General features: G+C 38.0%; 2 protein-coding genes, 1 non-coding gene and 1 pseudogene across 3 annotated transcripts; all 4 read left to right on the forward strand.

The window, feature by feature from the left end:
* The first annotated feature begins 9,449 nt into the window (after positions 1 to 9,449).
* LOC147369241 (olfactory receptor 2T29-like) lies at positions 9,450 to 10,412 on the forward strand. Its single transcript, XM_086413509.1, has one exon. It carries the CDS (start codon positions 9,450 to 9,452, stop codon positions 10,410 to 10,412), a length of 963 nt encoding a protein of 320 aa, XP_086269635.1.
* A 13,099-nt stretch (positions 10,413 to 23,511) lies between these two features.
* LOC147369242 (U6 spliceosomal RNA) lies at positions 23,512 to 23,615 on the forward strand. The gene has a single exon (XR_015168715.1). It is a non-coding gene; the product is annotated as a U6 spliceosomal RNA (small nuclear RNA).
* A 12,716-nt stretch (positions 23,616 to 36,331) lies between these two features.
* LOC147369243 (olfactory receptor 2T3-like) lies at positions 36,332 to 37,306 on the forward strand. Its single transcript, XM_086413811.1, has one exon. The coding sequence runs from the start codon at positions 36,332 to 36,334 to the stop codon at positions 37,304 to 37,306; it is 975 nt and encodes a 324-aa protein (XP_086269937.1).
* Positions 37,307 to 54,972: 17,666 nt separating this feature from the next.
* On the forward strand, positions 54,973 to 55,931 carry LOC147369244 (olfactory receptor 2T29-like; annotated as a pseudogene).
* Positions 55,932 to 72,089: the final 16,158 nt, after the last annotated feature.

Below are 72,089 nucleotides of genomic sequence, written 5' to 3' on the forward strand. Positions count from 1 at the left end.
AGATGAAGGTCCTAGCAGCTACTAGAGACAATTTCTGAGGCTCTCCTCTTCAAAATTCCCTGTAATAGCACTGGCTGCCCCAGTACTTGGCAGATGGGTAAGAAATCAACACATGGAGGCTGAATGATTTGATACAGAACAGTAAGTCCCTCAGTACATATAGCCAGAAACTCTTTTTTCCCCTTCATTTGGGGCTTTTTTTTTCCTCCAGAATTCAATTTGTTTTGTATTTGAGTGGCATATCCTGCTGGAGAAAGGAAATATTTGCTGGACTTTCACCTGATTTCTGAACTGATTCATTTGTTTCATTTGTATGTGTTATTTTTGTTTTGTTTTGTTGTGTATCTCTGTCTTTAAAAGATGGGGAAGTTTTCATCTATTCCTAAATAAAGCCCTCTGGAGCACATTTTTTAGAAGTGGCCTCATTATAATTTATTGCAACAATATTTGGCCAGAGTACCTGTTAGGATCTCCACAAGGGATTTATGCAGAATTATCTTGGGACCTTGTGTACGTTACACTGTATTTAAAACAAAAATTACCGACTGTCACTCTTACTTTGTTAATTAACAAAGACACTGTCTGTGGTCACCTGTACCACGGGTGTGGACCCAGCACTTTCTAAGGAGTCATATTACATGGGGTTGAGTTCACAGTTCTTGTGCTTGAAGGTTTATTTAAGATTTTTTATTTGTTGCTTGGGTATTTGGTTTCATTTTGTTTCAGTACTATTTCTCCATTTACAGTCAAATCAGTGTTGTGATGTTTAAAACTTTTTCAGATGTCAAATGAAGGAAAGGAATACACACACACACACACACACACACAAACCTGTCTGTTCTTATTTTAAAGTAGGATATTCTTAAGTGGAAGGAAAAAGTTCCGTAATGGACAGAGAAGACCCATTGCTATTTATGATTTTACGATAAAATGGTGAAGAGCATTGTCTTTTGAATGGCTTTATACAATCCTGCTATTAGAGCTATTCTGTAAAGAAGTGGGGAAGAATGATGAAATACCATATGTGCAAGCATCTAAGCTGGTATATTAAGGAAAATAAGAAAAGGAAATTAGGATAACCCTCTTCCACTGCCTCTCATTTCTATACCACCTTCCTCAATTCCCAACACTGGGACTCAAGAAATGGTCAGAAAGATGCCCTTCCTTACAGGCATCAGTTAGAAAATTCTGTGATTTTCTAATTGGGAGACACAGAGACCTGCTCTGATATCATTGTGTAAGATCCAATAGGGCATCCAATCTGAACTAGGATCCACTCCTGGGGCAAAACAATTTCCCTTACTCCATTATTCCATAGGGGGCCTAAATACAAATAGCCATCAGGCTGGGTTTTTATGGATGACCCACTACCTTTAAACTATGTGATCCTCTAACTGAGAGACGCAGAGACCTGGGCTGGAATCATCATCTAAGATACCATAGGACATCCAGTTTGGACCAGATCCACTCCTGGGGCAAAGCAATTTCCCTTACTCCATTATTCCATCAGATCAGATCAGTCGCTCAGTCCTGTCCGACTCTTTGCGACCCCATGAATCGCAGCACGCCAGGCCTCCCTGTCCATCACCAACTCCCGGAGTTCACTCAAACTCACGTCCATCGAGTCGGTGATGCCATCCAGCCATCTCATCCTCTGTCATCCCCTTCTCCTCCTGTCCCCAATCCCTCCCAGCATCACAGTCTTTTCCAATGAGTCAACTCTTCGCATGAGGTGGCCAAAGTACTGGAGTCTCAGATTTAGCATCATTCCTTCCAAAGAAATCCCAGGGCTGATCTCCTTCAGAATGGACTGGTTGGATCTCCTTGCAGTCCAAGGGACTCTCAAGAGCCTTCTCCAACACCACAGTTCAAAAGCATCAATTCTTCGGCACTCAGCCTTCTTCACAGTCCAACTCTCACATCCATACATGACCACTGGAAAAACCATAGCCTTGACTAGATGAACCTTTGTTGGCAAAGTAATGTCTCTGCTTTTGAATATGCTATCTAGGTTGGTCATAACTTTCCTTCCAAGGAGTAAGCGTCTTTTAATTTCATGGCTGCAATCACTATCTGTAGTCATTTTGGAGCCCATAAAAATAAAGTCTGACACTGTTTCCGCTGTTTCCCCGTCTATTTCCCATGAACTGATGGGACCGGATGCCATGATCTTCGTTTTCTGAATGTTGAGCTTTAAGCCAACTTTTTCACTCTCCACTTTTACCTTCATCAAGAGGCTTTTTAGTTGCTCTTCACTTTCTGCCATAAGGGTGGTGTCATCTGCATATCTGAGGTTATTGATATTTCTCCCGGCAATCTTGATTCCAGTTTGTGTTTCTTCCAGTCCAGCATTTCTCATGATGTACTCTGCATATAAGTTAAATAAACAGGGTGACAATATACAGCATTGACATACTCCTTTTCCTATTTGGAACCAGTCTGTTGTTCCATGTCCAGTTCTAATTGTTGCTTCCTGACTTGCATACAAATTTCTCAAGAGGCAGATCAGGTGGTCTGGTATTCCCATCTCTTTCAGAATTTTCCACAGTGTATTGTGATCCACACAGTCAAAGGCTTTGGCATAGTCAATAAAGCAGAAATAGATGTTTTTCTGGAACTCTCTTGCTTTTTCCATGATCCAGCAGATGTTGGCAATTTGATCTCTGGTTCCTCTGCCTTTGCTAAAACCAGCTTGAACATCAGGAAGTTCACGGTTCACATATTGCTGAAGCCTGGCTTGGAGAATTTTAAGAATTACTTTACTAGCATGTGAGATGAATGCAATTGTGTGGTAGTTTGAGCATTCTTTGGCATTGCCTTTCTTTGGGATTGGAATGAAAACTGACCTTTTCCAGTCCTGTGGCCACTGCTGAGTTTTTCAAATTTGCTGGTATATTGAGTACAGCACTTTCACAGCATCATTTTTTAGGATTTGAAATAGCTCAACTGGAATTCCATCACCTCCACTGGCTTTGTTCATAGTGATGCTTCCTAAGGCCCACTTGACATCACATTCCTGATGTCTGGCTCTAGGTCAGTGATCACACCATCGTGATTATCTGGGTCGTGAACATCTTTTTTGTATAGTTCTTCTGTGTATTCTTGCCACCTCTTCTTAATATCTTCTGCTTCTGTTAGGTCCATACCATTTCTATCTGTTATTGAACCCATCTTTGCATGAAATGTTCCCTTGGTATCTCTAGTTTTCTTAAAGAGATCTCTAGTTTTCCCCATTCTACTGTTTTCCTCTATTTCTTTGAACTTATCACTGAGGAAGGCTTTCTTATCTCTCCTTGCTATTCTTTGGAATGGACAATTACAGTTGGAAATTGTTACAAAGAAGAGCAAACCTGACTCCACATTAGATGTAATTCTTTATCTCTGTGTTCTATCGCTTGTGCTTAATCATGGTGGCTCTGTGCCTTTGTAAGGGAATATCTCAGTGCTCTGCCTCCTGGTATTAACCTTTAATGTAAAACACTTTTCCATTCATACAGAGATGAAAAGTTGCAAGAACAAAAAATAATGATGGACTTCTTGGAGTCTATAGAACCAGACCTACTTGAGCAGCTGCAAGAACAAAGAAATTTGGGATGAAGTATTTTGCAACAACTAGCCATACTGCCTTCTTTTTAAATTTGAAAGCATTCTGAATTTTAACTCTAGTAAGATGACTCTTTGGGACATTAGTCTACCAGGCTCTTGGTCTGCTGGTTTTCTGAATAAAGTTGTTCTCCTTGTTCTGAAAGGAGCTTGGTCCTTTCAGATTAAGGGCTTGCTCCTTGTCTCTCTAATTATGACCTGTCATATGGCTAACAGTATGAGTTTGCATGCATTTAAAACAGTACAATTTGAGTATGTTTTTGGAAAGAAATTTAGTGTTGTGCATGAAGAAACTTAAAACATTTTAAATGCTGTTGTAGTTTAACTTGGAAAAAATTACATTCAGGTAGTGCTTTCTATGAAAGCACTTTTATTTCACACAATGTATAATTTATAATGTGAATTCAACCTAATTATTCAAATTGGGGGTTGTAATTGAAGTATAATTAATTTGATAAGACATTAAACCCATTGTTATGTCCAGTAACATACAAATATTTTACAAATTTCTAACCAAAGGGATCTGATACAGGGAAATTGACAGAATGTTGACAAAGGGTTGTCATGAAGGCTGGGGAAGCAGAAAAGAGTCTTCACGCTCAGGAGTCCTCAACACATGTGGATCCCAAGTGCCCCCAAGCTGATCTGATAAAGATGCTGCAATCTGTTGTTACCAGTAGTATGCTCTTCTGGTGAAACCCAGACATTTGCATCCTGCCAACACCACTGAAACTACCCTTGGGGCTCTGTATCCCATAGCTCCCCAATGGTCATTACTTGAAAGTAGCTGCTGAAGGTGCCAGAAATCATCTCCAAAAGCAAGAAAAAGATGCAACTTCTTCCTTCTTCCCACTGCTCAGTACCTCCCAGGGCTTGCACTCTCAGAGTCTTAAGAAAATCCAGGTGATAAAAGGGTTAGGACAAACCATCTGCAGCTCAAATTTTGGAGGGCACAGGAGACCCCAGCCCCCAAGGTATAGGCCTTACAACAAAAGTCACAGTCTGGATAAAGTATACCATGCAGAAAAGATACCACAGGAAAATAATAATTATAATCTGAGAACACATACAGAAAAAATGTTCAGAAGAATTTGGTTGCAAGTTTAGTGAGGATAGAGTCACTCTCATCTTATTTCTTGGTTTATCCTAACTGTCTGGTACACAGTAGGTGTGTGTGCACTCAGTCACTTCAGTCATGTCTGACTCTTTGCTACCCTATGGACTGTAGCCCACCAGGCTCCTCTGTCTATGGGATTCTTCAAGCAAGAATACTGGAGTAGGTTCCCATGCCTTCCTCCAGGGGATCTTCCAGACCCAGGGATCGAAGCCACATCTCTTACGTTTCCTTCATCAGCAGGCTGGCTCTTTACCACTAGAGCCACCTGGGAAGCCTAGTACGTGGTATACATTTCTTCAATATCTGTAGTCTGAAAGGAAGATATAACTGTTAAGAAATAACTTTTATCTGGAAGCGTGCACTATGATTGATTTTTAAATTTTTATTTTAACAAGTTGTGTTTTTAATATTTTTATGATTAACTTGTATACATTAAATTAATACCAAATATCTAAAATGCAATTCAACATTAAAGCAATAGAGATTACAACTGAGTAAACAAAAAAAAAAGAATACAATTAGTTACCTATTGAAGAATGATCCAGATGAAAATGTAAAGGAGATCATCGCAATTTTAGTCTTAACCACAGTGCTGATTAGTGGTGCAGTCTTTGATCCATAAATTAGTCTAAGAATTTCAGAATCTGTATCTTTGAAAGATAAGAAAAGCATCAAAACCTCACAAAATATTCTTGAACAAATAATAAAGATATATAAATATACATAAGGAAAAAAATTGTAGAAAGACTAAGGCCATATATAAAATATCATTTTTGTCATAAATAAGATTTTATCAATTATGGTAAAATTTGAGATTATTGTTAATATTTTTGAGATTTCTAGTTTAAAAACAAATGAAAAAAATTTTAAAACACATGAGAAGGAAACCAGAAAAATACAACAGAGATATCTAGTAAATTTTTTTAGCTGTCTTAATTGTATTCTACTTGAAGATCCCAGAGGAAATTTATCAATAGAAAGCATCATCCATTCTCCCAGTGAGCATAATATAACAGGGATGATATCACACTCCTGTTTCTTTTTATACTGTTAACTGTGGACACTTTCCATTAGTCCATCTTGATAAAACTTCAGGCATCATCTGGTGTTGAGGTCAGTCAGATAGCAAAACAGGACTACGGAATCAAAAGGGTAATCACTGGTTTTGATTTATTCTGCTTCTTGCACATTCTGTTAATTCTAGACTATGTTTCCTTATTTTTCCCTTATTATTTGTCTTTATGGAATGATAGTGTTTCTTTTTCCACAGTCTTTTATGTAACATTATTTACTGCAACATATTAAAAATGGGTTTTGATTTCCAACTATTTAGGGATAAAAGAATATATATTCCTCCTTTATTATTGTATAATGAGCTTGTTTCCTTGAGACAGAAATTTTACAAAAGAAAAAGGAGTAGTTTTATATTGAATGAAGATTAATACTGGAAGTTATAACATTAAAATGAATGTTTCAACCTTATTTATGTTTCCTGGGTGAAATGACAATGCATGGCTAGTAACCGAATTGTAGACTGTAAAGACAAGACTATGCCCCAGAGAATGTAGGCAGCATTACAAGCTGTGTCCTAATACAAGAGCTGAGACACAAGTTCCTTCAGGGGGATGGTATGATGATAGGTCAATGCTGTAGGAACCTGAATCATTTAAGCTATAAAAGGAGAAATTAAGGTGAATTAATAAGTACCTCACGGGCTCTTGAGGAGAAAAGTATTGTAAAACAATAGAACAATGGCTAAGATGCTGTCCGTTTCATATAAGATTTGATATTATTCTACTCCTACTCTTAATAATTTTCCAAGTCAAATATACACTTTTCCAATTTACATTAAACTCAAGCAATTGGATACAAAACAGTAAGGGCAATCAGTGAGGCCAGTTGCTTGGTGTTGTACAGACTGTATTGCCTTGTTTGTCCGGAGTCCTACATGGGCTCTTCAGTGTGACTTGATCACAGTGGCTCCCGTTTATCAAAGTGCAACAGAGATTTGACCAGTGCCTCCTACTCACCCTTCTGCTCACCCATCATTTATTCAGCAAACAGATTTGAGCTCTTCACATGTGCCAGTCACTACATTGGTCCTTACTTCACTTTGACCACAAGTAACAACTCAGTCACAGGTGTTTCTTTAGCTTATTGGACTGTTTTTACACTTTACATAGATCTTAGCTTTCATCTGCCAGTGTAAGTAGAATTTGACAGAAATATTATATTTTAATGGAATTTTTCCCAAATTTATTATTCATATTAAGGGATCAAATTCATGTTCAGTGCTGTCTACTTCTTTAGCATCCCAGAATTTGGGATTGTTTCTAGGTCAAATGTTGTCATTAGTCTCTGGGATTATTACAAGAGTATAATCTGTTATTAAAACAACCTAGAGCGTTGAGATGGGGGGATGGGAAGGAGGTTCCAGAGTTACAGGGTGTACACTTGTGAGTGACTTACATTGTTGTGTGGCAGAAGAAAGAACAGCATTATGGAGCAATTACCCTCCAATTAAAAATTTTAAAAGATAAATTGAAAACAGAAGAATATAAAATATATATGAAACTTGGCAATTCTTCCTGAAATGTAAAGTCTTCCCAGAAAGAGTAGCCAACGTTTCCTTCTGATTTGTAATAACATATATTCTAACATTTAACATGTAAGAAATTGAAAAGTTTCAAAGTTTTAATCTCCATAAGAGCAGATGTAGATATATGTCTGGGCTTTGTGATTCTCTTCAGCAAGGCCAGACATAATATTCTTTTATCACTCTTTCTTATTTACTTTGTATCTCTTTTAAAATTCTACTTAAAATCACATTTTATATGATATGTTTCCCTGAATAGACTGTGACCTCCTTAAGTGTAACCAAGTTTAATTTTTCTTTGATTTGTCTTCATTCTCTGAGATAGTTTTAGGCTGTGAACAGAAAGATAGAAGAGGGAACCTTGAATTGGAGTCAACGACTCCTGTTTTTTACATTTTCTTTCTGCATCTCTGTCTCCATGAAAAATTGATCACCATTGACAATAAAGCAGATAGATGATATTCATGAAACAACTAAAGCTTTGTCTTGTAAATGACAGTTATCATCTAAATGCTAGTTCTCACTAAGACTTAGAACAAATGGCATCAACTTTAAGGACATTGTGTTGGAGAAGCATGTACTAGATAGAACTGAGATGGGATTTTTCCATAAAGCTTTGCATAGCAAAATTAAAATAAGAAATATATATTGTATATGTATTTACATTTACATATTTATATAAATATATATTTTACAGTGTTTGTATGCATTTACAAAACATCTGAGATTATACATACAGGTACATTCATGTGTATATATGTACATCACACAAATCTATGTATTATATTATTTCAGAACTACAGAAATAATCAAATTCTTACATGTGTAAATAGATGCTAAAACTAGCAAACTGAAATAATGCATCTCAAATAATAGAAAAATACTGGTAAATAATAGCCATCTTTTACACAGAATTTGCTGTCATAACTCTATATATTAATACTTTAACACTATACGTGCTTATTCATCTGTGGTAATATTCTAAGCAATTTAATTAGTTTACTTCATTTACCTCATTTAATCCTAACCATATTAGAGACCAAATTGTATTATTTTTATGTACTGTGGACAGAGGAATGGTGGGTAGAGGATAATGTGAACCAGCAGCCACAGTCCTGACTCAGAATCTGGGCTCCTCACTCAGTGCCCTCACTATAACTAAATATTTGGCCATTTCTGAGGACCCCAGTCTTCTCCTGTGGATACATGGCTCCCTCTACATAAACACAGAGCCTCACAGCAAGGCCAGAACCTATAGGCAAAGGGAGTTCAAACATTTAGTATAGATTTTCCCCAAATTATGTTTCAGCTATTTTCTTTTTTTTTTTTATTTTATTTTTAAACTTCACAAAATTGTATTAGTTTTACCAAATATCAAAATGAATCCGCCACAGGTATACATGTGTTCCCCATCCTGAACCCTCCACCCTCCTCCCTCCCCATCCCATCCCTCTGGGTCATTCCAGTGCACTAGCCCCAAGCATCCAGTATCGTGCATCGAACCTGGACTGGCAACTCGTTTCATACATGATATTATACATGTTTCAATGCCATTCTCCCAAATCTTCCCACCCTCTCCCTCTCCCACAGAGTCCATAAGACTGTTCTATACATCAGTGTCTCTTTTGCTGTCTCATATGCAGGGTTATTGTTACCTTCATCGCTGCACTGTTTATAATAGCCAGGACATGGAAGCAACCTAGATGTCCATCAGCAGATGAATGGATAAGAAAGCTATGGTACATATACACAATGGAGTATTACTCAGCTATTTTCTAATTATTTCTCATGTGGAATACATTCAAAGACCGTATAAGATTTGTTGGTTCCTTAAAACAGACTGATTCAATTCTGACTTCTGTAACAAAACACTGTAGTTTTACTATGAGTAACCAACTCCTTAAGCAAAAGTTGTGGAATCTCAGATTTCAACTAAGTTGCAAGCAATTATTAATCCCGAAATCTACAGCCCTGCGACATTTCTTCATAATTAGAACAACTGAGTTTCTGAGCATGCACACACACAAACTCACGCACACCCCACAATCTCACTAAATATTCATTTCAGGTGGTCATATCCCATGAATAATCTGTTAATCACAAAGCTCTCCTTGGTGGTCTAGGTGAAATCTCATGGACAACTCCATCTGGGTGGCCAACTACACTGAACAGTTGGATTTCATCCTCATGGGACTCTTCAGTCAATCCAAGTACCCAATTCTTCTTTGTGTAGTCATTTTTGTGATTTTCCTGATGGCCCTGTCTGGGAATATCATGCTGATCCTTCTGATATATTCTGATGCCCACCTCCACACTCCCATGTACTTTTTCATCAGCCAGTTGTCTCTCATGGACATGATATACATTTCTGTAATTGTTCCCAAGATGCTCATGGACCAGGTCATGGGTAAGAATAAGATCTCAGCCCCTGAATGTGGAATGCAGATGTTTCTCTATCTAACAGTAGGAGGTTCAGAATATTTCCTTCTGGCTGCCATGGCCTATGATCGCTATGTGGCCATCTGTCATCCACTCCACTATTCTACCCTCATGAGCCATAAGGTGTGGCTCCTCCTGGTGTCTGGCTGCTGGTTTCTGGGATCAGTGGATGGCTTTATGCTCACACCCATCACCATGACCTTCCCCTTCTGCAGATCCCGGGAGATCCATCATTTCTTCTGTGAGGTCCCTGCTGTAATGAAGCTTTCCTGCTCAGACACTTCCCTGTATGAGACACTCATGTACCTGTGCTGTGTTCTCATGCTCCTCATCCCTGTGACCATCATTTCAAGTTCTTATTCATTCATCCTCCTCACCATCCACAGGATGAATTCAGCAGAGGGCAGGAAAAAAGCTTTTATGACTTGTTCTTCCCACATGACTGTGGTCATCCTCTTCTATGGAACTTCAACCTACAGCTATATGTTCCCCAGCTCCTACCACACCTCTGAGAAGGACATGGCTGTATCTATCTTTTACACCATACTCACTCCTGTTCTAAACCCTTTAATCTATAGTCTTAGGAATAAGGATATCACAGGGGCTCTAAAGAACTTGTTGAATGTGGAATCTGCCTTTCAGAGAACTATGAAATAAGATATTTTTATGCTAATGGTTTATTCTTCAGTTTATTTATCAGAAATATATAGTCTTCTGCTTAAGCTATTCTTTGGATTGTCCTACCATGATGTGTCATCCTATATTCATCCCTTTGAAGGAACTGTTTCCTTGTACTGGAAAGCTCATTTTTATACTTCTTGTAAAATTTATCTTTAATTTTATACTTCTTGTAAAATTATTTTTACAATTATACTAAATCCATGTTTCAATTTTATGAAGTTGATAAGTGCACAGTGATGCTGAGGGATAGTATTCATATACTTAGGAAATACATAACTAAGTTATTTAGAGTAAAATACCATAATTTATGCAACTAATGGGAAAGGGGTGGACAGAAAAATGTGATGAGGCAAAAGAATGTTAACAGATAAATGTAGGTAAGCTTTATATGTGTTCATTGTACTATGATTATCCTTGGTACCAGTATATATTTGAAATTACTTAAAAATAAAGGCAAAATTATCAGACATTTCTTCCTTTTTTAGTCCATAGTTTCTGCTTGGTTGGCTGTGTGACCAATCTTAGAAATCACGTTCATTCTATCATAGCTAATCATGACTACTACATATCTTCTGCCTGTCTTTATTGTTGGACTAGTTCGTTCCTCATGATCCAATTCTGAAGCTACCTAGTGAGTGTTTCCTGTCTGAAATCCTTAGCTTCTTGTGGTATATTGAAAATTCAATACCCCACAAGGTACTGTGGGGAGAATATTAAGTCTAAATGGACAGAATTATATTAACCCCAATGTTCTCTCAAGCAGGGAACATTTTTCACAGGAGATGGTATCAGAGCAAAGATTTGAAGTATGTAACATTATATAAGAAAGGAGAAAAAACATTTAGTCCTTCATTGACTCAAACAATATTTTTTATCTTATAATTAAAAATAAGAGCTAAGTTAGTTTAGAATCCTAATTGAACATGCCTACTATCCCTACAAATTTGAACTGTAAGTGTAGTTTGTACAAACACTTATAATAAAATATATATACATATTATTTTGATGCTTTTGATGTTCCACTTCTGACAAGCAAGTTCAGCCAAACAAAGTGGTGCTGAGAGAAAACCTGGGAGCTCTAGACGCTACCCTCAGATTAGTAAAGGATTCTGGGGTAGGGGGACTTGCTCAGGGACCTGATGTCGTGGGAAAAGAAAATCATGACTAAAGGTAATGTCAGTGGCAAATCAAGTGAAGTAATTATTCCAGTAATTTCTCTATTCCTTATTCACTTTATCTTCTATTTTCTTGCCCTTTTGTATCTAGGTCTTCAAAAACAATAAAAATGATCTGACTTGCATTTTAGAAATGCTAAATTGTTGGTAATCATTTGAAGAAGTACAAGACTAGAAGTAGGGAGTCTGGGTGAGTGAAAATGGTGAGCCTAATGGTGTCAATCTAAGTGGAATAGACCATACTCTACAACTAGGAGGGATTGGGAAAAATACATAACCAGGGTTTTGCTGAATCTGTACCTTAAATCTGTTCAGTGAAATCTGTTCAGTGAAAACAGAACAGAACACAACTAGTTAAAAAGACCAGAACCTTTCAAAAAAATCTTCTACAACAAAAAACATAAAAAGGTATACCAATGAGATGGATAGAAGAGGAGGGCTTACAATATAATCAAGTCTCAGAACCCTAGGAGGGTGATACCTAAACTAGACAATAATTATACTGCAAACATTGTCCCATAGGAGACTTATGAACCCATGGTAGACTTCAAAGCTTGGGAGTCCTGCACTGGGAAGATAACTCCCAGAGCATTTGGTGTAAAGGCCAGTAGGACTTGCTTTCTAGAGACTTGAAGGACTGGGCAAAATAGAGTGTGTGTGTTAGTCGCTCAGTCATGTCTGACTCTTTGTGACCTCATGGACTGTAGCCTGCCAGCCTCATCTGTCCATGGGATTTTCCAGGCAAGAATACTGGAGCGGGTTGCCATTTCCTTCTCCAGGAGATCTTCCCAACCAAGGAAACAAACCCAGGTCTCCTGCACTGCAGGCAGATTCTTTACTCTCTGAGCCACTGGGGAAGCCTGGGAAAAATAGAGACTTCATTATTAAAAGAGCCACACAAAATCTCATATGAACTCGAATCTAGGCCAAAACTGTCACTGTTGGCAAGTGACAGAATATTAGACATGGAAGACCCTAAACACACCAGTGAAAAACTACTAAAGATGCTCCATGAATTCAGTAAATTTGCACGAAATGAATATGCAGAATTCTGTTGCTTTTCTACATGCTAATAATGAACTATAAGAAATAGAACTTAAGGAAACTGTCCCATGTAGAGTCACATCAAAAGTAAAAAAATAAAATTAAATGAAAAAATACTTAGGAATCCATTAACCCAGGAGGTAAAAGAAAACCCTGTATTTGGAAAACTATAAGACAATGATGAAAGAAATTGAAGACAAAGAAAACAGATGGAAAGATATAGCCTTCTTTTGAATTGGAATATTTAATATTTTTAAACTGATTATTCTGACCAAGGTGCTCTACATTTTCAATGCAATCCCTATAAATATAACAATGAAAAAATTTCACATAACTTGAACAAACAATTTTGAATTTTTTTTGTATTTTATTTTTAATATAAATTAATTTATTTGAATGTATAGAAAAAAGACCCCAAACAGCCAAAACGATCTTGAGAAAGAGGAACAAGAGCTTGAGATATCATAACCCATGACTTCAGACTGTACTGTAAACCTATAATATTCAAAATAGTATGGTGATGGAACAAAAACAGACACATAGATCAATGGAACAGAGAGTCAAGAAGTGGACACACATTTATATGACCAATTAATCTATGACAAAGGAGGCAAGAATATACAATTAGAAAACTAGAACATTTGTAGCTAGGAATAAACTCAATAAAGTTGCAGGATATAAAATCAACACACAGAAGGCATTTGAATTTCTATGGAATAGTATTTAAACATATAAAAAATATAATTCCAATTAAAGTAACATCAAAAATAATAATATATGTAAGAATAAACCATACCAAGGAAAATAATGATCTAAATAACAAAACTTCAAGAGATTGCTGAAAGATATCAAAAAAAGATATAAAACAAATAGAAAGCCATCCCATTTCATGAACCAGAAGAGTGAATATTTTTAAATGTCCATTATAGTCAAGCCATCTATAGATTCAACACAATTACTATCAAAACTTCAATGATATTAAATATGAAAAATCATCTTAACATTTGCACAGAACCACAAAAGAGCCCAAAGAGACCAAGCAATCCCAAGAAAACCACACAAACCTGGATCCATCACACTTTCTGATTTCAAAACATACTATTAATACAAAGTAAAATGATTAAAACTGAATGATACATTCTTAAAATAAATATTCACCCATTGGAACAGAATGGATAGCCCAGAATTAAATCCCTGCATGTATGTTCAGCTATTATTCTACAAAGGAGCCAAAAACACCCACTAGGAAAATGATAGTCTCTGTGAAAAATGATGCTGGAAAAATTGGATGAACTCATGCAAAAATATGAAATGGGCAACTCGTCTTCCACAATACACAAAATTTTGTCAAAATGGATCAAAGACTAAAACATTAAGACCTGATATTGTAACATTCTAGGAAGAAAACATAGATGAAAATTCCTCAGCATTGGTCTTAGCAATTATTTTCTTATTATGACAACAGAGCAGATGAACAAAAGTAAAAATCAAAAACTGGGACTATATCAAACTTAAAAACTTAGTTCAGTTCAATTCAGTCACTCAGTCATGTCCGACTCTTTGTGACCATATGTACTGCAGCATGCCAGGCCTCCCTGTCTGTCACCAACTCCCGGAGTCCACCCAAACTCATGTCTATTGAGTCACTGATGCCATCCAACCATCTCATCTGCTGTTGTCCCCTTCTCCTCCTGCCTTCAATCTTCCCCAGCATCAGGGTCTTTTCCAATGAGTTAGTTCTTTGCATCAGGTGGCCAAAGTATTGGAGTTTCAGCTTCAGCATCAGTCCTTCCAATAAACACCCAGGACTGACTTCCTTTAGGATAGACTGATTGGATCTCCTTGCAGTCCAAGGGACTCTCAAGAGTCTTCACCAACACCACAGTTCAAAAGTATCAATTCTTTGGTGCTCAGTTCTCTTTATAATCCAACTCTCATATCCATACATGACAACTAGAAAAACCGTAGCTTTGACTAGACAGATCTTTGTTGGCAAGTAATGTTTCTGCTTTTTAATACGTTGTCTAGTTTGATCATAGTTTTTCTTCCAAGGAGCAAGTGTCTTTTAATTTCATGGCTGCAGTCACCATCTGCAGTGATTTTGGAGCCCAAGAAAATAAAGTCTGACACTGTTTCCACTGTTTCCCCATCTATTTGCCATGAAGGGATGGGACCAGATGCCATAATCTTAGTTTCCTTAATGTTGACTTTTAAGCCAACTTTTTCACTCTCCTCTTTCACTTTCATCAAGAGGCTCTTTAGTTCTTCTTCACTTTCTGCCATAGGGTAGTGTCATCTGCATATCTGAGGTTATTGATATTTTTCCTGGCAATCTTCATTCCAACTTGTGCTTCATCCAACCCAGCATTTCTCATGATGTATTATGCATATAAGTTAAATAAGTTAAAAAAAACTTCTACACAACCAAATAAATAATCAACAAAATGAAAAGGCAAGACAATGGAACAAAAATTTTGCAAACAATACAATGAATAAGGAGTAAATATCCGAAATATATATAAATTCATATAAACCAATAGTAATACACAATTTTGCTTAAATAATGGGCAGAGGCGCTAAATACACATTTTTCCAAAGAAGATGTACAAAAATCCAACAAGCTCATGTAAAGATGCTTAACATCACTAATCATCAGAAAATGCCTATCAAAACAACAATTAGATATCATTTCACACCTGTTAGAATGGCTATTATCCAGAAGTCAAGAAATAACACGTATTAACAAGGATATGGAGAAAAGGGAAGTATTGTGCATTTTTATAGTAATTAATTGGTAAAGCTACTATGTAAAAAAATATGGAGTTTCCCTAAAACAATTAAAAATTGAATTACCCTATGACCCAGCAATTCCTGTTCTAGAAACATAAACCAAAGAATTGACAACAGAATATCAAAAGGATGTCTGCACTCCCAAATGTATTATAGCATTATTCACAATATACTGATAATGGGAATAATCAATTTACCATCAGTGGAAGGATAGATTAAAAATATGGGGTTCATGGACTATTTGTGAACTACTTCAACAAAATATTAGTTAACCATGAGAGAGAAGGACATCCTGCCATTTTTAACAACATGTATGGACTTTGAGAACATGAAATAAACCAGGGAAAGGCAAATGCTGTGTGGTAACACTTGAATGTGCAATGTAAAAAAAAAAAAATGTTTGTGAAAACTGAGAGTAAAAAAGTGATTCTCAGCAGCTGAAGAATGAGGAAAGAGAGGTATTGTTAAGGGAACAAACAAATAAACTGTAGATAAATAAATCCTGAATATTTAATAGACATAATAGTAAATATGTAAAAAAATTTGTATTGTGATAAGAAAACTTGTTAAGAGAAGAGATTTAATTATCACAGCTGACACAATACAAAATTATGTGACATGGTAGAGAGTACCCTGGAGAAGGCAATGGCACCCCACTCTAGTACTGTTGCCTGGAAAATCCCATGGACGGAGGAGCCTGGTAGGCTGCAGTCCATGGGGTCTTGAAGAGTCGGACATGACTGAGCGACTTCACTTTCACTTCACTTTCACTTTTCACTTTCATGTATTGAAGAAGGAAATGGCAACCCACTCCAGTGTTCTTGCCTGGAGAATCCCAGGGACGGAGAACCTGGTAGGCTGCTGTCTATGGGGTCACATAGAGTCAGACACGACTGAAGCAACTAAGCAGCAGCAGCAACAGAGAGTACTCACTCCAGTATTCTCGCAGAGAGAATTCCATGAACTGTATAGCCCACATGCTCGCAAGCAGTCAGACATGACTGAGTGACTTTCACAGAGAATTGCTAAAAAAAAAAAAATGCTACAATGTTACAATATTACTCATAATACATTAATGAATCAAATCAATATGTATTCCTTGAATTTACACAATTGTTCAGTTCAGTTCAGTTCAGTTGTTCAGTCGTGTTAGACTCTTTGTGACCCCATGGACTGCAGCATGCCAGGCTTCCCTGTCCATCACCAACACCCAGAGCTTGCTCAAACTCATGTCCATCAAGTCAGTGATGCCATCCAACCATCTCATCCTCTGTCACCCCTTTCTCCTCCTACCTTCAGTCTTTCCAAGCCTCAGGGTCTTTTCCAATGAGTCAGTTCTTCTTAGCAGGTGGCCAAAGCATTATGGAGTTTCAGATTCCGCATCATTCATTTCTTTCAGGGTTGATTTCCTTTAGAAGTAACTAGTTTGATCTCCTTGCAGTCCAAGGAGCTCTCAAGAGTCTTCTCCAACACCACAGTTCAAAAGCATCAATTCTTCAGTGCTCAGCTTTCTTTACAATCAAACTCTCACATCCATACATGACTACTAGAAAAACCATAGCTCTGACCAGATGGACCTTTGTTGGCAAACTAATGTCTCTGCTTCTTAATATGCTGTCTAGTTTGGTCATAACTTTTGTATCAAGGAGCAAGTGTCTTTTAATTTCATGGTTGCAGTCAACATCTGCAATAATTTTGGAGCCCGAACATATAAAGTTTGTCTCTGTTTCCCCTGTTTCCCCATCTATTTGCCATGAAGTGATGGGACCAGATGCCATGACCTTAGTTTTCTGAATGTTGAGTTGTTTTTTTTTTTTCTCTAATTTTATTTTATTTTTAAACTTTACATAATTGTATTAGTTTTGCCAAATATCAAAATGAATCCGCCACAGGTATACATGTGTTCCCCATCCCGAACCCTCCTCCCTCCTCCCTCCCCATACCATCCCTCTGGGCCGTCCCAGTGCACCAGCCCCAAGCATCCAGCATCATGCATAGAACCTGGACTGGCAACTCGTTTCCTACATGATATTTTACATGTTTCATTGCCATTCTCCCAAATCTTCCCACCCTCTCCCTCTCCCACAGAGTCCATAAGACTGTTCTATACATCAGTGTCTCTTTTGCTGTCTCGTACACCGGGTTATTGTTACCATCTTTCTAAATTCCATATATATGCGTTAGTATACTGTATTTATGTTTTTCCTTCTGGCTTACTTCACTCTGTATAATAGGCTCCAGTTTCATCCATCTCATTAGAACCGATTCAAATGTATTCTTTTTAATGGCTGAGTAATACTCCATTGTGTATATGTACCACAGCTTTCTTATCCATTCATCTGCTGATGGACATCTAGGTTGCTTCCATGTCTTGGCTATTATAAACAGTGCTGCGATGAACATTGGGGTACACATGTCTCTTTCCCTTCTGGTTTCCTCAGTGTGTATGCCCAGCAGTGGGGTTGCTGGATCATAAGGCAGTTCTATTTCCAGTTTTTTAAGGAATCTCCACACTGTTCTCCATAGTGGCTGTACTAGTTTGCATTCCCACCAACAGTGTAAGAGGGTTCCCTTTTCTCCACACCCTCTCCAGCATTTATTATTTGTAGACTTTTGGATCGCAGCCATTCTGACTGGTGTGAAATGGTACCTCATAGTGGTTTTGATTTGCATTTCTCTGATAATGAGTGATGTTGAGCATCTTTTCATGTGTTTGTTAGCCATCTGTATGTCTTTTTTGGAGAAATGTCTATTTAGTTCTTTGGCCCATTTTTTGATTGGGTCGTTTATTTTTCTGGAGTTGAGCTGTAGGAATGTTGAGTTTTAAGCCAGCTTTTTCACTCTCCTCTTCTTTCACTTTCATCAAGAGACTTGAGTTCTTCTTGGTTTCTGCCATAAGGGTGGTGTCATCTACATATCTGAGGTTATTGATAGTTCTCCCAGCAACCTTGATTCCAGCTTGTGCTTCTTCCAGCCCAGCGTTTCTCATGATGTACTCTGCATAGAAGTTAAATAAGCAGGGTGACAATATACAGCCTTGACAGTACTCCTTTCCCCATTTGGAACCAGTCTGTTTTTCCATGTCTAGTTCTAACTGTTGCTTCCTGACATGCATAGAGATTTCTCAAGAGGCAGGTCAGGTGGTCTGGTATTCCATCTCTTGAAGAATTTTCACAGTTTGTTATGATTCATACAGTCAAAGGCTTTGGCATAGTCAATAAAGCAGAAACAGATGTTTTTCTGGAACTCTTTCGCTTTTTTGATGATCCGATGGATGTTGGCAATTTGATCTCTGGTTCCTCTGCCTTTTCCAAAACCAGCTTGAACATCTGGAAGTTCATGGTTCACATATTGTTGAAGCCTGGCTGGGAGAATTTTGAGCATTACTTTACTAGCATGTGAGATGAGTGCAACTGTGTGGTAGTTTGAGCATTCTCTGGCATTGCCTTTCTTTGGGATTAGAATGAAAACTGACCTTTTCCAGTCCTGTGGCCACTTCTGAGGTTTCCAAATTTGCTGATACATTGAGTGCAGCACTTTCACAACATCATCATTTAGGATTTTAAATAGCTCAGCTGAAATTCCATCACCTCCACTAGCGTTGTTCATAGTGATGCTTCCTAAGGCCCACTTGACTTCACATTCCAGGATGTCTGGCTCTAGGTGAGTGATCACACCATTGTGATTATCTGGGTCATGAACATCTTTTTCGTATAGTTCTTCTGTATATTCTTGCCACCTCTTCTTAATATCTTCTGCTTCTGTTAGGTCCATACCATTTCTATCCTTTATTGAGCCCATCTTTGCATGAACTCTTCCCTTGGTATCTCTAATTTCCTTGAAGAAATCTCTAGTCTTTCCTATTCTATTATTCAATTGTTTTCCTCTATTTCTTTGCACTCATCACTGAGGAAAGCTTTCTTCTCTCTCTTTGAAACTATGCATTCAAATGGGTATATCTTTCCTTTTCTCCTTTGCTTTTCACTTCTCTTCTTTTCACAGCTATTTGCAAGGCCTCTTCAGACAGCCATTTTGCTTTTTTGCATTTCTTCTTCTTGGGGATGATCTTGATCCTTGTCTCCTGTACAATGTCACAAACCTCCATCCATATTCATCAGGCACTCTATCAGATCTAGTCAAGATATAAACAGAAATTAAATCTCAATATACCTCTTGAATGCAGATGAAAATTTCCTAACAACTATTAGCAAACTGAAATACAAAACTGTAAAAATGATTACAAGCCATGACCAAGTGTAAAATTTAAGCCAAGAGTTTAAAATTGCTTAGCAGTAGAAAACTGCTAATGTAGTCTTGTGAGTTTGTACATGTGTCTTTAAAATCATTTCCTTAATCATATTTTGATGATAATTGGGCTTTTGCAAGTCTCTCACAGTTCTGAAGAACCTGCCATTTGGTCAATGTCTACCCTAATCTTGTATGTTTCTCCAAAATTTTTATTTCAGAAAAATTGCTGCTGACTAGTGACAAACATGGCAAGTGAGTTTCTTTCTCAGGGCCTTTCACTTCTTGTTCCCTCTATTTAAAATATCATTGCCCAGATATTTAATATCTTGCTCACTTGTTTCATTTTTGGGAGTGTTGAAATTTCACATTCTTAATGTGGTCTTAATAAGGCAGTATAAAATAGATTTCATTGTGATTCTTATTCTATCACTCTGCTTTAGTTTTAGTCACTGTAGTTATTAACATCTGATACAATACTACATATTTTGTAGTTTATTGCATTTATTTTTCACTAGGATATGAACTTTATAAGGGAAGGATCTTGTTTTCACCATCATGAAACTGCACTAGGGGCAGGCAAATAACTAGCAGTGAATAATGTTTTTGGAATGAGTGAATTAAAGACTCATTTAACATTTGAAGTTAATCTCCACTCGAAAACAATCAAGTTTGAAATCTATTCCATACCAAACCTGCATAAGTTATCATTTTATTAGGAGTTAGGCATACAAAAATGCTCTTAAACTCACTCTTAAAACCCTGGAGAAAGAAATGGCAACCACACCAGTATTTTTGCCTGGAGAATCCCAAGGACAGAGGAGCCTGGTGGACTACAGGCTATGGGGTTGCAAGAGTTGCACACAACTTAGCAACTAAACCATTAATCTTAGAGATATGTAAAAGTTAATATTTTTAGTCTATCAAAATGTGTAAGGACTTTCTAAACACATAAGTGCAAAAAGAAATAAAGTTTACATGTTAAACTAAATTACTTTTTAAAATTCTGAGTCAAAGTATAAATTCAAAATTGAAATAAATATACAATCCATACTATTCACAAATGACTGTTTTCAATATATTAACACATATTAACAATATATTAACACATTTTAAAAAAATCTTTCAATCTTTCAATATAAAATACAAAATCTTTCAACATAAAAAAGCCTATGAAGAAGATACATGTTTCAAATAAGCATTGTTTACATGGATAAACATGAAAAGTCATATAAACACACTAATAATCAAGAAAGATGAGTTAAACAGTGATGTGTTTATCAAATTGACTAAAATTAAAAAACATATATACTTTAATGCTAGTTCAGGTGAAACTTGATGTCAGCACACTTTGAAGCTTTTCAAAAATAAATTCAAAATATGAGAAATTTTATGTATAAGAAATTTCAAATAGTTTACACCCTCCTTAAATTGTCTCAGAAAATCTTCATTCAGAGAGTACTTTCTATGGATCACTTTTATTTCAACACAAATTATAATTTAGAAATTTGAATGTAATGGAAATACTCAGTTTAAAAGTATTGTAATTGAGGCATAATTAATTTGATTTACAAACTCTTGACACATTTCAAGCTGAAGGGATAATATAGGACATGGTTTAAGAGACAGCAAAGGGGAGATTGGAGACTGGAGAAGCAGCAAAGGGAGTGTCATCACCCAAGGACGAGGAGTCCTTGTCAAACACAGGGGCTCCACCTGCCTGCACTGAACCGAACTGACGGAGACATTACATTCTGGGGCTGCTAGTGAGACCTACCTCACTGCAACCCAGAGGCCTTTATCTTGCCAGTGCTATAGAAACTGCCTTCGGTGTGCTGGATCCCACAGTTCCCATGTGGCTGTCAGTTGCCTACAGCTCCTTGAGCTACCAGAGACCCTCACCAGAAGCAAGAAAAAGTCACAGTTTCCTTCTTCCTCTCATTGTCCAGTGCCTCCCAAGGCTTGCACTCTCAGATCCTTAACAGAAACCAGGTGACAAAAGGGTTAAGACAAGCTATATACAGGCTAAAACCTTGGAGGACACAGGAGTCTCCACCCCCAAGTGTGGATCTTACATACAAAAGTCTCCATGTGGACAAAGGACAGTATACAGAAAGGATGCCATTGGGAAATAACATAATTTGAGAACATATGTATAGAAAAAGATTCAGAAGAATTTGACTGTAACTCCATCAAGGTATAGCTGCTTCTTTCTTGGGTCTTAGTTCTTAAACAACTGCCTGGTACATGGTATAAACTCTCTACATGTCTTTATTCAGAAGCCAAGTTATAACTATTAAGGCATAACTTATCTGGGAGACTATATTATGACTGACTTTTGATATTTGGCAAAACTAATACAATTATGTAAAGTTTAAAAATAAAATAAAATTTTAAATAAATAAATAAAATTTTCTTTATAATAGTTTGTGTCTTTTAAAATATTTTTCTATAATTAACACATTGACATTTAACTTAAAACTGATTATCTAAAATGCAATGAACATTAAAACAACACAGATTCCAAATGAGTTACAAAAAAAAAAGAAAGAGTACAATCAGTAACCTATCAAAGAGTGATCCAAATGAAGATGGAAAGAAGACCACAGAAATTTTAGTCTCAACTACAAAACCAGTTACTGGTGTTGTCTTTAACATATCAACTAGACTATGAATTATAGGATCTTTATCATTGAAAGACAAGAGAGTCATCAATACCTCACAAAATATTCTTGAAGAAACAGTAAGAACACACATATACAATAAATTTTTTTGTAATATGAAAAGGCTAAGGCCATACATAAAATAATATCTATGTCATAGATAAGATTTTATTCATGATGGTAAGATTTTAGATTAATGTTAAAATTGTTCAAGATTTCTAGTTTAATAATAAAAGGAGATTTTTTTTAAAGACATAAGAGGAAAACCAGAAGTGTGCAAGAAAGACATCAGTTGTCTTTTTTTTTAGCACTCTTATCTACATTTTACTTCAAGGTCCCTGAAGGTATATATTAATACAGAACCATCATCCACCCCCCTAACGAGCACAGTCAAAACAGAAGTGATGTCACTCTCCTGTTTCTCTTTATACAGTTAATTGTGGCCACTTTCATTAGCCCAATCAAATGAAGCTTTCAGCATCATCTGATGATGGGATAAAACAAACAGAAAACAAAATTATAGGATCAAAAGGGTCATTATTGGTTTTGACTTTTTCTGGTTCTTGCACATTTTATTAATTCTTTTTTTTTTCAGTTTGAGGTCCATTTTATTTTTTTTATTTTTTTAACTATAAATTTATTTATTTTAATTGGAGGTTAATTACTTTACAATATTGTATTCTTGACTATATTTTGTCAATTCCCTTATTTTCTATGTTTATTAGGAAAAGCAAAAGTGTTTTTCTTGAATCTTTTATATAACACTTATAAAAAGGACATACAGATGGACAATAGGCACAAGAAAAGATGTCCAACATCACTAGTTATTTTTGTTGTTGTTCAGTGCTCAGTCATGTCCAACTCTTTGAAATTCCATGGACTGCACAATGCCAGGCTCCCCTGTCCTTCACCATCTCCCAGAGCTTGCTCAAACTCATGTCCATTGAGTCAGTGATCTCATCCTTTGTCATCCCGTTCTCCTTCTGCCTTCAATCTTTCCCAGCATCAGGACCTTTTCCAATGAGTTGGCTCTTCTCATCAGTTGGCCAAAGTTTTGGAGCTTCAGCTTCAGCATCAGTCCTTCCAATGAATATTCAGAGTTGATTTCCTTTAGGAAATCAAAGTTATTAGAGAAATGCAAATCAAAGCTACAGTGAGGTGCTCGCTTCGGCAGCACATATACTAAAATTGGAACGATACAAAGATTAGCATGGCCCCTGCGCAAGGATGACATGCAAATTCATGAAGCATTCCATATTTTTTAAAGAGAACTCCACAAACTGCCAGAATACAGAAAGGACACCCCAAACTAGCAATATAAACAAGATGAAGAGACAGAGGAATACCCACCAGGTAAAGGAACAGGATAAATGCCCACCAAACCAAACAAAAGAGGAAAAGATAGGGAATCTACCTGATAAAGAATTCTGAATAATGATAGTGAAAATGATCCAAAATCTTGAAATAAAAGTGGAATCACAGATAAATAGCCTGGAGACAAAGATTGAGAAGATGCAAGAAAGGTTTAACAAGGACCTAGAAGAAATAAAAAAGAGTCAATATATAATGAATAATGCAATAAATGAGATCAAAAACACTCTGGAGGCAACAAATAGTAGAATAATGGAGGTAGAAGATAGGATTACTGAAGTAGAAGATAGAATGGTAGAAATAAATGAATCAGAGAGGAAAAAAGAAAAACGAATTAAAAGAAATGAGGACAATCTCAGAGACCTCCAGGACAATATTAAATGCTCCAACATTCTAATCATAGGAGTCCCAGAAGAAGAAGACAAAAAGAAAGACCATGAGAAAATACTTAAGGAGATAATAGTTGAAAACTTCCCTAAAATGGGGAAGGAAATAATCACCCAAGTCCAAGAAACCCAGAGAGTCCCAAACAGGATAAACCCAAGGTGAAACACCCCAAGACACATATTAATCAAATTAACAAAGATCAAACACACAGAACAAATATTAAAAGCAGCAAGGGAAAAACAACAAATAACACACAAGGGGATTCCCATAAGGGTAACAGCTGATCTTTCAATAGCAACTCTTCAGGCCAGGAGGGAATGGCAAGACATACTTAAAGTGATGAAAGACGATAACCTAGAGCCCAGATTACTATACCTCGCAAGGATCTCATTCAAATATGAAGGAGAAATCAAAAGCTTTTCAGACAAGCAAAAGCTGAGAGAATTCAGCACCACCAAACCAGCTCTCCAACAAATGCTAAAGGATCTTCTCTAGACAGGAAACACAAAAAGGGTGTATAAACTCAAACCTAAAACAATTAAGTAAATGGCAACGGGATCATACTTATCAATAATTACCTTAAACGTAAATGGGTTGAATGCCCCAACCAAAAGACAAAGACTGGCTGAATGGATACAAAAACAAGACCCCTATATATGTTGTCTACAAGAGACCCACCTCAAAACAAGGGACACATACGGACTGAAAGTGAAAGGCTGGAAAAAAATATTCCATGCAAATAGAGTCCAAAAGAAAGCAGGAGTAGCAATACCCATATCAGATAAAATAGACTTTAAAACAAAGGCTGTGAAAAGAGTCAAAGAAGGACACTACATAATGAGCAAAGGATCAATCCAAGAAGAAGATATAACAATTATAAGTATATATGCACCCAACATAGGAGCACCGCAATATGTAAGACAAATGCTAACAAGTATGAAAGGGAAAATAAACAATAACACAATAATAGTGGGAGACTTTAATACCCCACTCACACCTATGGATAGATCAACTAAACAGAAAATTAACAAAGAAACACAAACTTTAAATGATACAATAGACCAGTTAGACCTAATTGATATCTATAGGACATTTCACCCCAAAACAATGAATTTCACCTTTTTCTCAAGCGCAAACAGAACCTTCTCCAGGATAGATCACATCCTGGGCCATAAATCTAGCCTTAGTAAATTTTAAAAAAATGAAATCATTCCAAGCATCTTTTCTGACCACAATGCAGTAAGATTAGATCTCAATTACAGGAGAAAAACTATTAAAAATTCCATCATATGGAGCCTGAACAACACGCTGCTGAATAACCAACAAATCACAGAAGAAATCAAAAAAGAAATCAAAATCTGCATAGAAATGAATGAAAATGAAAACAAACAACCCAAAACCTGTGAGACACTGTAAAAGCAGTGCTAAGGGGAAAGTTCATAGCAATACAGGCATACCTCAAGAAGCAAGAAAAAAGTCAAATAAATAACCTAACTCTACACCTAAAGCAACTAGAAAAGGAAGAAATGAAGAACCCCAGGGTTAGTAGAAGGAAAGAAATCTTAAAAATTAGGGCAGAAATAAATGCAAAAGAAACAAAAGACCATAGCAAAAATCAACAAAGCCAAAAGCTGGTTCTTTGAAAGGATAAATAAAATTGACAAACCATTAGCCAGATTCATCAAGAAACAAAGGGAGAAAAATCAAATCAATAAAATTAGAAATGAAAATGGAGAGATCACAAGAGACAACACAGAAATACAAAGGATCATAAGAGACTACTATCAGCAATTATATGCCAATAAAATGAACAATGTGGAAGAAATGGACAAATTCTTAGAAAAGTATAACTTTCCAAAACTGAACCAGGAAGAAATAGAAAATCTTAACAGACCCATCACAAGCACGAAAATTGAAAAAGTAATAAGAAATCTTCCAGCAAACAAAAGCCCACGTCCAGACGGCTTCACAGCTGAATTCTACCAAAAATTTAGAGAAGAGCTAACACCTATCCTACTCAAACTCTTCCAGAAAATTGCAGAGGAAGGTAAACTTCCAAACTCATTCTATGAGGCCACCATCACCCTAATACCAAAACCTGACAAAGATGACACAAAAAAAGAAAACTACAGGCCAATATCACTGATGAACATAAATGCAAAAATCCTTAACAAAATTCCAGCAATAAAAATCCAACAACACATTAAAAAGATCATACACCATGACCAAGTGGGCTTTATCCCAGGGATGCAAGGATTCTTCAATATCTGCAAATCAATCAATGTAATACACCACATTAACAAATTGAAAAATAAAATCCATATGATTATCTCAATAGATGCAGAGAAAGCCTTTGACAAAATTCAACATCCATTTATCATAAAAACTCTCCAGAAAGCAGGAATAGAAGGAACATACCTCCGCATAATAAAAGCTATATATGACAAACCCACAGCAAACATTATCCTCAATGGTGAAAAACTGAAAGCATTTCCCCTAAAGTCAGGAACAAAACAAGGGTGCCCACTCTCACCACTAGTATTCAACATAGTTTTGGGAGTTTTGGCCACAGCAATCAGAGCAGAAAAAGAAATAAAAGGAATCCAAATTGGAAAAGAAGAAGTAAAACTCTCACTGTTTGTAGATGACATGATATTCTATATAGAAAACCCTAAAGACTCCACCAGAAAATTACTAGGGCTAATCAATGAATATAGTAAAGTTGCAGGATATAAAATCAACACACAGGAGTCCCTTGCATTCCTATACACTAATAATGAGAAAATAGAAAGAGAAATTAAAGAAACAATTCCATTCACTATTGCAATGAAAAGAATAAAATACTTAAGAATATATCTACCTAAAGAAACTAAAGACCTATATATAGAAAACTATAAAACACTGGTGAAAGAAATCACAGAGGACACTAATAGATGGAGAAATATACCATGTTCATGGATTGGAAGAATCAATATAGTGAAAATGAGTATACTACCCAAAGCAATCTATAGATTCAATGCAATCCCTATCAAGCTACCAACGGTATTTTTCACAGAGCTAGAACAAATAATTTCACAATTTGTATGGAAATACAAAAAACCTCGAATAGTCAAAGCAATCTTGAGAAAGAAGAATGGAAGTGGAGGAATCAACCTGCCTGACTTCAGGCTCTACTACAAAGCCACAGTCATCAAGACAGTATGGTACTGGCACAAAGACAGAAATATAGATCAATGGAACAAAATAGAAAGCCCAGAGATAAAACCATGCACCTATGGACACCTTATCTTTGACAAAGGAGGCAAGAATATACAATGGAGAAAAGACAATCTCTTTAACAAATGGTGCTGGGAAAACTGGTCAACCACGTGTAAAAGAATGAAACTAGAACACTTTCTAACACCATACACAAAAATAAACTCAGAATGGATTAAAGATCTAAATATAAGACCAGAAAATATAAAACGCTTAGAGGAGAACATAGGCAAAACACTCTCTGACATAAATCACAGCAGGATCCTCTATTACCCACCTCCCAGAATATTGGAAATAAAAGCAAAAATAAACAAATGGGACCTAATTAAAATTAAAAGCTTCTGTACAACAAAAGAAACTATAAGCAAGGTGAAAAGACAGCCTTCCAAATGGGAGAAAATAATAGCAAATGAAGCAACTGACAAACAACTAATCTCAAAAATATACAAGCAACTCCTACAGCTCAATTCCAGAATAATGAATGACCCAATCAAAAAAAAGGGGAGCAAAGAACTAAATAGACATTTCTCCAAAGAAGACATACAGATGGCTAACAAACACATGAAAAGATGCTCAACATCACTCATTATCAGAGAAATGCAAATCAAAACCACAATGAGGTACCATTTCACACCAATCAGAATGGCTGCGATCCAAAAGTCTACAAGCAATAAATGCTGGAGAGGGTGTGGAGAAAAGGGAACCCTCTTACACTCTTGGTGGGAATGCAAACTAGTACAGCCACTATGGAGAACGGTGTGGAAATTCCTTTAAAAACTGGAAACAGAACTGCCTTATGACCCAGCAATCCCACTGCTGGGCATACACACTGAGGAAACCAGAATTGAAAGAGACACATGTTGTACCCCAATGTTCATCGCAGCACAGTTTATAATAGCCAGGACGTGGAAGCAACCTAGATGTCCATCAGCAGATGAATGGATAAGAAAGCTGTGGTACATATACACAATGGAGTATTACTCAGCCATTAAAAAGAATACATTTGAATCAGTTCTAATGAGGTGGATGAAACTGGAGCCTATTATACAGAGTGAAGTAAGCCAGAAAGAAAAACACCAATACAGTATACTAACGTATATATATGGAATTTAGAAAGATAGTAATGATAACCCTGTATGCGAGACAGCAAAAGAGACACTGATGTATAGAACAGCCTTTTGGACTTTGTGGGAGAGGGAGAGGGTGGGATGATTTGGGAGAATGGCATTGAAACATGTTTAATATCATATAAGAAATGAATCACCAGTCCAGGTTCGATGCATGACACTGGATGCTTGGGGCTGGTGCACTGAGATGACCCAGAGGGATGGTATGGGGAGGGAGGTGGGAGGGGGGTTCAGGATTGGAAACACATGTACACCCGTGGTGGATTCATGTTGATGTATGGCAAAACCAACACAATATTATAGAGTAAAAAATAATAAATAAATAAAATAAAAGAATTCTCCAGGAAAAAAAAAAGAAAATATGCTAAGCATCACTACTTATTAAAGAAACACCTATCAAAACTCCAGTGAGGCATAACCTCAAATCAGACAGAATGGCAACCATGAAAAAGTCTACAAATGATAAATTCTGGAGAGGGTGTGGAGAAAAAAGAACCTCCATACACTGTTGGTGGAAATGTACAATGGTGCTGCCATATGGAGGAAAGTCTGGAGGTTCCTTGTTGTTGTTGTTCAGTTGCCCAGTCGTGTTGAAGTTTCTTCAACCCCATGGACAGCAGCACGCCAGGCCTCCCTGTCCCTCACCATCTCTCAGAATTTGCCCAAGTTCATGTTCATTGCATCAGTGATTGCCATCCAGCCATCTCATCCTCTGACTCCTTCTCCTTCTGCTCTCAATCTTTCCCAGCATCAGGGACTTTTCCAATGAGTCATCTGTTTGCATCAGATGACCAAGATACTGGAGCTTCAGCTTCTGCATCAGTCTTTCTAGTGAATATTCCGGGTTGATTTCCCTCAAGATTGACTGGTTTGACCTCCTTGCTGTCCAAGGGACTTTTAGGAGTCTTCTCCAGCACCACAGTTCAAAAGCATCAATTCTTTGGTGTTCTGCCTTCTTTATGGTCCAACTCTCACAACCATACGTGACCACTGGGAAGACCACAGCCTTGACTAAATGAACCTTTGTCGGCAGGATAATGTCTTTGCTTTTCAACATACTAGCTAGGTTTGTCATTGCTTTCTTGCCAAGAAACAATCGTCTTCTTATTTCATGGCTGCAGTCACCATCCACAGGGAATTTGGAAGGTTCCTTAGTAAATTAAAAATAGAGTTATATATGAGGGCTTTCCTGGTGGCTCAACAGTAAAGAATCCACCTGTAATGCAAGAGGTGTGGAGATGAGGATTCAATCCCTGGGTCAGGAAGATCCCTTGGAAGATGATGGCAATCCACATCAGTATTCTTGCCAGGAAAATTGCATGGACAGAGGAGCTTGGTGAGCTATACTCCATTAGAGTCACAAAGAGTCAGACATGGCTGAGCAACTAAGCAATAAGTGCAAGCGCAGAGTTATATGTGATCCAGCAATCTCACTCCTGAGCATACATCTGAAAAGATGAAAACTAATTGGAAAAGATACATGCACCCCAACGTTCATAAGCAGCACTATTAACATAGCCAAGACATAGAAGAAACTTAAATGTCCATCAACATATGAATTATATAAAGATAATTGTTATATATCCATCTATATGGGGCTTCCCTGGTGGCTCAGTGGTAAAGAATCTGCCTAAAATGCAGGATACTGCCTGCGCTGAAGGAGATGTGGTTTCAATTCCTGGGCCAAAAAGATCCCTTAGAGAAGGAAACAGCATCTAACTCCAATATTCTTGCCTGGAAAATCCCTTGGACTGAGGAGTCTGGCAGATTACAGTCCATGGGGTCACAAGAGTCAGTCATGAATTAGTGACTAAACCACTGTGTGTGTGTGTGTGTGTGTGTGTATTTATTTATATTTATATACATATATGCATATACACATCTGTATCTATATATCTATGTGCTGTGCCATGCTTAGTCACTCAGTCATGTTCCACTCTTTGTGGCCCCATGGACTGCAGCCAGCCAGGCTTCTCTGTCCATGGGGATTCTCCAGAAAAGAATACTGAAGTGGGTTACCATGCCTTCCTCCTGGGGATCTTCCCAACCCAGGGATCAAACACAGGTCTCCCTCATTGCAGGCGGATTCTTTACCACTGAAGGGAAGCCTTATTTATATCTATATACAATAGAACACTACTCAGCCATAAAAAGAATGAAATACTGCCATTTGCAGCAACATGGATGAACCTAGAGATTATATTACAATACTAAGTGAAATACATAAGAAAGAGAAAGGCAAATATATGATATTATTTATATGTGATTGCATGGATCAAAACAAGCTGCACACTGTTTACAATAGCCAGGACATGGAAGCAACCTAGATGTCCATTGGTCAACAAATGGATAAGAAAGCTGTGGTACATATACACAATGGAATATTACTCAGCCATTAAAAGGATGCATTTTAAACAGTTCTAATGAGATGGAATATTATACAGCGTGAAGTAAGTCAGAAAGAAAAACACCAATACAGTATACTAACACATATATATGGAATTTAGAAAGATGGTAACAATGACCCTGTATGCAAGACAGCAAAAGAGACACTGATGTAAAGAACAGTCCTTCAGACTCTGTGGGAGAAGGCGAGGGGGGGATGATTTGAGAGAATGGCATTGAAACACGTATATTATCATATGTGAAACAGATCGGCAGTCAAGGTTTGATGCATGAGACAGGGTGCTCGGGGCTGGTGCACTGGAATGACCCTGAGGGATGGGATGGGGAGGGAGGTGGGAGGGGGATTCAGGATGGGGAAACATGTACACCCATGGCTGATTCATGTCAATGTATGGCAAAAAAAAAAAGCACAATATTGTAAAGTAATTAGCCTCCAATTAAAATAAATAATTTTTTTTTAAAAAAGAACATGGAAGCGAGCTAGATGTCCATCAACAGATGAATGGATAAATAAGCTGTGGTACATATACACAATGGAATATCACTCAGCCATAAAACAGAACACATTTGAGTTGGTTCTGATGAGTTGGATGAAACTAAACCTATTATAGAGAGTTAAGTAAGTCAGAAAGAGAAAGATAATTGTTGTATTCTAATGCATATATACAGAATCTAGAAAAATGGTACTGAAGAATTTGTTTACAGGGCAGCAATGGAGAAACAGGCATAGATAATAGACTTGTGGACATGGGGAGAGGGTGAGATCTATGGAAAGAGTAACATGGAAACTTTTATTACCATGTGTAAAATAGATAGCCAACGGAAATTTGCTGTATGGCTCAGGAAACTCAAACAGGGGCTCTGTATCAATCTAAGGTGGTGGGATGGGGCAGGAGATGGGAATGAGGTTCAAAAGGGAGAGGATATAAGTATACCTATGGCTGATTCGTGTTGAGGTTTGACAGAAAACAACAAAATTCTGTAAAGCAATTATCCTTCATTAAAAAATAAATTAAAAAAAAAAAAAACAAGCTGCAGAAAATTTTTAAAGAGATGGGAGCACCAGATCACTTTACCTGCTTCCTGAGAAACCTCTATTCAGGTCAAGAAATAACAATTAGAAGTGGACGTGGAAAAGTGGGCTGGTTCAAATTTGGGAATGGAGTACGCCAAGGCTGTATATTGTCACCCTGTTTATTTAACTTAGATTCAGAGTACATCATGCAAAATCCTGGGTTGGATGAATCACAAGCTGAAATCAAGATTGCTGGGTGAAATATTAATAATCTCAAATATGCAGATGATGCCATCCTAATGGCAGAAATCAAAGAGGAACTAAAAAGCCTCTTAATGAGGATGAAAGAGGAGAGTGAAAAAGCTGGTTTGAAACCCAACATTCAAAAAACTAATATTATGGCATCTGGTCCCATCTCTTCATGGCAAATAGATGGGGGAAAAGTGAAAACAGTGGCAGATATTATTTTCTTTGGCTCCAAAATCACTGTAGACAATGGTGGCAGTCCTAAAAGTAAAAGACAATCGCTCCTCGGAAGAAAAGCTATGACAAACCTAGTTGGCATATTAAAAGGCAGAGATATCACTTTACTGAAAAAGGTCTGTCTAGTCAAAGCTATGGTTTTTCCAGTAGTCATGCATGGATGTGAATTGGACCATTAAGAAGGCTTAACAGCGAAGAATTAACGCTTTCAAACTGTGGTATTGGAGGAGACTTGTGAGTCACTTGAAGAGCAAGGAGATCAAACCAGTCAACCCTAAGGGAGATCTACCCTGAATATTCATTGGAAGGACTGATGCTGAAGCTGAAGCTCCAGTTCCTTGACTACCTGATGCAAAGAGCCAACTCACTGGAAAAAGTCCTGATGCTGTTAAAGATTGAAGGCAAATGGAGAAAGGGGTGGCAGAGGAAGAAATAGTTAGATAGCATCATCGACTCAGTGGACATGAATTTGAGCAGACTCTGGGAAACAGGGGAAGACAGGGCAGCCTGGCATGCTACAGCCCATTGGGTCACAAAACTTAGCAACTGAACAATAGCAATAAGCCTCCATTGTATACTCAAGGTAAGACTAGATCATAAGACCTTGGAAATGTCTGTGAAACTATCACATCAGGAAAAGCTCCAAGAAATAATGCTCCCAACTTCACTCTTAATTTTGTAATTTGAATGAGATTCCTGTTCTTGTGAAGCTTTAACCTAGATCCACAAATTGAAGGTGTATCTGGGATGCATAGTATGCAACCTTAGATAGGAGTGGGTAATCACAAGGGGACAATAAATACTGCCCTTGATATTGACCAGGTCACAGCCTGTGTTTCAACACATCACACCAAATCTATTATTCTTAATCTATGAAAACAGATAACCTCACTTTGATAGTAACAACTTACTTTCTTTTAGGGATATGTAATCTCAAACATTTTAAATCAATTCTGGGTCAAGTTCTGTCTCAGATGTGTATGTTCTTCTGCCTGATACTGCCTTTCTGAAAATCAGAATTATTTTTACAAAGAGAGAGTGAGAGAGCATTCTAAACAAATACCAAGTGAGAAAATGTGATTTGAAACTGGAAAACATACTGCTGAGCTTAAAAAAAAAAAAAAAAAACCTGCAATATCTTATGAAAAAGATTTGCTTTTTGATAGCTGTAGCACCTAAATGGCAAACATGTTCAATCCCCATTGAAAATTCCTTTTGGCTTGCCAGCCTTGTTAGTTTTTATGCGTATTCAACAATGCGAAGGACTAAACAACAGAAATTTATCTCAATTCCCTCATGTGAAGAAGCTGATGATGTAACTTTTGCACTCTGTCTTCTGAATTTAAGCCTGATTGCCTGGCCTTGGAATTGTAAAAGCCGCTTCATTCAGCTTTTGTGTATCAGTTACTCTCTGGTAGAGAAGATGAGGTGAAACAAAACGTATGTGTTTTAAATGCTGTGTTTGTCTTTTTGATGGAATGTGTTTTTTTTAACATCTCTTCAGAACACTTTAAAGGTACAAACAAAAAAGGAGCAAATATGTCTGGTTACAGTTACTAATCTCTTATGTAATTCTGACTTTCAATTTCATGAAATCCCAGATTTTTTTTAACCAAGTACATTACAATATACTTTGCTTCACATTTCCATGTGTCTTAGTTACTATGTGATTTTTTTTTCTCTGAAAATTTCTCTAACCTGGTGTGTAGCAACTCTGATATTGATCAGACCCTAGTCAGTTATGGAGCTCCTAACCTTTCCATAAACTATAACTGAACTCTATTCTTAATTTAATGATTTTAGGACAACTACATCAAGCATGACCAGGATATTAAAAATGGAAATATTCAGGGAGAGCAGTTATTGAGCAAACCTGCTGGTCTGTAGCAGAGAAGGCAATGGCACCCCACTCCAGTACTCTTGCCTGGAAAACCCCATGGATGGCAGAGCCTGGTGGGCTGCAGTCCATGGGGTCCCTAAGAGTCGGACACGACTGAGTGACTTCCTTCTCACTTTTCACTTTCATGCATTGGAGAAGGAAATGGCAACCCACTCCAGTGTTCTTCCCTGGAGAATCCCAGGGACAGGGGAGCCTGGTGGGCTTCCCATCTATGGGGTCGCACAGAGTCGGACACGACTGAAGCGACTTAGCAGCAGCAGCAGCAGCTGGTCTGTAGAGAGGGTTTCCCAGGTGGTGCTAGTGGTAAAGAAACCATCTGTCAATACAGGAGCTGTAAGAAATGCAGGTTTGACCTGGGGGTCAGGAAGATCCCCTGGAAGAGGGCATCACAATCCACTTCAGTACTCTTGCCTGGAGAATCCCATGGACAGAAGAGCCTGGTGAGCTGCAGTCCATAGGGTCGCAAAGAATCAGACATGACTGAAATGACTTAGCATGCATGCATGAAATTTACTAGTTTCCTGATTAAACTAAGATACAAGATCAGTATATTGGGTTTTAAGGCTGTAGCTTTGTGTGTGGTACCCAACTACTTCATATTGCTATATATGTTCCAAACCATTTAACTCCATTCATTCATTCGTTAACTATACATATACATAGAATACATAATAATGGCATCAACAAAAGGAAAAATAATTATTTAATGCATGTTTCAATTAGACAGTTGCTATTCAGGAAATCTATAGCTTTTGGTTTTGTGATTTCTTATAAAAATCATTTCTCTGTATGAAACATTAAATGCTTTAACCCTGCTTTGGTGTTATGAGAGGGACCAGGTAGCATGTTGCTGACCTCCTGTCTTACACCATGTACCCCGTGTCTTCCTCCCCTGTACACGATCTGCACCCTGAGTGATCTTCTCCTATCACCATATCTGCACACCACCTGCCATACTGCATTGAACTGGGGTTGGCAACTTGAATGCCATCTTGCCCTGCACATGCTCTGCACCCCAAATGTTCTCTTATACTGTGCAAGATCAACATCCTCGTGCTCTGCACCAGGTTTGCATCCAAATGTCCTGTCCTGCACTGTCTGCTCCTTGAGTGCCCTTCAGCCCAGTATGATGTCTGAACATCATATTCTTGCCCCCCTGTTCTGCACCAGATCACCAACTTTACTGCCCTCCTCACTCTGTAAAAGGCCTTATACTGAGTATCCTCTTGTCCTGCATCAGATCTGCAACCCTTTTGGCCTCCTGAACTATACAAAGCTGGCACACAAGTACCCTCTTATCTGTACAAGGTCTGTGCACCTTCTGCCCTCATTCCCTCCCCTAGGTCTGCACCCTGAACCGCAATCCACAGGCAAGCTAAACACTGTCTGTTTTGATGCTCCTGGTGGTCCTGCTTCTGGAGCTTCATTGAGAAAAGAATGGTTGGATAAACTGAAATTTTTTAGCAATGAAAGGGGAGTTAATAGAGATGTATCAGGGGAGAAAATATTTAAGATTACAAGTTCTCAGTGAACTTCAGTTATATTAGAATCATTAACAATATTAATGTTGACATTAGCATCATCTTTCATCACTGATTTCTGCATGGCCTACTGTGTCCAAAAGTGGAGTGGGAGCATCATTAGATGACTTCATTTAACACTCACATTGTGTTACAGATTTAACCTGTGTTTCATACTTTAGCATTCTAATCATCCCATGAGATAAGCCCTTTTATATTCTCAGCTTGGGGAAAAAATAAACAAGATTTACTGACTGTAAACAATTTGTCTATTTGTAGAGTTGTCACCCCCCCCAAGTTTGTTTCATAATCTATTCTAGGCTTATGGCCAATATGCAACCTGGCCTCTTAGAGAACTTAGCTTTTAATTCTATATCAGTACAACTTCATATTTGAAAAAATAGTTCAAAGTACTTTTCTTATTGAAAAAAGAATGATTAAGAAATCATATGCATGTGAAATATCTGAAAACAATGACTCATTTCTTCCTCAGATGTAAACTATAACCAAGACCATGTATTCAGAGAATCAAACTTCACAGAATCAAACGTTGAATACTGATTTCATCCTTGTGGGGCTCTTTGGCGAAACCAAACATGCCCTCCTCCTCTACACTGCGACCTTCATCTTCTTCCTGATGGCCCTAGCTGGGAACGCCCTCCTCATCATCCTCGTCCACCTGGAGCCCCGCCTGCACACCCCCATGTACTTCTTCATCAGCCAGCTCTCCCTCATGGACCTCATGTACATATCTGTGACTGTGCCCAAGATGCTCCTGGGCCAGGTGACAGGAGATCATACAATCTCTCCCTCAGGTTGTGGGATCCAGATGTTCTTCTATCTGACGCTCGCTGGAGCTGAATTTTTCCTCCTGTCTGCCATGGCTTACGACCGATATGCTGCTATGTGCAGACCTCTCCATTATCCTCTGCTGATGAACCAGAGGGTCTGTGAATGCCTGGTGTCTGGATGCTGGTTCCTAGGAATGGTGGATGGTTTGTTGCTCACACCCATCACTATGAGCTTCCCCTTTTGTCATTCCAGAAAAATCCTGAGTTTCTTCTGTGAGGCTCCTGCCTTGATGAAGCTCTCCTGCTCTGATATCTCCCTCTACAAGATGGTAATGTACCTGTGCTGTGTTCTCATGCTCCTCATCCCCACTGTGGTCATCTCAAGCTCATATGCCCTCATCCTGCACCTCATCCACAGAATGAGTTCATCAGAGAGCCGCAGGAAAGCCTTTGCCACCTGCTCCTCTCACATGATTGTAGTGTTGCTCTTCTTTGGTGCTGCGATTTACACCTACATGCTTCCTAGTTTCTACCACACAGCTGAGCAGGACATGATGGTATCAGCCTTTTATACCATCATCACCCCTGTGCTGAACCCCCTCATTTACAGCCTCCGGAATAAGGATGTCACAGGGGCTCTGAGGAGCAAGATGCAGTCAGGGCTGAGCCTAAGAAAAGTTGTAAAGAAGAAAACCTGAGGATGACCATATACTTTTCCCCTATTATATTATTCCTCCCATCCCTATTTCTCCTCTCCTTTGTCACCTGTTTCCAGGGCCGCAAACACTAAGCCCAGTAATCACTTTCTTCTTTCTTATGCATGTGATATTTCTTCTCCATATGATTTACCTATCATAATTTATCTCATTATATTCAATGTCTTTGTACTCCATTTGTCTGTGATATGATAGCTGTCATAAAGAAAACTGCACACAGTGCCTTTTTATCTGCTCTCATATCCCAAGTTTATTGATCATTTTAGTATGAATTGTGTGACATTTTTAGCTTTCCCAAATCTTTTCAATTGCTTACATATATCATTTTTTAGACAGGGAAAGAAAACTTCTTAATCAAGTTACTTGTAAGACTAAGTGGCATGGTATACACAGACAGACCTAACACCTGCTCCAAACTGTGAGTTGTCCTTCTATCTCTATAAATCCTAGTCTCTTGTTTGCCTTCAAGGGGTGGAGGTGTGAGAGACGGTGTAGAACCATAAGGACCCCCAGCTAAATCTTAGATTTGCTACTTAGAAGCTCTTAGGAGCTGATTATGCCACCACTGCATTGTTTTCTCTCCACTAAAATAGAACTAGCAATATAGGCATCATCATGGAGTTCTGAATGTTAAGCGAATTTAATTCATTGGCCCAGTGCAGGGCCTGGCCCCTTGAAAGGTCTAGATAAATAGTTACCCTTTCTAAGGTGTGACAGATCAAGATGACTTTGCCCATGACTCTGCCTCTGTGTGTCTGTTCCACATCTTCATAGATAAGAGGGAGCCAGTGCAGACTCTCTGTCACCTGAGAGGAGCTCGTTAGCTGTCTGCTGAATTAAACTACAGCATTTCTGGTATTTTTTTCATCTTCCAATTGGGCAGTTTCTTGGAAGTATTTGATTAAATTGTAAAACCATATTACATTAGTGTCAAGTCACAAATGTATGTTTTTCAAATATCATTTGATATAAATGATGTAAATGCCATTCTGTCAAACTCTCTGAAAAGCAGCTGTTCCTAGATTCTTGAATCATTTAATTGCTGATTATATCTTGATGGATTACCTTCTATGTTACACATAGTCTGCAATTTCTAAGAGACACAATAGTGGCCAGAACACAAGCCCCTACTTCAAGGAGTTTATTTGTTAGTGGAGGAGAGAGCTGTGTAGACATCAGTGCCCAGTCACAAGAACTATGAGATGACTGCACCCAGAAAGCCCTGTAGCATCTAGATGGGAAGCCCAGATTTGAGCGGTTATCCTAAAGATCATAAACATGTAAAGAGACAAGAGAACATTTCAAAGAGATGACCAGCAAATGAACAGACATGAGTATAAAAAAAGGCACTGGAGATATCAGGAAACTATAAAGACCAAATTAAGCATAGCTTTACACTGAAATGAACAGGGAGCATGTAAAGAATATATATTTTATATATTAAATTAAATTTAACATATTAAATTAAATATACTAAATACATTAAAACAAGTTAAACTCACTCTGTATCAAATACAAAATATATTTTAACTTATCTTGTCATCATCCAATTACCAGTTACTCTAAATTTAGAGTAAACAGCATATATATCGCATTATCAGTTCAGTTCAGTCACTCAGTCATTTCCGACTCTTGGCAGCCCCATGGACCGCAACACATCAGGCCTCCATGTCCATCATTAACTCCCAGAGTTTACTCAAACTCATGTCCCTTGAGTCGGTGATGCCATCCAGTCATCTCAACCTTTGTCATCCCCTTCTTCTCCCGCCTTCAATCTTTCCCAGCATCAGGGTCTTTTCAAATGAGTCAGTTCTTTGCATCAGGTGGCCAAAGTATTGGAGTTTCAGCTTCAGCATCAGTCCTTCCAATGAATATTCAGGACTGATTTCCTTTAGGATGGACTGGTTTGATATCTTTGCAGTCCAAGGGACTCTCAAGAGTCTTCTCGAATGCCACAGTTCAAAAGCATCAATTCTTTGGTTCTCAGCTTTCTTTATAGTCCAAGTCTCACATCCATACGTGACTACTGGAAAAACCATAGCTTGACTAGATGGACATTTGTTGGCAAAGTAATGTCTCTGCTTTTTAATATGCTGTCTAGGGTGATCATAACTTTTCTTCCAAGGAACAAGCATCTTTTAATTTCATAAGTGCAGTCAACATCTGCAGTGATTTTGGAGCCCAAAAAAATAAAATCTCTCACTGTTTCCACATCTATTTGTAATGAAGTGATGGGAACAGATGCCATGATCTAAGTTTTCTGGATGCTGAGTTTTAAGCCAGCTTTTTCACTCTCCTCTTTCACTTTCATCAAGAGACTCTTAAGTTCTTCTTTGTTTTCTGCCATAAGGGTGCTATCATCTGCATATCTGAGGTTATTGATATTTCTCACAGCAATCTTGATTCCAGTTTGTGCTTCATCCACCCCAGTGTTTGTCATGATCTACACTGCATTTAACTTAAATAAGCAGGATGACACTATACAGCCTTGGCATACTCCTGTCCCGATTCGGAATCAGTCTGTTGTTCCATGTCCAGTTCCAACTGTTGCTTCCTGACCTGCATACAGATTTCTCAAGAGGCAGGTTAGATAGTCTGGTATTCCCATCTCTTGAAGAATTTTTCACAGTTCGTTGTGGTCCACACTGTCAAAGGCTTTGGCATAGTCAATAAAGCAGAAACAGATGTTTTTCTGGAACTCTCTTGCTTTTTTGATGATTCAGTAGATGTTGGCAATTTGATCTCTGGTTACTCTGCCTTTCCTAAATCCAGCTTGAACATCTGGAAGTTCATGGTTCACATATTGTTGAAGCCTGGCTGGGAGAATTTTGAGCATTACTTTACTAGCATCTGAGATGAGTGCAATTGTGTGGCAGTTTGAACATTCTTTGGCATTGCCTTTCTTTGGGATTGTAATGAAAACTGACCTTTTACAATCCTGTGGCCACTGCTGAGTATTCCAAATTTGCTGGCATAATGAGTGCAGCACTTTCACAGCATCATCTTTCAGGATTTGAAATAGCTCAACTAGAATTCCATCACCTCCACTAGCTTTGTTCATAGTGATGCTTCCTAAGGCCCACTTGACTTCGCATTCCAGGATGTCTGGCTCTAGGTGAGTGATCACGCCATCATGATTATCTGGATAGTGAGTATCTTTTTTGTACAGTTCTTCTGTGTATTCTTGCCACCTCTTCTCAATACCTTCTGCTTCTGTTAGGTTCATACTGTTTCTGTCCTTTATTGTGCCCATCTTTGCATGAACTGTTCTCTTGGTATCTCTAATTTTCTTGAAGAGATCTCGACTTTCCCATTCTATTGTTTTCCTCCTTTTCTTTGCACTGATCACTGAGGAAGGCTTTCTTACCTCTTCTTGCTATTTTTTGGAACTCTACATTCAAATGGGTGTATCTTTCCTTTTCTCATTTGCCTTTTGCTTCTCTTCTGTTCACAGCTATTTTGTAAGGCCTTCTCAGACAATCGTTTTGCCTTTTTGCACTTCTTTTCCTTGAGGATGGTCTTGATCCCTGCCTCCTGTACAATGTCACAAACTTCCATCCATAGTTCATCAGGCATTTTATCAGATCTAATCCATTGAATCTATTTGTCACTTTCACTGTACGATCATAAGGGATTTGACTTGAGTCATACCTGAGTGGTTAAGTGGTTTTCCCTACTTTCTTCAATTTAAGTCTGAATATGGCAATAAAGATTTCATGGTCTGTGCCATAGTCAGCTCCTAGTCTTGTTTTTGCTGACTGTATAAAACTTCTCCATCTTTGGCTGCCAAGAATATAATCAATCTGATTTCAGTATTGATCATCTGGCAATGTTCACATGTAGAGTCTTCTCTTGTGTTGTTGGAAGAGGGTGTTTGCTATGACCAGTGCGTTCTTGGCAAAACTCTATTAGCCTTTGCCCAGCTTCATTCTGTACTCCAAGACCAAATTTGCCTGTTACTCCAGGTATTTCTTGACTCCCTACTTTTGCATTCCAGTACAATGAATTATATATAATTCATTAATATAAAATTAAATATATGTGCTAGTATATCAATTTTGCAACATTTGTTCTAGTATTAGAATTTTGGAAATTGTAAAACGCAAGGACAGAAGCAAACATACCTAATAGAAAGTGGTTTGCCATTCTCAAGGAAGAGAAATGGAAATTAATTCTGAATTTAATAAAGAACAATTTGAAAAATTTCTGAATTATTTTCTTAAAATTTTTTCTCCTTCAGTATTTCCAGCTGCCACTTAATTGATATGTAGTACATTACATTCAAAAACTATAGCAAAATATTCTCCTGTTTAGTCTTCTATATTCTTCTAATCAATTCATTCTTCCAAAATAAAATTGTATTGTGAAAATTAACATTGCAAAAAGGTGTTTTGGTTTAAAGGTTATACTTTATGAAATGTATGTATAGCTACCACAAAGTGCCCATCCTCCACATATATAAGGAAAACTTCCTTCATACCTGAAGTCTTTATATCTGTTTATCCAACACCATTATTGCCTGAAAGGCAGCCACTGTCCTCAATTTTATTTAAAAAATAGATTTATGGTCTATTAATGTATACCTAACAACATTAATTGATTTCATTTATATATGGATGGATTATTTTCTTTATCAGTTCAGTTCAGTCGCTCAGTTCTGTCCAACTTTTTGCGACCCCAGGGACTGCAGCACACCAAGCTTCCCTGTCCATCACAAACTCCTGGGCCTTGCTCAAACTCATGTCCACTGAGTCAGTGATGCCATCCAAACATCTCATCCTCTGTCATCCCCTTCTCCTCCTGTCTTCAGTCTTTCCCAGCATCACGGTCTTTTCCATTGAGTCAGCTCTTTGCATCAGGTGGCCAAAGTATTGGAGCTTCAGCTTCAGCATTAGTCCTTCCAATGAGTATTCAGTATTAATTTCCTTTAGATTTGACTGTTTTGATCTCCTTGCAACCCAAGGGACTCTCAAGAGTCTTCTCCAACACCACAGTTCAAAAGCATCAATTCTTCAACACTCAGCTTTTTTTATGGTCCAACTCTCACATCCATACACAACTACTGGAAAAACAATAGCTTTGGCTAGATGGATCTTTGTTGGCAAAGTAATGTCTCTGCTTTTTAATATGCTATCTAGGTTGGTCATAGCTCTTGTTCCAAGGAGCAAGCATCTTTTCATTTCATGGCTGCAGTCACCATCTGCAGTGACTTTAGAGCCCAAGAATATAAACTCTGTCATTGTTTTTATTGTTTCTCCAACTATTTGCCATAAAGTGATGAGACTGGATGCCATGATCTTCATTTTTGGGGTACTGAGTTTTAAGCCAGCTTTTTCACTCACCTCTTGCACTTTAATCAAGAGGTTCTTTAGCTCCTCTTCACTTCCTGCCATAAGTGTGGGGTCATCTGCATTTCTGAGGTTATTGATATTTCTCCCAGCAATCTTGATTCCAGTTTGTGCTTCATCCAGCCTGGCATTTTGCATAATGTGCTCTGCATATAAGTTAAATAGGCTGGATGAAGTACAAGCTGGAATCAAGATTGCGAGGAGAAATATCAATAACCTCAGATATGCAGATGACACCACCCTTATGGCAGAAAACAAAGAACTAAAGAGCCCTTGATGAAAGTGAAGGAAAAGAGTGGAAAAGTTAGCTTGAAACTCAACATTCAAAAAACTAAGATCGTGACATCTGGTCCCATCACTTCATGGCAAATAGATGGGGAAAAAATGGAAATGGTGACATATTTTATTTTGTTGTGCTCCAAAATCACTGCAGATGGTGAGTGAAGCCATGAAATTAAAAGACTCTTGCTCCTTGGAAGAAAAGCTATGACAATCCTAGACACTGTATTAAAAAGAAGAGACATCCCTTTGCCAACAAAGCTCTGTATAGTCAAAGCTTTGGTTTTTCCAGTAGCCATGTACAGATATGAGAGTTGGACCATTAAGAAGGCTGAATATTTTTAGCTATTTTTTATCTCTCCATTTTAATGGAGAGAATATCAGAATAGATATTTTTCCAAAGCAGACACTCAGATGGCCATTAGGCATGAGACAAGATATTTAACATTACTAGTCATCAGGAATATACAAATCAAAACCAGAATAAAATATCACCACAAATCTGTTAGAATGGCTATTATCAAAAAGATAACATGTATGGATGTGAGAATTAGACCATAAAGAAAGCTGAGTGCCAAAGAATTGATGCTTTTGAACTGTGGCATTGGATAAGACTCTTGAGAGTCCCTTGGACTGTAAGGAGATCCAACCAGCCCATCCTAAAGGTAATCAGTCCTGAATATTCACTGGAAGGACTGACGGTGAATCTGAAACCAATACTTTGGCCACCTGATGTGAAGAACTGAGTCATTTGAAAAGACCCTGATGCTGGGAAAGATTGAAGGCAGGAGAAGGGGATTTCAGAGGATAAGATGGTTGGATGCCATCACCAACTCAATGGGCATGAGTTTGAACAAGCTCTGGGAGTTGGTGATGAACAGGAAAGCCTGGTGTGCTGCAGTCCATGGGGTCACAAAGAGTCAGACATGACTGAGAGACTGAACTGAACTGAATAAGTGATGATGAGATGGAGAAAGGGAACACTTGATCACTATTGATTGCAATGTAAATTGGCGCAAAGTTACAGAAAAAAGTAAAGAGGTTCCTCAAACAATTTAAAATGGAAGTAGCATATGATCCATCAATTTCACTCCTGAATATTTATCCAAAGAAAGCAAAAATAGTGGTTTAAAAAAAATATCTGCAAGATCACCAAGATGGCAGAGTAGAAAGAGTCTGAGCTCTCTTCCTCTCATAAGCAATACCACGACTATATATGAACTCAACATAGTGAAATGAAGTCACTCAGTTGTGCGTGACTGTTTGCAACCCCATGGACTGTAGCCTACCAGGCTCCTCTGTCCATGGGATTTTCCAGGCAAGAGTACTGGAGTGGGTTGCCATTTCCTTCTCCAGGGGATCTTCCCAACCCAGGGATCGAACCCAGGTCTCTTGCATTGCAGCCATACGCTTTACCATCTGAGCCACCAGGGAAGCTATAAACTCAACATAAGAGTGTCTAAATATATAAAGCAAGTATTTAGGAATACCACAACTATATATGAACTCAACATAATGGTGTCTAAACATATAAGGCAAATATTTAGGAATGTCAAGGAATAAACACAATAAAAGTAGGGGAAATTTACATGCTACTTACACCAATGGACACATCATCCAAACAGAAATTCAGTAAGGAAACACTGGCATTAAATGACACATTGTATCAGATGAATTTAATAGATGCAGCATTCTATCTAAAGGGGCTTCCCAGGTGGTGCTAGTAGTATAAAGAATCTGCCTGCCAATGCAGAAGACATAATAGACACGGGTTCGATCAATGGGTCAGGAAAATTCCCTGAAGAGGGCATGGCAACCCTCTCCAGTATTCTTGAATGAGAGAATCCCATGGACAGAAGAGCCTAATGAGCTACAGTCCATAGGGTTGCAAACAGTTAGACACAACTGAGGTGACCTAGTATGCACACACACACACTCCATCTGAAAGCAACAAAATACACATTCTTTTCAAAAATATACAGAATATTGTCCAAGATGGATCATATATGAGTCCAAAAAGCAAGCATTTGTAAATTTAGGAAAATTAATATTAAGCATACTTTCCCACCACAATGCTATGAACCTGGAAATCAACTACAAGGAAAAACAACAACAACAACTGCAAAAAAAAAAAAAAAAAAAAACCCATAAACACAAGGAGACCAGAAAATATGCTACTAAACAACCAATGGATCACTGAAGAAATCAAATAGGAAATCAAAAAATACCCAGAGACATATAAAAACAAAAATGCAGTGATCCAAAACCTACAGAACAAACCAAAACCAGTTCTAAGAGTGAAGGATATAGTGATACACGCTTACGTAAAGAAACAGGAAAAATCTCAAAAATCAACATACCAGTATACATAAAGAAACTAGAGAAAGAAGAACAAACAAAACCCAAAATTAGTACCAGAAAAATCATCAGTATCAGAGGAAAAATAAAATAGAAACTAAAAACCATAGAAACATCAATGAGGCTAAATGTATCAGGGTATAACATATTCTCTTACCAACTTTTATCTATGGTATATGTTTCAGCATATCCTCTTTCATTTTTTTTTATTTATACATGCCCTCTTTGTTTTTTTCATGAATATTGCTAAAGGTTTGTCACTTTTGCTTACCTTTAAAAAATATTTTTGTTTTATTGATCTTTATTTATTTATTTATTTAGGCTGGGGCAAGGAAGAGCTACTTTATTCAGAAAAGTCGATAAACCAAGAAGGTGGTAGACTAGTGTCTCAAAAACCAATCTTGCCTGAGTTACAATTCAGGTTTCTTTTTCTTTTCTTATTTTTTAATTGGAGAAAAATTGATTTGTAATATACTCTGGCTTCTCTTCAGATAGTATACTCTGATCTTTTCTGTTGTCTTTTGAGTCTGTATTTTATTTATTTCTCCTCTGCCCTTTTTTATTTCATTTCTTCTACTTAATTTGGGCTACTTTTGTTTTTCTTTTGCTACTTTCTTGTGGTGTAAAATTACAGTGTTTACTTGAGACTTTTCTACATGCTAACATCCAGTTAGTATGTAAAACATGCCCATCTACCCCAGTCATGAGGGTATTAGTGGAAGTACAAGGCTGATTATTTTTATAAACACTGAAGGGTCAGTTAGGAGACCTGACATAAACTGAATGACAACTTGATATCAAACCCCCACCAACATGCTTTAAACCTACAGATGACTCTTATAGAAAATGCAGAAAAAGAGAGATAACTTCTTCATCCTGAGGTTTATGAAAAGGTAAGACAAGAAGTCCTGGCTGAATTGACCCCAGTTCAGTTCAGTTCAGTTCAGTCGCTCAGTCATGTCTGACTCTTTGCGACTCCATGAACCGCAGCATGCCAGGCCTCCCTGTCCATCACCAACCCCCAGAGTTCACCCAAACCCATGTCCATTGAATTGGTGATGCCATCCAACCATCTCATCCTCTGTCGTCCCCTTCTCCTCCTGCCTTCAATCTTTCCCAGCATCAGGGTCTTCTCAAATGAGTCAGTTCTTCACATCAGGTGGCCAATGTATTGCATAGGTTAATCCCCTTCAAAATGATCATGGCCTGCTGTCTTCTCTCCATTATAATTCAATAGGTGTCATATTGATTGGAAACTGCATTCATCCTAGAGACCATAATCAATAGGAAAAACTGAAAAAAAAAAAAATAAGCATGGTTAAAATATGTTAGAAAACTAATTTAACTTGGAATAAGGCCTTTCCAGTTGCCCTGCTACAGATTAGAGTGGCTCTCAAAAGCAAGCTTAAATTAAGCCCTTTTAAATTATTGTATAGTAAGCCATTCCAGATGTCAGCCTGGGCAGGAGAGTCTGCAGCTGTCTTAAAGAATCTAACTGTCACCAGCTAAAGTAAGACTTTAGGCATTGCTAACTTTTGCTCCTGAGTTTACTTCAAAAAGGTCCACATACCTGAATGACGTCATCCTGCTCCCTTTCTACACCAGAGTTTGAGTCACACTTGAACCTTGGAGAGAGCAGAAGACCTAAATAGACATTTCTCCACATAGGACATACAGATAGACAACAGGCACCTGAAAAGGTGCTCAAAATCCCTAATTTTTAAGGAAAGGCAATCAAAAACACAATAAGATATCACCTCACATCACTGAGAATGCCATCATTAAAAGTCTACAAATGGTAAATATTGGAGAGTGTGTGGAGAAAAGGGAACTCTCCTATACTGTTAGTGGGAATGTAAATTTTTGCAGCCACTGTGAAAAACATCATGGTGATTCCTTAAAAAACTAGAAATCATGCTACCATATGATCCAGCAACCCCACTCCTGGGCACATATCCAATGAAGATGAAAATTCCAATTTGAAAATATGTATGCACCCCAGTTGGAAAAGGGAATGACAACCCACTCCAGTATTCTTGCTGGAAAAATCCCATGGACAGAGGAGCCTGGTGGGCTACAGTCCAAGGGGTCACAAAGAGTTGGACATGACTGAAGTGACTGAACATGCATGTACCCCAGTGTTCATAGTAACACTATTTATAACACCCATGACATGGAAGCAACCTGTCTCCCTCAACAGACAAATGGATGAAGAAGATGTAGTATATACAAACAATGGAATATTACTCCATCATAGAAAATGAAATAATGCAGCAACATTAATGGACCTAGAGAATATCGTATGAAGTGAACTAAGCGAAATATGCAGAAAGACAGATATTGTATCACTTACATGTGTATTCTAAAAAAATACAAATAAATTAATAAATGTATTTACAAAACAGAAGCAGATTCAGAGGCAAAAGAAAACAAAGTTATTGCTACCCCAAGGGAAAAAGAGGGGTGATAAGGAATTTCTAATTCCTTATAAATTAGGAATATGAGATTAACATATACAAACTGCTATTCATAGAATAGGTAGGAAATAGGGATTTACTGTATAACACAGGGGAAAATGTTCAATATCTTCTAGTAATATATTATAGAAAATAATCTGAAAAAGTTATATATACAATCACCTTACTGTATAACACAGGGGAAAATGTTCAATATCTTCTAGTAATATATTATAGAAAATAATCTGAAAAAGTTATATATACAATCACCTTACTGTACACCTGAAACTAACACAATGGTGTAAATCAATCATATTTCAATAAAAACAAAACTAGCGAAAACAAGGACCCAAGCATCAACTTGCCCCTAAGTAGTCAGGACCATAGTGGGCACTGCTGAACACTCACTGTGCTATTAAATTAGCTAAGATAAAACTGTGGATTAAAATTTTTTCTACAGAAACTGATGGGATGAAGAGAAAGCAGGTGTGGTCTTATGAGCCACTAGAAGGTCTTAATTTGCTATTTTAAGTCAAGATAGGTAATGATGCCTTTTGTTCTCTTTTGTTTCACCACACTGGTGATAGACACTTGTTGGAAAAGACCAAAGTGGGAAATAATCCCCCTTTCTGTTAAATGTTAGCAAGATATAAAAATAGCATAAGGAAGAGCATCTTGGATATTGCCATCCTAAATGCAAGAGAAGTGAAAGTGAAAGTCATTCAATTGTGTCTGACTCTTTGCAACCCATGGACTATGCAGTCCATGGAATTCCCCAGGCCTGAATACTGGAGTGGGTAGCCTTTCCCTTGTCCAGGGGATCTTCCCAACCCAAGGGAACCCAGGTTCCCACATTGTAGAGTTTATGTATATATTCAAGTGTTTGTTGAAGTGTTATACTACAGCCATAAAAAGGAAAACAGCATACGCCCAGCTTGGAACTCAGGAATACTGTCAGTCCCAAGTTAATCAATTCCATCCCATAATCACTCCCTTATTTCCCTAATTCAGCAGGAAGTAGCCAAAATGATCATTACCCCTTGCCACACAAGAGTCTGGAATGCACACTGAGAGTGGGGAACTGGAACAGAGAACAAATCTGACTCCATATTGGATCTATTTTTCTATCTCTAATCTTTGTATTCTGTTGGCTCTACTTGGTTGTGCTGGCTCTGTGCCTTTGTAAAAGAATGTTGCCTATTGCCTGAAATATCTCAACGCTCTGCCTCCCACACTTTTTCCATTCATATGGAGATAAAAAGCTGCAGAACAGAAAAGAACAATTGTCTTGTTGGAGGTTTATAGAAACATCATGACCAGGCATACATGGACAGGAGCAAGAATGAAGGATTCTGGCACAAATAATTTTCAAAAAAATAGACACACCCTTAACATAAGAGAAGCCTGAATCTACCTTTGGTAAGATGATTCTTTGGGACACTATTCCACTATCTTCTTGGTTTGCTTGCTTTACACAAATAAATTCACTGTTCCCTGCACCAATACCTTGTCTCTTGATTTATTGATCTTTTGTGCAGCAATCTGTAAAAGCCTGGATTCAGTATAACAGCAAAACTTTAGAAAATTTTTGGAAAAGAAATTTACTGCTAAAGGCGATGGCACCCCACTCCAGTACTCTTGCCTGGAAAATCCCATGGATGGAGGAGCCTGGTAGGCTGCAGTCCATGGGGTCACGAAGAGTTGGACACGACTGAGCGACTTCACTTTCACTTCTCACTTTCATGCATTGGAGAAGGAAATGGCAACCCACTCCAGTGTTCTTGCCTGGAGAATCCCAGGGATGGGGGAGCCTGGAGGGCTGCCGTCTCTGGGGTCGCACAGAGTCGGACACGACTAACGTGACTTAGCAGCAGCAGCAGCATGAATATACCTCCCCACTCCAGTACTCTTGCCTGGCAAATCCCATGGACAGAAGGGCCTGGTAAGCTGCAGTCCATGGGGTTGATGCCAGTCGGACACGACTGAGCGACTTCACTTTCACTTTTCACTTTCATGCATTTGGAGAAGGAAATGGCAACCCACTCCAGTATTCTTGCCTGGAGAATCCCAGGGACGGGGGAGCCTGGTGGGCTGCCATCTACGGGGTCGCACAGAGTCGGACACGACTGAAGCGACTTAGCAGCAGCAGCATGAAGATACCTGAAACATTTTATACCCTTTGGTAAATTAATTTAGAAAAAACTGCATTCAGAGATTGCTTTTTATAAAAGTGAATTTATTTGAGCATAATTTATAATTTAGAATTTTGAATGCAACATAATTATTCAATATTAGGGATTATAATAAATGTACAATTAATTTGATAGGATGTTAACCTCATGTCCAATTATATACAAACACTTTATACACTTCAAACTGATGGAATATAATAGGGGATTGGCTACAGATTAGCTGGTAAAGTGTTGGAAAGAAGGCTGGGGAAGCAAGAAAGAGAGTATTGTCATCCAAGGACCAAGAGCCCCCATGAACCAGTGGAGACCCACATACCCACACTGCTGAGCTGATTGAGCTACTGCATTCTGGGGCTACTGGTGGGACCCTCCTCTGCTGCAACTCAGATGCCTGCATCCCGTAGTGCCAATGAAACTACTTTTGAAGTGCTGGATCCCATAGCTCTCACATGGTCCTCAGTTGGCTACAACTGCTGCAGCTGCCAGAGACCAACAGAAGAAAGAAGAAAAAAATGTGCAGCTTCTTTATTTCTCCCACTGTCCAGTGTCTCCCAATACTTGCATTCTCAGCATCTTATGGGAAACAAGGTGACAAAGGAATTAGGAGAAACCATCTGTAGGCGGAAACTCAGGACATATGAGACCACCCCACAAAGTGTGGGCCTCACAAACATAAGTCACCATTTAGACAAAGGATGCCAAGGAATAAAGATGGCAAGGGAAAATAATCAACATAATTTGAGAAAACACATACAGAATAAGGTTAAGAAGAATTTTGCTACAATTTCCCTGAGGATAGGATTGCTTTATTTTCTTCCCTGGTTTATCACAACTATGTGGTATATGGTACACATTTCATAAATATTTGTATTCTGAAATCAAGATACAACCATCAAGGCATAATTTTTGCCTCGGAAAGTAAATTATGGTTGATTTTTAAATTTTCTTTGTAATAGTTTATGGGTTTTAAAAATTTTTTTCTACAATTAGCATGTCAAAATATAAATTAAAATCAAATACATAAAATTAAATGTAGTATTAAAGCAACAGAGATTGCAACTGGGTGACTAAAGATTAAAATCAGTACCCTACAGAAGACCAATCCAGATGAAAATATAAAAGACCACCACAATTTTAGTCTCAACCACAGTACTGATTAGTAGTGCTGTCTTTGACACATCAATTAGACTATGAATTTCAGACTCTGTAACTCTGAAAGACAAGCATCAATACCACACAAAAAGTATTGAAGAAGCAATGAAGATAAATATATATACAGATAAGAAAACATTTTTTGTAATGTGAAAAGGCTAAGGCCATATATAAACTAATACCTATGCCATAGATAAAATTTTACTGATGATGGTAAGATTTGAGTTTATTGCTAATTTTTTTTAAGATTTCTAGTTTAATAATAAAGGGATTTTTTTAAGACATTAGGAGAAAACCAAAAAAGTACAACAGAGATATCTATGATCTTTTTTTTTTAGTTCTCTTAATTGCATGCTTCTTGAAGGTTCCAGAGAGGATTTATCAACAGAACATCATCCTCCACTCCCCTAATGAGCATAGTAACACCAAGGATGAAGTCACTGTCCTATCTCTATTTATACGTTTAACTGTGACCACTCTCCATTAGCCCATCTAGATGAGGATTTCAGCATCATCTGATATTGGAGTAAATCAGATAGGAATATAGGTCTACAGGATCAAAAGGGTAATTATTATTTTTTTCTTGTTCTACTTCTGACATTCTATTGATACTTGATTATATTTCCTAATTTTACCCTATTATCTATTTTTATGGAGAAAATCAATAGTGTTTGTTTTTTTTCTTAAATCTTTTATATAACATTTATTTACTGCAGCATATTAAAATATGGGTTTTGATTTCCAATCATTTATGGACAGAAGAACTCACTTTTCTCCTCTATTACTATATGGTAAACTTGTGTCCTTGTGATTTAAATTTTACAGAAGAAAACAAACTAATTTTTCTTTGAGTGAGGATTATTTCTGATAGTTAGAACACTGAAATAAATGTCTTAATCTTATGTTTCTCAGATGAAATCGACAGTGGTTGGCTAATGCCCAAGTTGTAGACTTTAGAGGGAAGACAGTAGCCTAGAGAATTTAAGGTAGCATCAAAGGGTTTGTGTCCCAACACATGAGCTGAGACTTGAGTACTTCTTCAGATGAATAGTGTGATGCTAGACAGATTCCCAGGAACCAGAATTATTTAATCTGTAAAAGGACAAAATAAAATGAGTATGTAATTCATAGGCTCCTGGGGAGATTAAAAAAAAAAAAAAACAGCAACATAATAGGACAATTGGCTTCACTCAAGATTTGATATGGTTCTACCCCTAAAGTTAATAACTCCCCAAGTTCAATATGCACCATTTCACTTATATTAAACTCAGACAGTTGGATAAAAAGCAGTAAGAGTTACCAAGAAAGCAAGTCGCCTTGCCTGATACAGACTGTATTCCTTTGACTGTCTGGTGTCCTAGGTAGGCTGTTCAGTGTGGGCTTAATCACAGTGACTATGATTTTCCAAAGGGCAACGAGATTTGCCCAGTGCTTCCCATTTCCCCTCCAGCTCTCGCTTCATTCCTTCAGGTCTTCACATTGCGAGTCACTGCATTGGTCCTTTGCCACTTTGATCACAAATTAAAACTCAGCCACAAGTGTGTCTTTAGCTTATTTGTTTTTAAATTTTGCACAGAGTTCAGCTTTCCTCTGCCAGTGTAGGTGGAATTTGACAGAAATATTATATTTTTAATGGTACTTTTCCCAGATTTTCTGGATATTTATAATAAGGGATTATTTTCAATATCATTTACTGCTTCAGCACCCCAGAACTTGGGGCTGTTAATAAATCTCTGGGATTATTACAAGAGTATAAAGTATGTTAGGACTTGGATAATCTTCCTGACATATTTCTACAATCACAAGTACTTCTAAACTTTTCTCTTGTGAGAGAAGCCAACATTTCCTCTTGTTGGTAAGGTTTATAAAATTTAACATTTAACATATCAGAAGTTGAAAAGTTGCAAAGATTAAATCTTCATAAGAAAAAGTATAGAAGAAGCAATTACTGAGTCTCTTCTAAAACACCAGATGTATTTTGCTTTAGTCCTCTTTCTTATTTTGTAGCCCTTTTAAAATTCTAATTTAAATTATATTTGCATAATACTTCTCCCTAAATGGATTAAATATGACTCACCTAAATGTAAGCAAGTTTAATTTTTCTTTGATTTGTCCTCAGCCTCCAACACAGATATAAGTTATGTACAGCAAGATAGAGGAAAGAAAACCGAAGTCAGAGACATTTCAATGTTGTTCAGTTTTCCTCTCTGCATCTCTGTTTCCATGAAAAATTGATTACTATAGACAATAAAGCTGATGATGTTTACAAGACAACTAAAATCTTGTCTGTAAATGGGAATAACAATCTCAATGCTATTTCATCTCCCTGAGATTTAGAACAAATGGTATGAGCTTTAAGCAGATGAAGCTGGAGAAGACAGAACTGAAATGAAACTCTCCATAAAGCTCTACTTAACCAGAGTTAAAATAAGAAAGATAGATTATATATTTCATATTTATATGTTAATATTTATATAAAAGGGCTTGCCTCATAGCTCAGTTGGTAAAGAATCCACCTGCAATGCAGGAGACCCCAATTCAATTCCAGGGTGGGAAAGATCCCTGCAGAAGGCATGGGTTACCCACTCCAGTATCCTTGGGCTTGCCTGGTGGCTCAGCTGGTAAAGAATCCACCTGCAATGTGGGAGACCTGGGTTCAATCCCTGGGTTGGAAGATGCCCTGGAGAAGGGAGAGGCTACCCACTCCAGTATTCTGGCCTGGAGAATTCCATGGACTGTATGCCATGGGGTCACAAAGAGTTAGACATGACTGAGCAACTTTCTCCCATTTATATAAAATATATAAAGTTTGTACTGTAGAAAGTCTGAGATTATGCATATACACATATTTATATATATTTAGAGAGATTATGTTAGAATAATATATAATGCTATAAAACAGTATACTTTGTGTGTATATATATATATATGTCTTGAACTACAGAATTTATCAAATCCAAATTCTTATATAAATGAATAGGTATTAAAACTAGCAAGCTGAAGTAATGAATCTGATCATAAAAGAAATAGTAACAACCTTCTCTTAGAATATGCACAATATTTACACTAAATGTTAATGCTTTGACAATATGTATCATTATTCATCGGTAACTGGTACTGTTTTCAGCCTTTTCAATATTTTACTTCATTTAATTCTAAATGCATTTTATAGCAAACATTATTTTTTGTTTAAGTAGAGTAGACAGAGGAGTGGTGGATATATATATCTATATATATCTATATATATATAGATATATCCTATCTAATTATAGGATAATAAAAACCCATAGTCCAACCTTAGAGTCTGGGCTTCTCGCTCGCTCTCTTTAATATATCTAAGGGATTGGTTATTGTTGAGAACCCAAATCTGCCCCTGTGAATACATGGCTCACTCCACAAAAATTCAGAGCCTCACAAAATTGCTTGAACCAACACACAAAGATAGGTGGAATTTTTGGTATATGTGTTCACCAAATTATGTTTAAGTAACTTTCTAATTTTTTCATATATTACTAAAGGTTTTTAAGATGCAACTGGATCCTTAAAAGAGACAGATTGAATCAATTCTGCCTTATATAACAAAAATCTAATGTTTTACCCTAAATAAATTAATCAACAATTGTGAATTCTTAGTTTTCCATTAATTTTTTTTTATTTACAGGCACCTTATAACCCCCAAATCTCCAGTCTCATACCACTAACTCCTTTTAGCACAATTGCATTGCTTCGCATCCACAAACAGGCACACACGCACACACACACACACACACACGCAAGCCCACCAAACATTTATCTCAGGTGGTCATATACCATGAGTGATTTATTAATCACAAATCTTTCCTTGGTGATCTAGGAGAAACTTCATGGACAAATCTACCTGGGCCACCAACCACACTGGACAGTTGGATTTCATCCTTATGGGACTCTTCAGTCAATCCAAGCATCCAGCTTTCCTCTGTGTGGTCATTTTTGTGATTTTCTTGATGGCCTTGTCTGGAAATAGCATCCTGATCCTTCTGATATATTCTGATGCCCACCTCCACACCCCTATGTACTATTTCATCAGCCAGTTGTCTCTCATGGACATGATATACATTTGTGTCACTGTGCCCAAAATGCTCATGGACCAGGTCATGGGTAAGAATAAGATCTCAGCCCCTGAATGTGGAATGCAGATGTTTTTCTATGTGACACTTGGAGGTTCAGAATATTTCCTTCTGGCTGCCATGGCCTATGATCGCTATGTGGCCATCTGTCATCCACTCCACTATTCTACCCTCATGAGCCATAAGATGTGGCTGTTCTTGGTGTCTGGCTGCTGGTTTCTGGGATCAGTGGATGGCTTTATGCTCACACTCATCACCATGACCTTTCCCTTCTGTAGATCCCGGGAGATCCATCATTTCTTCTGTGAGGTCCCTGCTGTAATGAAGCTTTCCTGCTCAGACACTTCCCTGTATGAGACACTCATGTACCTGTGCTGTGTCCTCATGCTCCTCATCCCCATGACAGTCATTTCAAGTTCTTATTCATTCATCCTCCTCACCATCCACAGGATGAATTCAGCAGAGGGCAGGAAGAAGGCCTTAACCACTTGTTCTTCCCACATGACTGTGGTCATCCTCTTCTATGGAGCTGCCATCTATACCTACATGCTCCCCATCTCTTACCACTCCCCTGAGAAGGACATGGCTGTATCTGCCTTTTACACCATACTCACTCCTGTTCTAAACCCTTTAATCTACAGTCTTAGGAATAAGGATGTCATAAGGGCACTAAAGAAAATGTTGAATTTAGAATATTTCAGAGAACCACGAAATAAGACATTTTTATACTAGTGGTTTATTTTTATTCATCCTGTATCAGAACTTTCTGACCTTATACAAATATTATTCTTTTTTTAATTTTATTATTTTTTTTTTTTTTACTTTACAATATTGTATTGGTTTTGCCATACATGAACATGCATCCACCATGGGTGTACACGTGTTCCCCATCCTGAACCCCCCTCCCACCTCCCTCCCCAGATTCTCATACCATAATGTGTTATGTAATACTCATTTATTTTAGAAAATTGTTTCCCTGTAATTGAAAGCCATTCATTTTTATATTTCTTTGTACAAATTATTTTTACAAAGCTAGTAGAGGTGATGGAATTCCAGTTGAGCTATTTCAAATCCTAAAAGATGCTGTGAAAGTGCTGCACTGAATATGCCAGCAAATTGGGAAAACTCAGCAGTGGCCACAGGACTGGAAAAGGTCAGTTTTTATTCCAATCCCAAAGAAAGGCAATGGCAAAGAATGCTCAAACGAATGCACAATTGCACTCATCTCACACACTAGTAAAGTAATGTTTAAATTTCTCCAAGCCAAGCTTCAGCAGTACGTGAACCGTGAACTTCCAGATGTTCAAGCTGGATTTAGAAAAGGCAGAGGAACCAGAGATCAAATTGCCAACATCCGTGGGATCATTGAAAGAGCAAGAGAGTTCCAAAACAACATGTTTCTGCTTTATTGACTATGCCAAACCTTTGACTGTGTGGACCACAACAAATTGTGGAAAATTCTTAAAGGGTTGAGAATACCAGGCCACCTGACCCGCCTCTTGAGAAATCTGTATGCAGGTCAGGAAGCAACAGTTAGAACTGGACATGGAACAACAGACTAGTTCCAAATAGGATAAAGAGTACGTCAAAGTTGTATATTGTCACCATGCTTATTTAACTTATATGCAGAGTACATCATGAGAAACGCTGGGCTGGATGAAGCACAAGCTGAAATCAAGATTGCAGGGAGAAATATCAATAACCTCAGATATGCAGATGACACCACCCTTATGGCAGAAAGTGAAGAGGAACTAAAGAGCCTCTTGATGAAAGAGGAGAGTGAAAAAGTTGACTTAAAGCTCAACATTCAGAAAACTAAGATCATAGCATCTGGTCCCATCACTTCATGGCAAATAGGTGGGGAAACAGTAGAAACAGTGAGAGACTTTATTTTCTTGGGGGCTCCAAAATCACTACAGATGGTGACTGCAGCCATGAAATTAAAAGATGCTTGCTCCTAGATACAAAAGTTATGACCAACCTAGACAGCATATTAAAAACAGAGACATTACTTTGCCAGCCAAGTTCCATCTAGTCAAAGCTATGGTTTTTCCAGTAGTCATGTATGGATGCGAGAGTTGGACTATAAAGAAAGCTGAGTGCCGAAGAATTGATGCTTTTGAACTGTGGTGTTGGAGAAGACTCTTGAAATTCCCTTGGACAGCAAGGAGATCCAACCAGTCCATCCTAAAGGAAGTTAGTCCTGAATATTCATTGGAAGAGCTGATGCTGAAGCTGAAACTCTGGTACTTTGGCCACCTGATGTGAAGAATTGAGTCATTTGAAAAGACCCTGATGCTGGGAAAGATTGAAGGCAGGAGGAGAAGGGGACAGCAGAGGATGAGATGGTTGGATGGCATCACCGACTCAATGGACATGAGTTTGAGAAACTCTGGAAGCTGGTGATGGACAGGGAGGCCTGGTGTGCTGCAGTCCATGGGGTCACAAAGAGTCCGACAGGACTCAGCAACTGAACTGACTGACTGGTTGAATCCATACTACATTTTTATGAAGTTTCAACTCCACCATGTTTCTGTGGAATAATATTTGTACTCTTAAGAAATCCACAATTAAAATATTTAGATGAAAAAGTATACAATTGCCTAAGCTAGAGATGAGATGAATCAAAAGGGATATATTGTTTATATGTGAATCTGATAAATATTATATATGTTAATTATACTGTTATTTTTCAAGGTATTTGTTTGTATATTTGAAATTATCTAAAAGTAAAGGATTATGTATCAGATTTCTCCATTTTCTTCTTCCTACTTTTAAGTGGTGGAGGTATAAGTGACCTATCTTAGAAATTACATTCATTTTAATGTGCTGATCATTGCTGGGACAATTCTGTCTTCTAGTTGCCTTTATTGAGGTCTACTTTGTTCATCAGGGTTCAATCCTGAAGGTGTCTAGTGGGTGTCAGCTGTCTGAAATCCTTAGTACTTGTGGTCGATCAGAAATTCAAGACCCCACAAAGTAACCTCAAATGGGACGAATAATATTAACCCCAATGTTCCCTCAAGCAGGGAACATTTTCTTTGTTAAGTGGTATCTTAGCTGAGATTTGAAGTATGTAATTTATACACAAGCAAGCAGAGGAAGAACAGCAAATTTTCAACCCTTTATTTACTCAGCAGACATTTCTTTAAAATTTTAAAATATTAGCTAAGTGAAATTTTAAGTTCAAATTACTTATGGCTACTATCCCTACAAATTTGAAGTGTAGGTATATTTTGCATGAAAAGTAAAAGTGAAAGTTGTGTCCTACTCTTTGTGACCCCATGGACTACACAGTTCATGGAATTCTCCAGGCCAGAATACTAGAGTGGGTAGCCTTTCCCTTCTCCAGGAGAGATCTTCCCACTCCAGCGATCGAACCCAGGTCTCCCTCATTGCAGGCAGATGTTTTACCAGCTGAGCCACAAGGGAAGCCCAAGAATACTGGAGTGGGTAAAGGAAAGCCCAAGAATATAGGAGTTGGTAGCCTATTCTTTCTCCAGCGTGTCTTCTCAATGCAGGAACTGAACCAGGGTCTCCTGCATTGCAGGCGGATTCTTTGCATAATAGTTGCTTTATAAAATACATAAATGCACAAATAATTTGATGCACAAATACACAAATGATTTGATGCTCGAAACCTTATTAGGACATATCAGTAACATGCAAGTTCATCCAAAAGAAGAGGGGTTGAGGGAAAACCTGAGAACTCTGTGTTGAATGGTGACTAGATGAATAAAGAAGGCTGGAATGGTGTGGAAGAATTGCTCAAGGACCTGAAGCCATGTAAGCCAAACAGCATGATTAAAGATCAGGTGCTTGGCCAGGAGGAAGAGGTAATGTTTCAATACATCTCCATTCTGATTCAGGTTGTAGCCTCATTTCTTGCTCTTTCGTGACCCAGGTTTTTAAAAGCAGTAATGGAATGACTGGACTTGCATTTTAGAGGTGGTAATTGATTGAAGAACTGTAAGACTGGAGGTATGGAAACCAAGTGAGTGAATATGTTGAGCTGAATAGTGTAAATCTAGGTGGAATGGGCCATGCCCTAACTCTAGGAAGGTTGGGCTGAGTATTTTGGGTAAAAAGGGCCTTGTTGAATCTGTTCCATAGAACCACAATTTTTTTGCATGTCTAAAATCTTCCAACAGGCAGTATCAATGTGAATTAGATGATTTGGAAAGTACAGATTCCATTTTCCTCTTAACACAATCAGTTACTTCATGATATAAAACAAGGATCTTCCAATATTGGGGGACATAAGCTGGGGAAAACAGCTTACAATATTTTTGTTTCAGTCAAATAAAATGAATAAAATATGTGCACTCTTTAACTTTTAGAAAAAAATGAGTAGTGTAAACAACACTCATCAATTTGGAAAACAAATGATATATTTAAGGTTCCATTTAAAGTGCCCTAGATATGGAGAACAAAGGCAAATAGAACAAAACAAAATGCAATGTGTAATATTCTTCCAAAGATGATTAGTTTTATTCTGTCTCAATCAAAAAAAAATCAGATAAAATAAAAATGTTTAGAATGATGATTCATTTTTAAAATAAAATGGTAAAATTACAGCTATCCATAGCTTCTACTAGTAAGAATTTACGAGAACTGTGCAGTTAGTTGGAGAAGGCAATGGCACCCCACTCCAGTACTCCTGCCTGGAAAATCCCATGGACGGAGGAGCCTGGTAGGCTGCAGTCCATGGGGTCGCTGAGGGTCAGACATGACTGAGCGACTTCACTTTCACTTTTCACTTTCATGCATTGGAGAAGGAAATGGCAACCCACTCCAATGTTCTTGCCTGGAGAATCCCAGGGACGGAGGAGCCTGGTGGGCTGCCGTCTATGGGGTCGCACAGAGTCGGACACGACTGCAGTGACTTAGCAGCAGCAGCAGCAGTGCAGTTAGTTGTGATATTGTTAGCCAAATTATACTTTGAATAAAATACTCATAATTCCTGAATGTGGCAAAACAATTGTTGCTCTAAATGTATTACATTTAGAATAAAAAGAATGAATGGCACAGTTTCTGACACTGAGTGCACTTGCTTAAAGTGCCACATGAATAAGTGTGAACTATAGTAATTTAAAATTGTCAAACTTCACGTGGTGTTCATGCATCTGTGTTTATGATCCATTAGCAATTAAACAAAGAAATCACTTCTACAGCATAAAAATGAGCCCTGAGTTTCCTACATCCTTCAAAGGATGCTAAGCATGAAGATTGGAATTTTTATTAAATGAAGAATGAACCAACCTAGATTAGATAGAGAAGTTTGCTTTGTTTTTCACAAATATTCCCATTTTTAAAGTATTTTCATATGTTTAAAAAAACGAGAGTAGCAAAATAAGTTTCCTAGGAATGGCTCAATAGAAGTTTAAAGAACAAAATTATGTGCTTTGGAAATAACACTTACTATGACTTTGGTTGCCTGTTTTCCTTCTTAGGTTACTGTTTTAAAACCAGCCTTTTCCAGTTTTTTAAGGAATCTCCACACTGTTCTCCATAGTGGCTATACTAGTTTGCATTCCCACCAACAATGTAAGAGGAACATGTATAATATCATATATGAAACGAATCGCCAGTCCAGGTTTGATGCACAATACTGGATGCTTGGGGCTGGTGCACTGGGACGACCCAGAGGGAGGGTATGGGGAGGGAAGAAGGAGGAGGGTTCAGGATGGGGAACACATGTATACCTGTGGCGGATTCATTTTGATATATGGCAAAACCAATACAATATTGTAAAGTTAAAAAATAAAATAAAAGCATCAAAAAATAAAATAAAATAAAACCAGCCTTTGCAGTTGTTTTACATTGAGTTCAAAATGTGTAAACTTCTAATGCTATGTCTAGGACCCAAATGTTGGATACAGTCATTCAGTTCAGTTCAGTTGAGTCTCAGTCGTGTCCAACTCTTTGCGACCCCATGGACTGCAGCACTCCTGGCTTCCCTATCCATCACCAACTCCTGGAGTTTACTCAAACTCATGTCCATTGCGTCAGTGATGCCATCCAACCATCTCATCCTCTGCTGTCCCCTTCTCCTCCTGCCTTCAACCTTTCCCAGCATCAGGGTCTTTTCAAATGACTCAGCTCTTCACATCAGGTAGCCAAAGTATTGGAATTTCAGCTTCAGCATCAGTCCTTCCAATGAATATTCAAGACTGATTTCCTTTAGGATTAACTGATTGGATCTCCTTGCAGTCCAAGGACTCTCAAGAGTCTTCTCCAGAACCACAGTTCAAAAGCATCAATTCTTAGGTGCTCAGCTTTCTTCACAGTCCAACTCTCACATCCATACTTGACCACTGGAAAAACCATAGCCTTGACTAGACGGACCTTTGTTGGCAAAGTAATGTCTCTGCTTTTGAATATTCTATCTAGGTTGGTTATAACTTTTCTTCCAAGGAGTAAGCATCTTTTAATTTCATGGCTGCAGTCACCATCTGCAGTGATTTTGGAGCCCAAAAAAATAAAGTCTGACACTGTTTCCACTGTTTCCTTATCTATTTCCCATGAAGTGATGGGACCAGATGCCATGATCTTTGTTTTCTGAATGTTGAGCTTTAAGTCAACTTTTTCACTCTCCTCTTTCACTTTCATCAAGAGGCTTTTGAGTTCCTCTTCACTTTCTGCCATAAGGGTGGTGTCATCTGCATATCTAAGGTTATTGATATTTCTCCCTGCAATCTTGATTCCAGCTTGTGCGTCTTCCAGCCCAGCACTTCTCATGATGTACTCTGCATATAAGTTAAATAAGCAGGGTGACAATATACAGCCTTGATGTACTCCTTTTCCTATTTGGAACCAGTCTGTTGTTTCATGTCCAGTTTTAACTGCTGCTTCCTGACCTGCATATAGGTTTCTCAAGAGGCAGGTCAGGTGGTCTGGTATTCCCATCTCTTCTACTAATATATAATTTTAATTTAAAAAAACTCAAATATATGTATATACAGGAGAAGGAGGAGACAGAGAATGAGATGGTTAGATAGCATCACTGATTCAATGGACATGAATCCGAGCAAAGGAGGTAGTGAAGGACTGGGGAACCTGGCATGCTGCAGGCCATGGGGTCGCAAAGAGTTGGATACAACTTAGCAGCTGAACCACAAATATACATATATATATTCACATAGATCATCATTTTTGTAGGAAATATTCCCAGATGGGGAATTGTTATTCAAATGATTGATAAACTTGATACAAATTGCTAATCTGTATATAAAATTCTAGACTAATTTATCTCTCATCATCTATGAAGAAAGAGAGCTAGTTTTCCATATTCCCATTGAGCTCTATCCTCCCTCTTACATGTGCCTGCTCTTCCATTTCTAGTCTGTGGCCTAGGGGATGACTTGTTCCTCTGTCTTCTGTATCATTTGGTTAATGAGGGATCTCAGCAAGAGATTAGAGGGTAAGGGCAGACTAAGGTCTCGGTGTTTAATCCCCCAGCACCTTCTTTGCCAGGCTGAGACTGGAAATGACCAATAACTAACAAATGGAGTCCAGGTCTCATTAGCAGTCAGCTAGTGGATCTTGGAAACGATTGCACCTCCCACTGTCTCTCAGGATCAAGATGGGGAAAAGCTTCCCTTTTTTGCTGCCTTTGGGCCATTTTCATTTCTTGATGAAAACTCTTACTCCCACCCACCACTTTCTACCTCATATTAATGTAATCACTAACTGATATTGGCTACACTCTGAAGAATTTCTTCTAATATTACTGATTCAATCTAAATGACATATTGGGTTACGCTCTTATAATTTTGATTTAGCATCCTTTTATATATTCAGTGTTTGATATAATTTCTTAAACTCTTAAGGAATTTTTAATAGCTTTGTTAATTTTTGACTGGATAGTTTGCTATCTAACTTGTTTACCTCTTACACATTACTAATATAAATCCTTTGTTATATATATTGATTTTCTATAAGTGAGACTTTAATATATGTTTAATGTTTTCTTGTACATAGTTTATAATAGAGTCAAATATATTACTAAATCTCTTTCTGGTTTGGAATTCCACATCTTGTTCTAAATGGCCTTCCTAGTAATGGTAACTGAATTTGTGCCCTGTACTATTTTCCAACACATTGTTTATATTTACATATAACTAACTAGTCTGCATGAATTTATTTTTAGTATACTGTGAAATGCACATCTGATTTTATTTATTTTATTGTGTGTAGAACAAAGGAGACTTGGACCTGAGGCTGCATCTGAGCAATTAAGGGAAACAATTGTTGTCACCCATACAGGCATAGGTCAGAGACAGCTATACATGAGAGATAGCTCTGACCTCTATCTGTGGCAGCAAAAAGCCAAGAACCCACATACACCCTTCTTCCTTCAACAATCCCCACATGTGGGTCCCAGTTCTGGAAGAGGAAACATCACACACAAATGAAATGGAACCAACTTGAGGCCAAGGCTTCTGATCAAGCAACTTGGGATCAAACTGTGCCCCTAATAGGGCACTGATGGCCACTGGTCATGGGAGAAGCCCTGCCTCACATTACCTCCACTAACCCCTCAGTCTCCAACTCATCTACTATAAAAGTGATAGCTACCAGCACACAACGAGGAAAGAAGTGACTTGGGCTCATATCAAATTTAGCCTAGCAATCAAAGGCACTGGTCATTATCAGCATACATAGGCACCCTCCCACATAAGAACACACTTTCAAGACTGTAGTAATAACTCTTTCAATTAAAATTTCAATTAAATTCAGAAAGGCAGAAAATTCAAGCAAAATGGAAAGGCCGAAGAACTCCTTTCAGTTGAAAGAACAAAAGAAAATGCTCCCCCAAATATATAATGAGACAGAAGCAAACCATTTACCAGATAAAGAGCCCAAAACATTAGTTATAAGAATTTTATCTGAATTAAGGGAAGAGGACATGAACACAATGGTAATTTTAGCAAGGCACTATATCATATGTTTTAAAAATCAGAAATAAATAATTCAATGACTAAAATCAAAAGCACACTAGAAATAATGAATAGCAGACTATGTGAAAAGCAAAATGCATAAGCAATCTGGAAGAATAATGGAAATCACTCAATAAGAACAAGAAAGAGAAAAACTAATCTTAAAATATGAGGAGAGTATAAAAGATCTCTGTTGGGGGTGGAATGAACTGAGAGATTGGGATTGACATATATACACTACTAGATATAATATCAGAGAAGGCAATGGCACCCCACTCCAGTACTCTTGCCTGGAAAATCTCATGGACGGAGGAGCCTGGTAGGCTGCAGTCCATGGGGTCACTACGAGTCGGACACGACTGAAGCAACTTAGCAGCAGCAGGTATAATATAGGTTAATGAGAACCTACCATATGTGTGTGTGTGTGTGTTTGTATGTGTACACTCAGTCGTGTCTGACTCCTTGTGACCCAAAAAACTGTAGCCCACCAGCCTCCTCTGTCCATGGAATTTTCCAGGCAAGAAAACTGGAGTGGGGTGCCATTTCCTACTCTAGGGGATCTTCCTCACCCAGGAATTAAACACATCTCTTGCATCTCTTGCATTAGCAGGTGAATTCTTTTGCAACACCTGAGAAGCCCTAGCACAGGAAAACTGTATAGCACAGGCAACTGTCTACTCAATTCTCTGTGATGATCTAAATAGGAAGGAAATCCAAAATACAGGGAATTATATGTATAACTGATACATTCTGCTGTAGAGCAGATGCTAACACAACATCATAAATCAACTATACACCAATAAAAATTAATTTAAAAAGAAATCTCTAATGCAACATTAAGCATATCAACACTTGCAATATAAGTGTTGCAGAAGAGAGAAAGAAGGGGTATTGAAACAATATTTGAGGAAATTGTAGCTGAAAACTTAACAAACCTTCAGTTCAGTTCAGTCGCTAGGTCGTGTCCGACTCTTTGCGACCCCATGAATTGCAGCACACCAGGCCTCCCTGTCCATCACCAACTCCCAGATTTCACTCAAACTCATGTCCATCGAGTCAGTGATGCCATCCAGCCATCTCATCCTCTGTCCTCCCCTTCTCCTCCTGCCCCCAATCCCTCCCAGCATCAGAGTCTTTTCCAACGAGTCAACTCTTCACATGAGGTGGCCAAAGTACTGGAATTTCAGCTTTAGCATCATTCCTTCCAAAGAAATCCCAGGGCTGATCTCCTTTAGAATGGACTGGTTGGATCTCCTTGCAGTCCAAGGGACTCTGAAGAGTCTTCTCCAATACCACAGTTCAAAAGCATTAATTCTTGCTTTCTTCACAGTCCAACTCAGCTTTCTTCACAGTCCAACTCTCACATCCATACATGACCACAGGAAAAACCATAACCTTGACTAAATGGACCTTTTTTGGCAAAGTAATGTCTCTGCTTTTCAATATGCTATCTAGGTTGGTCATAATTTTCTTCCAAGGAGTAAGCGTCTTTTAATTTCATGGCTGCAGCCACCATCTGCAGTGATTTTGGAGCCAAAAAGATAAAGTCTGACACTTAGTATAAAACAAATTATCAAGGCATAGGAGGGGGAGCATGTGATTTTTTTTTAAAAAATAAAATTGAAAAAAAAAAAAAAAAGGTAAATCAGACAGGTCAAGTAGGAGATGGCAAGAATGAACATCGACAATGTATGAATCAGTGAACCAAAATGGGCAGGAATACATGAATTTAACTCAGATGACCTTTATATCTACTACTGCAGGCAAGAATCCCTTAGAACAAGTGGAGTAGCCCTCATAGTCAACAAAAAATTCCAAAATACAATGTCATGCAGTGCTTAGTTGCTCAGTTGTGTCCAACTTTTTGCGACCCCATGGACTGTAGCATGCCAGGCTCCTCTATCCATGGAGATTATCCAGACAAGAATACTGGAGTGGGTTGCCATGCCCTCCTTCCGGGGGATCTTACCAACCCAGGGATCGAACCCAGGTCTCCCACATGGCAAGTGGATTCTTTACCATCTGAGCCATCAGGGAAGCCTCCAAAATGCAATACTTGGGTGCAATCTCAAAAATGACAGAATGATCTTGTTTCATTTCTAAGACAAGCCATTCAACATCACAGTAATTCAAGTCTATGCCCCAACCACTAATGTTGAAGAAGCTGAAGTTGAACGGATCTATGAAGACTTACAAGATCTTCTGCAACACCAAAAAAAGGTGTCCTTTTTATCATAAGGGATCGGAATGCAAAAGTAGGAAGTCAAGTTATACTTGGAGTAACAGGAAAGTTTGTCCTTGGAGTACAAAATGAAGCAGGGCAGAGACTAACAGTTTGCCAAGAGAACACACTGATCATCACAAACCCCATTTTCCCACAACATGAGAGATGACTCTACCCATGGATATTTCCAAATGGCCAATACTGAACTCAGATTGATAATATTCTTTGCAGCCAAAGATGGAAAAGCTCAATACAGTCAGTAAAAATAAGACCTGGAGCTGACTGTGGCCCAGATCATGAGCTTCTTATTGCAAACTTTAGGCTTAATTTGAATAAAGCAGGGAAACTTAAGAGGCAATTCAGGTATGATCTAAATCAAATCCCTTATGATTATACAGTGCAGGTGATGACTGCACTGTATTTAATCAAGGGATTAGATTTGGTAGACAGAAGAACTCCGCATGGAGGTTTGTAACATTGTATTGGAGGCAGTGACCAAAACTATCACAAAGAAATAAAAAAGGCAAAGTGGTTGTCTGAAGAGGTTTTACAAATATCTGAGGAAAGAAGAAAAGTGAAAGGCAAGGGTGAAAGGGAAATATATACTCAACTGAATGCAGAGATCCTGAGAATAACAGATTAAAAGGTCTTCTTAAATGAACAGTGCAAATAAATAGAGGAAGACAGTAGAATGGGAATGACTACAGATCTCTTCAAGACAACTGGATGTATTAAGGAAACATTTCATGCAAGAATGGACACATACAAGACAGAAATGGTAAAGATATACGGAAGTGCGAGAGATTAAGAAGAGATGGCAAGAATACACAGAAGAACCATCCAAAAAAAGCCTTTAATGACCTGGATAACCATGATGGTGTGGTCACTCTTCTAGAGTAAGACATCCTGGCGTGTGTAAGCAAGTGGATTTTAGAAAGCATTACCATACTGAAAAGCAGAGACATTACTTTGCCAACAAAGGTCCGTCTAGTCAAGGCTATGGTTTTTTCAGTGGTCATGTATGGATGTGAGAGTTGGACTATGAAGAAAGCTGAGCACTGAAGAATTGATGCTTTTGAACTGTGGTGTTGGAGAAGACTCTTGAGAGTCCCTTGGACTGCAAGGAGATCCAACCAGTCCATTCTGAAGGAGATCAGCCCTGGGATTTCTTTGGAGGGAATGATGCTAAAGCTGAAACTCCAGTACTTTGGCCACCTCATGCGAAGAGTTGACTCATTGGAAAAGACTCTGATGCTGGGAGGGATTGGGGGCAGGAGGAGAAGGGGATGACAGAGGATGAGATGGCTGGATGGCATCACTAAGTCGATGGACGTGAGTCTGAGTGAACTCTGGGAGTTGGTGATGGACAGGGAAGCCTGGCGTGCTGCGATTCATGGAGTCACAAAGAGTCGGACACGACTGAGCATCTGAACTGAACTGAACCATTAGCAAAGCTAGTAGAGGTGATGAAATTCCAGCTGAGCTACTGAAAGTCATAAAAGATGATGCTGTTAAAGTGCTACACTCAATATAACAGCAAATTTGGAAAATTCAGCAGTGGTCACAGGACTGGAAAAGTTAAGTTTTCATTCTGATCCCAAAGAAAAGCATTGCCAAAGATTGTTCAAACTGCTGTCCAATTATGCTAACTTCATGTGCTAGTAAGGTTATGCTCAAATCCTTCAAAATAGGTTTCAGCAGTTCGATAAATTTCTGATGTACAAACTGGATTTAGAAAAGGCAGAAGACCCAGAGATCAAATTGCTAACAGTCACTGGATAATAGAAAAAGTAAGGGAATCCCAGAAAATCATCTACTTCTGCTTCATTGACTCTGCTAAAGCCTTTGACTGTGAGGATCACAACAAACTGTGGAAAATTCTTAAAGAGATGAGAATACTAGATCACCTTACCTGTCTCATGAGAAACCTGTATGTAGGTCAAGAAGCAACAGTTAGAACTGAACATGGAACATGTTAGCAACATGGAACAACGCACTGGTTCAAAATTGGGAAAAGAGTACATCAAAGCAGTATATTGTCACCCTGATTATTTAGCTTAGATTCAGAGTACATTATGCAAAATGCTGGGCTAGATGAATCACAAGCTGAAATCAAGTTTGAGACAGAAATATCAACAACCTCAGATATGCAGATTGTACCCTTCTAATGGAAGAATGTGAGAGGAACTAAAGAGCCTCTTCATGAGGATGAAAGAGGAAAGTGAAAAAGCTGGCTTAAAACTTAACATTCAAAATATGAAGATCATGGCATTTGGGCCCATCACTTCATGGCAAATAGATGGGGAAAAAGTGGAAACATTGGCATATTTTCTTTTCTTGGGCTCCAAAATTACTGTAGATGGTGACTGCAGACATGAAATTAAAACACGCTTACTCCCTAGAAGAAAACTAGACAAACCTAGACAGTGTATTAAAAGGCAGAAACATCACCTTACTAACAAAGGTCCATCTCATCAAAGCTATGGTTTTTCCAGTAGTCATGTATGGATGTGAAAGTTGGACCATAAAGAAGGCTAAGCACTGAAGAATTGATGCTTTCAAACTATGGTGCTAGAGAAGACTCTTGAGAGTCCCTTGGACAGCAAGGAGATCAAACCAGTTGATTCTAAATGATATCAGTCCTGAATATTCATTGGAAGGACTGATGTTAAAGCTGAAGTTCCAATACTTTGGCCACCTGCTGCAAAGGGCCAACTCATTAGAAAAACCCTGATGCTGGGCAAGTTTGAAGGCAAAAGGAGAAGCTGGTGGCAGAGGATTAGATGGTTTAGATAGCATCACCAACTCAATGGACATGAATGTGAGCAAACTCCAGGAGACAGTGAAGGTCAGGGGAGCTTGGTGTGCTGCAATCCCTGGGGTCACTAAGAGTCTGATGCAGCTTAGTGACTGAACAACAGGAACAACATCATATTCAATGTTGAAAAGTTGAAAGCTTTTACCCTAAATGCCTACTCATATCACTTCTACTTAATGTAGTATTGGAAGTCCTAGCTACAGCAATCAGACAAGAAAAAGAATAAAATGCATCCAATTTGGAAAGGAAGAAGTAAAATTGTCACTATTTGTAAGTGGCATGCTACTATATACAGAAAACTCTAAATTCTCCATCAGAAAGCTATTAGAAATAAAATATGAATCCAGTAAAATCCAAGGACACATGATTAACATATGAAATCTGTTGCTTTGGTATTCATTAATAGTGAAATATCAAAAAGAGAAAGCAAAAATAGTTCTATTTAAAATTGCATCCAGAAGAATAAAATACCTATAAATGGACTTAACCAAGGAGGTAAAAGAACTATACACTGAAAACTGTTAAACATTAATAAAGCAAATTCAATAAAATGTAAAGAAATGAAAAGATATCTATTTCTCTTGGGTTGGAAGAATTAATATAGTTAAAATTACCATATTTCCCAAGAAATATACAGATTTAATGCAATACCTGACAAAATGTGCATGTGTGCTAAGTCACTTCAGTCATATCCAACTCTTTGTGACCCTACGGACCATAGCTCACCATGCTCCTCTGTCCATGTGTTTTGCTAAATGTTTTCAGTTTCATCTCAGGTTCAAAGCATTTGTTAACAAAATAAGCCACTTGTTATATACAAATAAATAATATAAATATTTATTAGAGAATTATCTAGCTTACTTTCAATATGCTAACATTAAAGAAAAGAGAAATAGAAAGAGCAGGGAATACATCACCAGATTGTGTTTCAAACAACATCCAAACTTAAACAATATCCGTAAGTCCGTGCCACAGCACATCTGGAGTCCAAACTGGGAAAGGGTCCTTGGGTGAGACTTCAAAGATCACAGTTTGGGATTACTGTTTATAATCCCAGGAAGGATGCAAACTGATATCATCATCTGCTGCTGCTGCTAAGTCACTTCAGTTGTGTCTGACTCTGTACAACCCCGTAGACGGCAGCCCACCAGGCTCCCCCTTCCCTGGGATTCTCCAGGCAAGAACACTGGAGTGGGTTGCCATTTCCTTCTCCAATGTATGAAAATGAAAAGTGAAAGTGAAGTCATTCAGTCATGTCCAACCCTTGGCCACCCCATGGACTGCAGCCTTCCAGGCTCCTCCATCCATGGAATTTTCCAGGCAAGAGTACTGGAGTGGGATGCCATTGCCTATCATCATCATCTGTGAACAAATTGCAAGCCTGCTTTCATGTTAATGCTGTTTGCTTTGTCTTGTAAAACTTGAAATGTTGCTAAACCTGGGACTTGGTTGACCAGGCCCCCTTCAGGGGCTCAACAATCTCAAGATTCTTCCCCCATCTCACCTAAGATGCTGCAAGTCTTGCACTCACAGCAGGCAATCATTCACAGTCACGCATAGTAAGGGCAGTGTCCAGGCAGGTTAGAAGCAAGATCAGAGCCCTGCTCTGCTTTTTCTCTGAGCCTAAACAAGACTCTTTATTTAATTTCCCTAACACCGTGGGATTCTCCAGGCAAGAGTACTGGAGAGGGTTGCCATGCCCTCCTCCAGAGGATTTTTCAACCCAGGGATCAAACCTATATCTTACATCTCCTGCATTAGCAGGCAGCTTCTTTACCACTGGTGTCACCTGGGAAGCCCCATCTGTCAAAATATCAATGACATTTTTCACAGAACTATAAAAAATCATTTTAAAATACATATGAATCCACAAGATACCCCAAATCACCGAAGCAATCTTGAGAATAATGAACAAAGCTAGTGATATCATGTTCCTTGTATTCAGACTGTACTAGAAAGCTACTGTAACAAAAACAGCATGATACTGGCACAATAAGACACATAAATCAATGGAACACAATACAGAAACCAACAAAGCCACATACCTATGGTCAATTAAACTATGACAAAAGAAGCAGTAACATATAATGGATAAAAGACAATCTCTTCAATATGTGATGCTGAGAAAACTGGACAGTTGCATATATAAGAATGAGATTAGAACATTTCCCTAGATCATATACAAAAATAAAATCAAAATGAATTATCGACCAAATATAAAATATAAAAGCATTGTAAGGAAACACATAGCAGTGCAACAAACACTGAGCAAGCAGAGAGCCTTTCCAAAATGGTCTAGCCCCCCAGAGTCAGATGATCAGTAAGCAAATTGCAGGGCATTTACCTCATTCATAAGCTAATTGCAAGGACAATTATGAGATCCTGCCAACTATGCCAATTATATTGTGCCCATCTTATCCTGTAACAAATGTTGTGGCTGAACCAGCCCTTGCAATTCTTATTTTGATTGCAAGGCTCTCTTTAGCAAAGGCCATCCGGAAACTTTGAAAAGATAGAGGTCTGTTATTTATAAGACCCATAAATAGCACAGCACATTTGAGCAAACATCAAAGTTTGGGAAGAGGAAGTGAGAGAGAGAGAGAGATTGAGGACCGACCTGGGATTCTGCTTTTATTGAGGTTGAAGGTTGAGGCCTAGGGTTTCACAGAGACATTCTCTTTTGGTGAACTGAAAACATAGACCAGAAATTTAAAGTGAAGAAAGAAAAAATGTGTCCCAAATGGTGATTTATTGAAATCAACCAATATTTCTAAAACAAAAAAGTCTCAGAGTCAAGCATGCAGTATGGCCGGGTTCTGGCTCTTTATTTAGTCTTGTGGCTCAATGTGTTTATTTGAGATAGACAGACATCTTTGAATTAGATGTTTCC

The sequence above is a fragment of the Bos grunniens genome, chromosome 7 (genome assembly GCF_055505025.1).
Source record: "Bos grunniens cultivar Pamir isolate PY7600 chromosome 7, Bosgru_T2T1.0, whole genome shotgun sequence".
Taxonomy (NCBI): domain Eukaryota; kingdom Metazoa; phylum Chordata; class Mammalia; order Artiodactyla; family Bovidae; genus Bos; species Bos grunniens.

What these genes read in the sequence shown, in the direction of transcription:
- LOC147369241 (XM_086413509.1), top strand. Translation starts at nt 9,450, where the DNA reads ATGGACAACTCCATCTGGGTGGCCAACTACACTGAACAGTTGGATTTC.
- LOC147369243 (XM_086413811.1), top strand. Translation starts at nt 36,332, where the DNA reads ATGTATTCAGAGAATCAAACTTCACAGAATCAAACGTTGAATACTGAT.